Source organism: Betta splendens, chromosome 9 (genome assembly GCF_900634795.4).
Source record: "Betta splendens chromosome 9, fBetSpl5.4, whole genome shotgun sequence".
Classification (NCBI taxonomy): domain Eukaryota; kingdom Metazoa; phylum Chordata; class Actinopteri; order Anabantiformes; family Osphronemidae; genus Betta; species Betta splendens.
The window spans coordinates 7538338-7596931 of NC_040889.2; the positions used below are offsets into that span (position 1 = coordinate 7538338).

Below are 58594 nucleotides of genomic sequence, written 5' to 3' on the forward strand. Positions count from 1 at the left end.
ACAGATCCCTCACCAACTTGTTCAAAGGCTACAGTATCCTTGACAACAGACGTGGTAGTGAGTCATGGGCGGAGAGCTGATCTAATTAGGAACGATGATCACGAATTTGGTCGGTGCACAAAGACCTTCCCAGCAGAATACCAGCAAACTGCCGTGGAGTAAGAAACCAGTGCAAACCTTCCTCTCTTTCCGCAAAAGGTTTCCTTGAATCAACTCATCCTGGACAGGGTACATTTGCACCCGCTTCGGATGTTATCAGCCATTACGAATGGGCTGATCAGAACTTATCAGCGCATTCGAATGGGCCAGTAGGTGCCTGCTCTGCCTCCTCGCGAACAGCTAACAGCTAGCTAAGTTGCTATGTTAAGCAGCTTTAGAGGTTATTGTGGTTAGGGTTAGGGCTGGATAACGGGTGGGGGGTTCAGGTTACAGTTAGCTAACACAATACCGCTAGCTACTTGCTAAGTTATGCTCGCTAATAAATCAAAATCAAAAACTTCGATCCTCCCGTCGGAACAACAACCGCTCAACAGCGCCCCTACTGACTCTGCTGGTTAAATCATCCGAGCCGTGATCAACCTTACGAATCATTGACAACGATCTACCGCGCCTATTCACCGCTGCCAGCAGGTAGATGGGCACCTACCGGCCCATACGTATGGGCTGATAACCACTGATAATGACCATTGAATGGCGTGATAACGTCCGAAGCCGCTGACATTTGTACAGGCGGCCAGAACGTTCCTCCAGGACTCGTAAATCTTGGTTTTGGTGATGACCTGAGAGTGTCCTTCATGCAGTGTCATCTCGGAGTCTTCAGGGTGATGAGTTCAGCTAGAAAACAGCAGAAGTTTGTTTCAAAGAAAGCAGAAACCTCAGAGGAAAACACACCAAAGGGTCCCAACGTCCATGAAGCCCAGCAAACCGATTTAATCTGCTGACCTGAAATAGATCTTCCAGTTTTCCACCACCTGTATGAAGCAAAGTAAGGAGGACACGTGGGAAAACCGGAACTTGTGCTGCAGTAGCACAGAAGGCTGAGCGTCCCACAGCCAGTGGCGTGAGAGGAGCCTGAAGGCAACCCACACGCCGCTCTCCACGGCCATAACCCATAAATTATTTAACGCTCTGAGCAATTCATCTAGGTAAAAACACAATTAGAGCGCTGCTCGCCGTGTGGAGCTAAAGGCCGATGGGAAATGAAGGCACATGGTGGTAATTGAAAAGCAGCATCCTTTTGCTGTTTCGTTTTTGTTCTAGTAATTACATTGTAACTATTCATTACTGTCTAATTACTTTACAGGAGGCCAATGTTCCGATGCAATCCTCATAATGACTATCTCTCCCCGCTCATTGTCTCCTGATCCCAATTGTTAAAGTGAAATGTCTGACTCAGTAAAAAAAAAGAGCCCAAGTGGTTCCAGTCACTTCATTATCAAATTAAAGGTAGATGAAAAAAAAAGACATCAGGCCACAAAAGTAGAAAAATGACAAAACAACTAAACTGGGATCTATTCATCCAAAAGCAGAGGGAGCTTATTGTTCGTGATTCACAGACTGCTAGTTAGGCGAAAATGATTCATTGGTGATTTGTGGAGAAACAATGAGTTTTAATGTCAAGTCTAGGTGATGTCTCCTTTGAGGTGTTACCAAGGCGGGGGCACACACACCTACACAGACACACAAAGACTGCGCTGATGAAGCTTTTCAGAGCTCGTTAAAACAAGTCAGCTCACTGCCGCTCAAAGCACTTTGAGCATATGTGCACAGGCTGAGTTACACCCTACTAGGTTAAGTTCACCAGTCAGTAGACACAACAGCCTGCAAACACATGACTGGGGGAAATAGGAGACTGCTCGATAAGACAGCAGCCAAACTGGCGTCTGACCCCACACCACGTTGGCCATGCGGGGTCAAGTAGCCCATAAGGAGGGAGCTGCCCTCAGGCGCTGGGACACAGGTCCAGGTTTCTGTCAACCACTAGAAAGAGACTTTCATAGTCCCCAGATGATGAACCCCAGTAACTTACACATCTCAATAGCTACTGATGGATTACAAATTTTGGACCATATCATTCATGTTATTTCAGTCAAGTACATCCTCACTGGCCTCTTTGTGTTTCTTCATCTAAACTGCTGGCCGGCATTAATAATAACCAATCACACTGTTATAATCACACAGCTCTTTGATCGCAGCGTCTAAACCATCTGCTACACAACCAAGTCGTCGGTTCTCACCCAGACCAACGCGTGTGTGGAGGGTTGGAAAAACATTATTATCCGTGCTAAAAGCCTCAGGGTGTAAACATACACGGATGCCCCCCGTCTGCACACACGCACATTTACACTGGAGTGCCGCTGGGCTCTGGGCCTGACCCTGTTGTGTTAACCCAATAGCGCAGCTCCAATAAAACTGATTAGAGAAGTCTTCCCCTGCTGCTCCCGGCCCTGCTGCTGGACTAATGGCACAAGTGGGCCTCTTAAACTTTCTGCAACATCTGTGCCAGAATTGAACCATGAGGATGGATGGAGCACAGGGGCCAAGGGAGAGTCACTAGCAATATGACGTAGGAAGGACGGAGGACATAGACCAAGATATAAAGACAGTCTCTACCTCCAAATACGATCTTGCAAGAAGACAAAAAGCAGCTGTTCCTCCATTGTCCCAGTGCTTAATGGGATTAGAGGGGGCAGAAGGCCATACACTGATTTAAGCCAAAGCATCAAAAGCACGTAGAGAAACAGGGTCGCACCATCCTTCAGGCTTTAGGACCAGTGGTTAAAGTATATGCAAGTGTTAAATACTCAATACTGAGAGAATGAATTAAAGTTGTAGCAAAACAGATGTTTGAGTCCATTGTTCTGGAAGCCAAACTCTTTAGACCTCACTCGGTTTTAAATATTCCCACTGGTTTTTGCCTTTTAACTGCTGTCCCCCCTTGGCGGAGCACTTTCGATTTCTATCAGTGCACCGGCTGGCTTTAAAGAGGCCTCCCTGTTGTGAATTAATGTGGCCTTAATCTGGCCGCACACACGCTGATAAAGCACTGTAAGAGACGGAGCGTGTTCGGTCATAGGACACAGGATTAGTCATACGCCACTGGGCTCCAAGCAGGGGCCCAAGATGTCGGTGCCGTCTCCCCTTCCTGGTCACCAAGCCGCCCGCGCCCCCTTTACTAATCCTGACTGCTACTGCTTGTTGCAACGATAAGGAAGTGTCCATTGTCTTCCTGGTCCTCCTCGTCCGTCTATTACGGGGCCTCTTGTGTCGGCGTGCCAACCTGAGGCGTGGTCAAAGACGAGAAGCTTGAGGAACAATGGTGCCATCTGGAAAGAAAAGCAAAGACTCATGTTGAGATCTTGCATAGAAGTGTGGCTCAAGGTTATTTTTTTAAAAATTTGTGTTTTCTTGGCTGCTGAAGAATTTCCAGCTATTAACCGCTTGTGGACCAATTCTCTTACACGGCAGGAGAATCCTACGGCACGTGTATTAGCCAGAGCCCATGCAGTGAATGAGCACACCGTATTGACTTGGGATCCTCTGTGACCGAGGGTGTGGGGTCTGGCTAACAGGCAGCGGTTGGCCTTCCAGTCAATATGCTCAATAATGTGCAGATTGTAGAACATGCAGTAATTTGGCTGCTTCTCTGGAACAGATCTATGGCTTGTTGGGCAAATCCATACAGCACATGCCATGTTCATATTCTTAAATAAATAAAAAGTTACGCAGTTACTCAAGGAATTACAAATTTTTAGGAAGATATGAAGCAACTAGTTGAGACTGTTTCATGACTCATAAAAGCACCAGAGCTAATCCAAACCAAAGCAGCCCTTCAAACCACTCTACCCCACGGAGCATTGTGTTTTTATTTGGTTGCATCTGCTGCGAAGCCACAGGCATCAGGAACCACAGACGTCCCCTAATCGCCGGTTTCAATGTTCACAACACCGCCAGACATTTGGAGACAGAAGGTTCTGCTCTGAAATAAACCAAAACAAGCGGGACTGATTGATTAAACATAGCTCAAAGTGCCCTGCTGGACCCAGACTTCACCCAGTGACCAATGAAACAAAATGACAGTTCATCCGACGCCTGTAAAGCAGAAAGGAGAGCCTTCGTTACAGTGTCCGTTTCCATTCTGCAATCCATCATGTTTGAAACCACAAACCTATATTTAGATTTAATCATTACAGCCATTGCAATATAGCATCAACAACCCAGCGTTTAGCATTGACATGATTGTATTGTAACTGATGCGATATGACCCAAAGATCTCTGTTAGAGCTTTTATTTACGCTTAAGTAGTGACGTTGCATCTAATGAGGGAAAGATGCTTCCTCTGGAAGAGCAAGGAGAGGTTACTGAACAAAGATTAACATGGCTTCTGATTGCAAGTACGACTCCTCAAACCGCAAAGACTGCTGGATGTGGACAGAGGGAGAAGATAAGCAGGTGAGGGATCTGAGGGGCGTGGTTAAGCGCATCCCACCTGTAAACGATGAGCTCGTTGTATGAACTCTGCTCCTCCTTCCCCGTTACAGGGTCGTTGGGTGTGCCCTTCGTGTTAGACTTGTTACGTGCCTTGATCGCCTTTGAAATAGATTAAAGAGCAGCGTGATGAATGGGAGGATGAGGCCTCCTCTGCTGAGGGAGCAAGTGTTAATTTGCACATACTGACTGGTCTGTTCTGTCACAGACGAAGTAAAGCCAAGCAGGACAATGCAATAAACCAGCCTGACACTAGCTTCATCATGGTCAAAGGGGATCAGGGAGAAAGAAGCTATAACAGTGTTAATCCTCATTGGAAATTTGAGCCACTCAACATTAAAAACAAAAACCACCTGACGTACGCAACTACTTTAGTTTCTACTGCATTTTGCTATGAATTCAGAGCTGGGCATAAAAACACAAAATGCAATTAGAGAGTCAGAAGCAATGACATCAATCAAAGTGATGGAACACACATAGAAGCATGTGTAGATTAAACAAACAGCACATGGTACGGTTCCTCTTCCTAAAACCAACTTAGCATCATGAGCAACAGAAGATCTCAGATTGCGTAAAACTAAATATCGTCAGTATCAAACGTACTGACCAACCTTGACCAGGCTGCATAAAGACAGCAGAACTGACGCTGAGTCAGTTTTAATAATCTGGGGAGAATCGGGCTGATTAGTGGAGACACAAGGCGGAGATAAAAGCAGGATTTAACCCCTTCATGCCAAATGCCTTCATATTTCTTCATCTATGAATTGAGTTCACGGCTTTGTGCGTTCCTCACAAAAATAAAGAGCTCCACGACTGATGTTTACAGCGCTCGCTCACCCCGTGAAATAGCTTGTTTTTCTCACCCCGTAGCGGCCTTGGCAGTTGTTTATGGGCCAATATCACAGCATTCTTTTACAGCCACCTTGCACAGAGACGAGGCGCGAAAGGTCAGACTGTGGACTGTTGTCGGCGCATACTAATAGTGAAACTTGTAACAGCATCAGAAGCAGCTTAAACCACTTGTCAGGTTTGATTGGTTGTGTCATTTGCTTGTGAATAAATAAGTACAGTAGGCTGATATTATCATATCAGTCTCGTTTAAAAATAGCAGGTTGCTGATACCAAGATTTCATTTTTTTGCCTCCCTCTCGACATCATGCTGGGGTTGTCATAGCAACCCGGCAACATGACAGGGCCCGATGACAGACGAGCGCTAAGTGGAGATCTGTCACTGGAATTGCCTTGTGCAGCGGAGTCTGGATCATAACGACGCGTGTACCTGTGCTGGCGCGTAGCGTGCGCCGCCACCAGCCGCGGTGAATCAAAAATTACTTCTTCCCCTTTGTGCCGTGTCAACAGAAAAGCCGAATCCATTTTGTTTTGGCTCCACGTGAACTAGGAGCTCTCCTCCTCGACACGAGCGTGACAAAGAGGCGATGTGGAGGCGTTTGGAGCGATTCAGGTTTGTGTTGGGACACGCTCGACCCAAGCAAAGCAAAGCAGACTCCTGAAAAAGCCTTTATGCAAAGATAAAACACCTGTGAGTAAGTCTTTAAAAGAGTCTTACCCAGTTTAACATCATCTTAGCGGGAGGTGGCGTTGGCTGGTAGAAGGTCACTTACATCTTCTGGTCTGAGTCGGCTGGGTTTTATCCTGCACATTATACTCATCTCTCGTCTGTTTGTTGCACTCAGTGTAGGCCAGTCATTATTAGCAGCTCGCTGCTCCCACAGAGGTCAGTGAGGGTGAGGTCAAAGTTTAACTAGATTGAACTCACAACGCTACACAAGCCGTAGTGTGGGAAGAACTCATAAATAACTATGATGGTCCAGAGTCTCTATCCTGGATGATGCATTTACTGAATGTCATTGAATTTGTTCATTTAATTTGAACGTCTCCTGACACAAGGGAGCTCCTATTCCTTTGTTGTCCTTCAGCCATTAGGGTGCATTAGGGTCGCACCCAGTCCCTGAGGGTGTCCTCTTTAGTCGACAAGATGGCCAAGAGCCTAAATCTGGTGAGAGGGGATTCACAATGCTACGGGGTCAGTGGAGTGTCAGGATTGAAAAGGCACCAAGTCAAGAGTCTTCTTGTGTGAAAACAACCCCACCAGGTGAAACGGAGAGTTTGGTTCCTCCACATAAACAACGTCCTCAGCCCTGAGGAAGCGCTCGCAGAGCATCAGAGTCTTGGGTACAGCTAACAGCTAAAACAGCTAAAATGTGGCTCTCCACAGACCCAGCCATCACTCTTATTGTTGTGCTTTTCCATTCTTCATGAGCAACATACTGTACGACACTGCACCTCATTTTCTCAGTATATTTTCTATAGAGTCCATTGTGTATGCGTGTAAAGGAATAAGTGGCTCTGGCTTATCCCACCTTTTCACGCTAGATGTAGCGACATATTATTGCATGGAGGAATTGCTCTTTGATAGATTTTTCAGGTCTATCCGTTTTTTTATGCCTTGTTGAAATAACCTGCACGGGGCAGGTGATTTAATGAGTGAGTCAAAAAGTTTGGAGCGCCAGCATTAAAAGTGGGACCCTCCAGGTACATTCCTGAGTTGTTTGTGTGGTTACTTGACCTGCGGCAAGAGGCCATGTTTGGGTTTTAGGATAATTTCATCTCGGTCTGCCTGCAACATCCATGAGTGTCTTCAAGTGGTGCTGCGGCAAGTAAGAACACTCAAAGCTTTTAGAGCATGAGGCATAAAAATACAGAGAGCCCCATCAAAGGTCCCAGCATCCAATCATACCAGACCTAGTGAGAACTTGATGTAATAGACCTAAATGGTGCGGGATTAGGTGCATTCATCAGCCTGCTTCTATGGTCTGGTCTCTTTGCATCACCAGCCATTACACTTTCATCACTACCTCCCATTACTTGCTTCACTGTAGCTCCTTCTCTAACAGTCTGGCAGGCAGGGGAACCCAGCAGCAGAGAGAGACTCTGAGTCAAACTCATGGCACAGGCTGAAAAGGTCATGCAAACAAATAAAGAAATGCATAAATAATAAAATGTCACTCGGAGGATCTGAAAAACCTGCAATTCAAAAGTACAATTACTAGAAATAAAGAAAAATCAAGTCTGAAAAAAACAAAGAACACCTCTGACTACTTAAACAAACACAGTGTGATTCTATTTATTGCTTTTATTTTCTCTTTTTCATTTTCCTAACGCACATTAAAAAAAATCCAACATGGCTCTAAAGTGGATTCAAATACCAATGTATGGAAAGTATGTGGCATGCACAATGAAATGTCACATGGAGATGAGCCAAAGATGAAGGCGCATCATTTCATAAATGCAAAAACATATTATACAATGGCTGCAGAAAATTATCTGCCAGGACTAAACCTGTTCCTGTAGCGTGAGCTCCACCAAACAATAATAAGAAGAAGAGAAGGAAGGAATATGAAAGACACTGGATTTGACTGATGCTCAACAAAGCTGCTATTGTCAGAACTTCACTTTTAATAAAACATTATTTATTGCTTTCTTTTTTCATGTTTATACACATACAACTCATCAGTACTGCATGTGTGCGCTCTGCCCTGTTGGCTCTGGTTGGACCCCTGACTGTGACAATAGTACCACAGCAGATCCCAGAGTGTCATTTACTATATGGTGAACAATGTAGTCTCATACCCAATAACAAACCAGGAAGTAGCCATGGCCAAGCTGGATGCAAAACAAAGCAGAAACACACAATGTTTAATTTCACAACCAATAGACCACACAGTCTATTTAAGCTATTGTCTTAACTATTCCAGTAGCTGCTGTCAATGTGTAAGTCATAATTCCAACGAGAGACACATAAAGAAGTGAAGGATAGAGAGACAGCCACCGAGGGATAAAGGGTGAGAGAGACAGAAGAGCAGGCTTGGCTCGCCTGCTCTCAGTGAGACAAATGGCAGCGTTTCTGTCAGTGTCCAGTACAGTATCTATTGTAGATAGTGTGTCTGCCTCTGTGTGTGTGTGTGTGTGTGCGTGCGCGCGCGCGTGCGTGCGTGCATTCGTGTGTGTGTATGTGTGTGCCCGTCATGCTCCCCTGCATTCAATGCATGACAATTATCCTGCTCCAGACTGTATGGACAATAAAGAAACTGCTCTCCCCTTTTTGGAGGACAAAACTTTAGCTGTCAACAAATGCGCGGCACTAAGGTCAGAGGTTTCCTGGTAGTTAGAAAGGAACTGTGTGAAAGATGTCAGAGAGAGAGATAACACACAGCAGGAATACGCAGATCAAAATAACCCAAACTGGTCGAGCAGGACATTTCGTGATCACGTACATGTAGGAGCCCATTAGTCATAATGAGAAGCTGACTAGGAAAATAGGTTTTCAGGGTCTTTAAGCTCTGCCACAGCTAATGCATCTCAATGGAAAAGCAATTTGTCCTTCCCATGTAGTAACTGTCAAATGTAATATGTAGTGGCGCAAAAAATTTCCAATAATAAATGATGGGGTTGCTCCAATTATCCCTTTCACGGTGCCTAATATGGATTTATGTCTCCGGTCAGTAGCCGTTGTGTCCTTTCAGCAGCCTCGCAGGTCATAAAGTGGGAGACGCGAGAGGTCAGGCGACCACTAAGGTCGCCGGGAAACACATCCTGTCCACTCGTTATCTGTAAGTGCCTATTTGTGTCCACAGCGGTGACCACCTACGCATAGAAATATCTCAGCGCAGAAATCATGTCTTAAAATAGAGAGAGATTAGTAAGTGATTCAAAAACACATGGGGAAGCCGCTGAAAAATCTTTTGACTTTTGGGTTTCATATAAGAGATGAGTTTATGTTGCAGTAAAAAAAAGACTCACAGCAGGGGGTGAAAGATAGGACATTGAGTTTCCTCCTTTGTACATTGTTGTATTATTTAAAATGTTTTCTGCTTATTTTATTTGTTTATTCCTCTGACTAGACAGCTAAAAGCTGTAGACCAGACTTTAAACAGCAAAATAAATATCAATTCCTGATTCTGTTCAATTATCGGAAACTGTTCCCTCCAACTCACCACGGCGAGATAAAACAATCCCCATTAACTTAACGCTCCCCTCCTCCCCGCCCACGCCGGCATGCTAACGCGGCCGCCGTACGAGCGGAGAAACGCCACGGGAACGAGATAACCTTACAAATGAAAGCGCTTATTACAAATATTAAATAATACAAAGCAATTTGTGTGCAATCGCGAAATGCTTACAGCAATTAGGCAACGCGGTGGGGCTCAGAGGGCGGGCGACATGTTTCATTGTTTCAATAAAGCACCCAAACACCAGGGAGGGGCTGTGAATAACTTATTAGCATGGCTAAATATAATACGACCCTACAGAATATACCCACTCTAATATAAAGAGTCGTATAGAAAACCCAGCAAAGCCCATGTCGGGCAGCGCTAGGCAACAGTAAAAGCTCCAGCAGGACAAGCTGAACTAGAGTAAATACCACCAAGGGGTAGTGGGTTTAGCTTAGCTTAGCACAAAGCCGGCAAACAGCTGTTAAATGCACGCGCAGATGTTAATGACATTTTGAAATTTCTAGACGAGAAATTAGAACTGTAGGAAGAGACGTCAATCCTTTCACTCAGTGCAGTATATTTTAAACAGCATCATCCCCTTAAGGCCGCACAGATAATGCCTGATTGTACTGCATGCACAGTGTTTCTGTGGCTAAATACTAAATTATGTAGCTACTAGCAAGCGCGTCGACTTCAAAAGCCGCTGAAAGGAATAATGAGTCGACCAAAACACTGATTTTCAACAGCCCATCGTGGCTTTGATGTGTTCACATTATGTTTTTTCCTCGGGTTAATCCTAAAAGCCGTGCTTTTTTTTGGTACCAGAATGTGAATGTTTAGCCGGAGAAATTGTGTATTTATTAATTAACGTAATGGCATGAAAATGTTTTACTGGGCTCAGCTCGTTGTGACGGCACTCGGCCGCCTTGATTCCTCTCCCAGTCACAACAGGATGCGGGTTCAGAGGAGCATGCTTCTTCCAGCCTGGAATTATAACGTCTCAACGGGCACTTCACTGTCCACGAGCACATAGGCACAAACGCTGTGATATCACAGCCTGTTAATGCACCTGTGCTCGTGGAGCGATACCGCACACAGGGTCTGCAGGTAGGAGGTGCCGTGATCCTGCTCGAGGCTGCGGAGACTAATAGTAATTTGTGTTATTTGCTTTGTTCCGTCTCGGCAATGACGACCTGTTGACCCATCTGTTCGCCGGCTGATTATCTTTTCACTGGCAGAGAAGAATATGTTTCTCATTACGGGTGCCGGAGATTGATTGCGGTCTCCTTGCTTCAGCGCCGGGCGTCTGATTGGCCTGTGCTGGAGGTAATTGCGAGACTTGTCGGAGGATCTGGCTGCCGACGCCACAGCCCGGTGCTTTTCATCCATCCCGGGGTCTTCAGGTCGCACTCTTATTCTTCATTACGCATGCAGATATGCTCCTCAGAACAATACAAGACTTTGGCCACGTTCTTATCCACCCTGTGCTAAAACATGTGAAGCTTTTTAAAGCTGATTTGTAGCTTTTTGGGATTTTTATGTTTTCCAGGACCTCTAATTAAAAACCTGTGTCTACGCTAAAAGCTCCACATGTACAACGCATCAGCAGCCAAATACGATCCATCATCTGCGCGGCACCGACAGGCGGCTGGCTTTAATATGTGCAAACAGGAAAAGCTCCCATTAATGTGTGACAGTATGTTGAGCAGCAGCAGGAAACCACAGTTAGCGAAATGTGCCAGACTGTGTTTGAGAAGCTAAAATCAGGGGATAAATATGGACTTCACACAAAGCTTTTAACTTTTCTGATATATTGATGCTGGATGGATCAGCGTCCATCTCCTCTCTCTCGCTGCAACCAGGATAATTGCTGGTTTGGTGCTGCTCGGGTTCAGATGGGACTCGGGTCGCTCTTAAGGCTAAAGGTCACTGAATCATTTCTGCATCAGTTCATGCCACCAGGCTTTTTTCCCATGAAACATGCCCAACAGTGTAAGTTTATGTGAGTGTTAACCCTTTCCGTTCCTCTTCCTCATTAGTTCTAAGGCTACGATAATGTATCACTGTCTGAGCTTATTACCCCAAAGCCCATGTCCTCCGACCTTTGACCTCATCCTGACAATTGTTGTACAAACTAAAGGAGGGGAGCTTGTGGTGGGGGTGATACCGTGCGCTGCTGAAGGGGAAGTCGGCAACCTGTGTGCTGCCATGTTCTACTCTTCCTGACTGTGAAGGATGTTAATTGATTCCTCGGTCTGTTTTGCTTTTTAGGATGTGTTTTGCTCATGCTAGACAGGACACAGCGGAGCCTGACAGAGGAGGCCAACGGTATAGCTACAGTAAGTGAACCCAATCATGGACTGCATCCAGGAGTTCAAAGCAGATCATACAGCGTAGTTTGTACCTTTGGGAGATGATTCACGGTTTGGAGGATGTGTTTGTTTCAAAACAAAACCTTTGACACACTTAGAGACTACACTCTTGTTATAAAATGTGCCTTGTACATCTGTTGCCGACAGCAACAGATGTACAAGGCTGAAGAGTTGTGCATCATAAAACAGAAACAGTGACCTGGAAGAAACAAACACGAGCTGAGACAGGAACTGATTCTGCAGCTGTACAGTGGGTATCACATTTCATGCCAAATATGTACATATCCTTATGAGGAAACGGACACGTGATGATGGAGGAAGATGGAAATAAGGCCACGGACCCGTCGTCTGTGGAGAGTCCAAACCACTGTCACGTAGCAACATTCATATTTTTATCCAAGTTGTTGGGAAGCCCATTTTCTGGGCCACACGGGAATTAAATTTGAAAATCATTGCATCCTTGTAAAGTCCTTGAGCAAGTCATTCAATCCCTTCTCCTTATTTGCATGTACTTTTCTTCCATGGCTGTGGGTGACAGCTCAATCCCACATCATAGCATAAAGGACACTTTGACGCCTCGCATCTTTATGCAAGCGTAACAATCCAAACGTGAAGCTGCATATGGGGGAAAAAGCGCATTAGAGGCTTATTCCTTCAAACACATGATATTATGGACTAATCTGCTCTCATGGAGTGGCTCCGGTGACATCAGCGGAGAGCGAGGTGCCGCTAATTGGTGTGACGTCCAGGAACATTGAAGACAGGGGCCTCACCGTGTCATCGTAAACGGCTAATGGTGTGTGACGTCATACTGAGCGCATCCACCTGTGTGCCAAGCTTCCTGTTCCCGTCCATCACAGACCGAACACCGATGTCCCTCCAGTCGTTTTGCGGGTGGGGCTCTTTAAATAAGTGACATTGTTACGTGACAGGAGCACGAGTACGCATGCGCAGCCTCGGCGCGTAGGAACTTGTTACGACGCGAGCCAAAACATCTGCCACGCCGCTCGCTTCACCCTCCGACGGCGGCACAGTGTGCAGTCTGCCTGCGACTCCCCCGAGGCTCCCGCCACTCGCAGATGGCGGCGGCGGAAATCAGCGCGTGCGTGCGTCTATTTATGCGCACGCTGGGGAATCGTGCCACCTCTAGAGAGCAGCCAGTGCTGAAACTTGAAGATAAACTGTTGAGCTGCGGATGGAAACAGATGTTTTGTTTGGTGAAGGCGCATATTATTGTGAGTCATAAACAGCATAATGTACCAAACCAGTTTTCCTCCATTAGGTTATATGTTTATTATGTATGAGTTACAGACGAAGTATTTCAGGAAGGACTTTTATTTCCCAGTTGCTAGAGAGCACATTTAGCGTTTAGCGCCGTAGCATTTTTTACCTATTAGCATAATCGGACTCTTGTCTTAGCTGCCATAAAAAATGCATCTGCCTCAATTAAGGTGACAACACATTAACTTTCTACAACACAAAACGCCTCCACCTTCCGAGTGCGCTGCTGCTGCGCCGTTCATTACGTGTCAACGCGCGCCCGTTCATCTTGACTCTCTCGTGACTTTCGAAGAGCTTTTCGCGCGTCTGGGACTTGAAGGAATAATTGCAGAGGGAACAGAGAAAGGAGGAAAACGCCACCTTACTTCCACGTTTGTGTCTTGTTTAATTTGTCTCGTGTGAGTTTCCCCAAGTCATATTTGCCATTTACTCCCTCAGTCACAAATTGTTGTTTTTACTGTACAATTTTTTGTATTTTAAACGTGGTTTAAAATCTTTTTTTATAATAAACCGCACAACTAGACCCAGACCAGCACTTTGCTCACACTGGACCCCTATTAAAGCGTGTTCCTATTAGGCCCACACAGGCAGCGTATCAGTTAAAGTGGGTGACATATTTACTGCTGTGTTGTTTATCTTGCGGAAATAAAATTTTATGGCGGACAAAGAATAAAATGTATTGTTAGGATGGGCTCGGCCCGCTGCGTGCACGCGTGCACTCGGTCGGCGACGCGGCGCTGGACCCGTTTTAACACCGGATCACTAACGGCTCTTTATATATAGCCGAACCTGAGCGCAACCGCGCGCGAGGCACCTGTCACGACGGCGATCAGAGACGATGTCGGGAGTCAAGATGACACGTAGGATGATGTCGGGGCGGGGAAAAAAAGCCGCGTTCCCCTTAAAAGTGACACGAACATCTGTGCAAACACACAAACAGATGAATGAATGGCAGCGTGCAGACGCCAAGACGGCGCCATCGCGCGTGTGCATCTGTTCCCACTTGAGATTAAGATGAAGACAATGTTTTAGTTAAAAAGCGAGACACTTTTCAAGCGGATGTTTTCCCAGAAGAACACATTTCCCCAAAACAAGTGAAGCTTGTACAGGATTTCTGTTTTTTTTACTTTCACGCCACGGAGCTGCTTTGAAAAATTTCTTTCATTTCTGCTTTCATGTCTTCTCCTCCCTGTTGGAGGGATCTTCCCTGTGAATATAGAATGCGTGATAAATCCCACCATTATTCTGGCGCCACGAGGAGGAGGGATGGAGGAGGTGATGCTGCCTCATGGGCACTCGGCGGAGTCTTTCAAGAGTCTATCTCATCTGCGATTCCTCACTCTCCGGCTTCTGTTGCCGCTTCCTGCCTTTCCCTGCTTCTGTCCCCTCCAGCTGTTCGTGTGCCCTCCGCCCTTCACTGCGCTCAGAACAGCTGAGAACAGCTGAGAACATGCCAGCCCCACGACCGAGGCCTCTCTCTCTGTCTGGATCACTTACTTTGCATCTTGCATATCTTGTATAAGTTCCACCCGCTGCTGAAGAGATATAGACAGTTTTACTAATTGCCCTCGTTGTGGAATAAATACAACCCAGCAGTTCAACACATCCTTGCTCTTTCCGTTTACAAGTGTTGCTACAGACAATAATTTGGCCTATTTACCACTTTTAGCTATGGCTCTGAATCAACATCACCTAAACAAAAGGCTTTTTACAGCAAGAAAGGTTCCGCTTTGGACGTTCGTCTTTAATTGGATCGAACCGCGACTGAAAACTGCGCTTCTGGCGCCCGGCGCCAGCGAGTGCGAGGTCTGCCAACACGAGGCAGGAGACGGGGAGAGGATTTATCCCGGTTGCCAAAGCAAACCGGGGGGTCCTGGAGCCGCGGGAGCCCAAATCTGGCGGAGATTCTGATGAGCATCCGGAAGAAAAGCCCGGCGCACGATGCTACAACCTGTGTGTTGTTGCTTCTGCATTTAGACGGCGCTGTCGGCTGCTGGGCGTCCGGGGGATGGATCCACAGTGAAGTTCCCCCAATTTAGCCCTCTACACAGCGCACAGTAAGCAATCAATTCCCGCTCCGTGCCGCACAATACAAGGAAAGCGGTTCCCTTCGGCCTCGAGGTGCTCATTCTTTTTGTTGTCTAATAGTGAGAGCACCTCTATCACCCAGTCTGACAAACTACTCCCACCAGGACGGGGGGGACACGTAAAAGAGCTATTTTTCACAGGGTAAACAGGGTCATAAACTACACATAGAGGAGGCAATTACTTCCTGATCTGACACAGCTGCCCGTTGCAGCCAATCAGGCGGCGGGGGCTCCTACCGCGGCCTGACGGGCTGCTAACCGGGTTAGCCACTTTAGCCGCGCCGCTAACGACGGGCCAAATTGGTCTGGAAGATTTAACGCGGCTCCCTCCAAACCCATGTGACGTTTCTGCTGCCGAGTGATGTCTCCTGCCTATGCTAACTAGCCAGCAAACCAGGCGGAGGAGGAGGGGGGGGGTGATTTATAGGTCAGTGCCAAGGCCAAAGCAGGCTGCTTTCCATACGCACTCGAGTTGGAGCCTTTCCATACCTTTGATGCATGACAGCATTCACAGCAGTCGCCCCCCGTGCTCCGACGCCGCTGCTGCTAAATTATAGAGAATAGCCTTTCTATTTAAATGCATTGTGTGCAAAAATACAACCACGTATACATGGAAGGATGGGGGTGAGTCGGAGGATGGAAACGGGCCTAAAAGGGTTGAGAGGATTTGATAAAAAGGCATCAAGTGCACGTGAGAGGTAGAAAATCACATGGGCTGAACTTGCTTTGAGGAATAACATCTCTTTTATTAAATCTATTTATATGCTCCCACCATCACAGTTACAGTCTGACAGCCACCTCGACTCTTCTGATCAAATAGAGAGCAGCGAAGGGAATATCTGATACATAAATAATCAGGCTTCCTCCGGGGCTTTATCTGAAGCACAAGACGCATATCAGGACATCTGATATCTGCCGGGTGGAGTCTGCTGGGCAGCGACGATCAAATGTCACAACATGTGAGAATTATTGTCACACAAACCAAGTACGGGTCAAACAGAGAAGAACAAGGCAGGATGCGCCAACAAGCAAGACAGCGGGTAAATGAAGAGACACCAGCACCACACGAAGGGATCAGCAGGAGCAACGGGCCTATGGGCAAATCCACAAGGTGCGAGATGCATCTGTGTTAAAAAATTCAATGGTTCAAGTCACATTTCCGTCACACTGAGCATGTTGGAGGCAGCTATCACTGCTCTGGAGGAAGGCTCCATCCACTGCCGCGGACGCGTCACCTCGGTGCAGACGCTGTGATTGTTTGTAAATGATGGCAGCATTGATTTCAGCCTCGCTGGGGGATTTTCCGTGTCTGTGTAATTTCTTTAGCAGGAGGGAGGCAGAAAGGGAGGAAAACCGCTAATGGAGAGTGGAAACAGGAGAGATAAAAGCCGCCCACACAGGGACTAAAGTACTGGATGCAAGCAAGCCTGTTTTCAAGCATAAACAAAATCACACAAAAACATAGTTCTTTAGAAACAGCATCACAAGATGTTATGTCATTATATTTGCACAAAACCAGGCTGAAGCAGCAGCAGACTGGAAAAGAACTGCGTGCTAAAAAGCACCAGTAAGAGTTTGTATGACATCCAGCAGCCATTTGATCCAGTGTGAGGATATTCTGCCCTCTGCTGGTCGCATCCACACATTACATGCAAGTCTGCAAGGTCGGCGTTCCACTTACTCTGAAACTAACCACAAAAACTGGGTAAGATCATTGTTGATATAATTATTTAAAATGAGTAAATGCAAACTGCACAGAAAGGTCTCAAACAATAGGACGATGCATATTTAGATTGATGTAATCTGTTTAATGTTGCTTTGGAGGATGACAGAACAATGAAGTTGTGAATACAGTTATAGATGTGCAGTAATGCCTCTCATCTCATTAAAATGCGTTTAAGTCCAAAATTAAAATCTGCACATACTTTTTTTAAATAAATCCCTAAAATAAATATTAAAATGTGTAACAATACATGAAATAGCTAAATAAAATGTAGACCAGTGTCCATGTGGAGATAATAATCATCAGGTGCTTCACTGTGCTAAAAAAACAACATGTCAAATATGCACAAAACACTTATGATTACTTATTTGCTCATTCTGAACTACATGCACTTTATTCTACAGTTATTTAAATTGTTCACTTGTTGTTTTGACCATCTGAGAGTTTACTAGTGCTTATTTACCAACTCACGTAAGAGCGGTTAGAAAGTAAAGAAGAATGTACCTGGCTTTGACAAAAACACCTACTGGTGCAAACCATGAACAAACTATTCTATTTTAGTTGAAGTTGTCGTTGGTGTGTAGGAATGACGTTTGGAGTCGACACTGGATCCTGTTTGGTCAAATCTATCAATGTCTCCCAGAGTCTATTACGCTGAATAGATTTACACGTGACGGGCTCAGATCTCCAGTCCTGCAGTGCACATCATCATCAGCAGCAGCAGCAAGGACACCAGGCTGAGGTTGGGTGTAATCATAGACGCTTTACCTGTGGAATCAGACACGTGGTGTCAGAAAAAAAACACAACCTGGTTAAAACTGCTTAGAAAATCAGCCAAGATTCTGCTCACCCTTAATGCTAATCATTCTGACTGGGCCGTCCCCTCCTTCGTAGCGGCCACGCACCATCAGCTCATAGTCTCCGAGCTGAGGCATGGGGAAGTCCATGAAGTGCCAGCCGGTGATGTAGACCTTCCCGTAGATGTAGCCGGTCTTTCTGAACATCACCTGGGAAACGCGGGGAGCTTATGAATCCCCGTCACCTCCACGACGGCACACTTGTCAGCAGCTCGGCTGAAACTGAGGGACGTACCTTGTAATACAGTGGGAATGAGACATTTCCGAACCAGTCGTACTGGATGTGATCCCACCACACATACAGCCACTGTCCTGTCCAGGTGACGTAGCGCCACATCCTGGGAGGCTCCGACGGCGCTGCAAGCAGGATGGACCGGGTGAAGTGTACATCAGTGCATAATTATAACGATATAACACACCGCGCTTGGTTCTTACGCGCTCTCTTCGTGAACATCTCACAGTGCTCCCCAGGGGGTCCGAGGCCTGCTCCGTTGAAGGCACGGACCTCGATGAGGTAGTGGGAGTCTGGCAGCATGTTCTCCAGCCTGGTCTGGTTCACCGTGGCTGGAACGAAAATCCGGTTGGCCCCCGGCTCCGGGTCATCGTACTTCCTCCAGTACTTGACCTGGTGCAGAATACATTGTGTTGCGCACTGTACGTTCGATGGAATGTTTGTGAGATGGAGGCCATAGGGCGTGTACCTGGTATCCCTCTATGTACTGCTGCAGGCCCGTCCCAGTGTCCACCACTGGCAGCCACCACACCACCGCTTCCGTGGACGACACCGGCCTGGCATAGACGTCTGTGGGGGTCTCAGTAGGAACTGCAGTGAGACAAACGGACGGGAAGCAGCTCAGGGTCATAGTTGGTGTGACTCAGAATCTAAGAGGTCAAAAACAAATCCATACCATCTCGGGGGTAGTAGATGACCTTGATGAGGCTGTACGGCCCGTCGCCTTTCACATTGAACGACTTGATCCTGACCTGGAACTCCCGCACCAGGAAGTCTTCGACGGTGGGGATGAAGTAGGAGTCTCTGTGAACGTAGCGCCGCGTCTCGGGGTCCGAGATGGTCTCGTACCACCACTCGTAGCCATTGTGGGGCTTGAATGCCACGACGTAGCCGAACTTTTTACCGTAGAAATACCACGGCTGCACCGGCTAGGGAGGACAAACGCCTGTGTTTGTGTTCATGTGAATGCTCCGGGACCCCGAGTGTGGTCTGAGGCGATGGGCTCACTTACTGTCCACGTGATGACAACTTCACCATTTCTACCTCCGTAGCCTGCTAGATCAGTGGGCGATACGACTGGAGCTGAGAGGAAAACCACAAGTCAGAGTGTCCCCTCACGCCATTTTAGGCCTATTAGCATTTAAATGTTAGCATTCTGTCCTTACGAGCATCCCACGTTCTGATCTTGAGAGACGGGATGCTGGCCTCTCCAGAACCATACTCATTGGTAGCGATGATCCGGAACTGATACTCCATCCAGGGGTAGAGCTCTGTCACCTCGGCCCTCTCCACGCTGCCATCGAGCCAGGCTGGAGCTGAGGGAGACACGCAGGGGGCCCGGGTCAAAGCTTCAGCTCAACGGCGTGAGGCGGCCTCTAGTGGTGAAGACAGGTACTCACAGGTGCTGGCATTCCTCCAGTCGTCTTCATTCAGGGCCCAGTAGTGCCTGGTCTGGATGGTGTAGTAGAGAATGGGGCTGTTGTGCTCGGCTCCTTTGGACCACAGCAGCTTCACCCACGTGTCCCCGATCTCCTCAATCCGGATCACGCCAGGCGGCCCGGGAACACCTGGACCCCGGAGGAAGGATGAACGTAAGGCGACTGGACAGCAGCTGCTTCCAGCCAGCGAGCTTCAACCCACCTACGACTCTGAGGTCAGCATACGCAGTGTCACTGTCCACCACGGTCTGAGCCGTGCACGTGTAGCGACCTTCGTGCCAGATCTGGACGTTCTTTATTCTTAAGTCGCCCGTTCCATCTTCACTCTGACCGACAGGAGGCAGCGAATGATTTCCTTCAAACTACAACAGCGACAGCTCGGCAGAGAGCTGCGACACGAGACGGACCATTACCAGAACGCGCTCATAGTGCTGCCACTCGGCGTCAAAGTCGATGACCCTGAAGTCGATGGCCCAGATGAAGGCGATGTCCAGCATGGGGTCAAAGGAGGCGGAGCACCTCAGCGTGACCTCATCGCCCACCCTGACCTCCGTGTCTTCAGGGGCCACGGTGATGCTGGTCGCCTCTAGCAAAAACAAAGGCCGCATGCATCAATGGCTCATTCTGTCGTCATGGTGATGAGGGACAACATGGCTGCACTGACCTGTAATGGTGAGAGAGCCGGAGCTGTTGGCCCTCCCCTTGTCGTTCTCAGCAAAGCAGGTGTAAAGGCCCTCGTCGTTCTTCGTGGCGTTGAGAATCTCCAGAGTCCCATCGAACATGATGGAAATGCTGAATGGGAGCGTGAAAAGAGGAAATGAAGAACACCGCGAGGCCGCGGGCGCCCGCCTCGCGACGCCACTCACCGCGAGGAGTTGAACAGCTGCTCGTTGCCCTTTTTCCAGGTGAACTGAGGCCTCGGAGCGGCTCGGGGTCGGCACTGGATCAGCACGCGGCCGTCCCTGGCGCCGAGCAGCTGCTTCTTCAGGGGGGTGAACTCGAACGTGGGCGCGCAGGCTGTGGGGAGACGGAGACGGAGCGGTGAGCGCGCGCGGAGCCCGAGCCGCCGCCTCCCGTGCCCGGTACTCACTGATGACACGCAGCATGGCGCTGGCGTATTTGATGCCCCACACGTTCTCAGCCACGCACTGGTACATCCCCGAGTCGTCGTTGGTCAGACTGGTGAACTTCAGCTCGCCCTTCCCGTACTGAGGAACACAGCAACGGTCACAAGGGTCCACCCCACAACCCCACAGCAGCCCAGAACGGAGGCGCTCTCACCATATACCCGTCTTTGTACCAGCGGATGAACGGGAACGGTTTCCCCGAGGCCACGCAGCGCATGGTGTGAGCCGAGCCGATGTCCATCTGGGTGTTGTTGATGGTTTCGGCCCACTCCGGAGCAGCTGACAACGACAACGTGGAATCTAACGCCCTCGTACTGTGACGTACTGTACGCAGTCTACTGACCACCACCTTTTATGTCGGCTGGTCCGTGCAGTGGATGAGTGCAGAAATTCAGTCTTATTTGCAAGTCCTTCACAGATAAATCCCAGACATCGCATATTACTGATAATAATGTTATCATTAACAAAGCTGGTCAAAGTTTGCGGGCCCTCAGAATCGCCCCAACCCCCCATGACCGTACCGCGCGTCCCCATTACAGCGAGCGCACTCACACTCCACGTAGAGCCAGGCCTTGTGCCAGTCCTTCCCTTTGGTGTTGATGGCCTCGCACTCGTACCCGCCCACGTCTTCGTACTGCACGTTGTACAGGTGGAGCGCGGCGCCCGACTCGCTGATCTCGTGATTGGCCGGCAGGTCTGTGGCGTCCACCTTCCTCCAGACGATGTGAGGGATGGGGCTGGGGGGGGAATGAAAGCGGGTGAGCTCGTTTTCACCGCCTCCGGCCGCCTCCGCCGTCTGCAGCCACTCACTTGCCCAGAGCGAAGCATTCCAGCGTAATGTTGGAGGCCAGCATGGCGGTGGTGTCGGGGAACTTCACCCGGATGTCTGCCGGGTACTTCCTCTCCTCACCTGAGGCGAGAAAGCATTAAACAAGCGCCGAGCAGAGGCAGGTTCACGCTGTTCAGCTACGGCGCACCGACCGTCGTCGGGGGGCAGCGGGATGAGGGGGATGAACTTGGAGAAGACGCTCTGCCCGATGATGGGGCTGGAGACGTAGCACGAGTAGTTCCCTGCATCCTGAGCCTCCACCTTGGAGATGTACAGGTTCCCCGTCCTCTGGGAGACGAAGCGGCGGCGGTCGGTGCGCAGGAAGACCGGGAACTCGTTGTAGATCCAGCGATAGGTCACGGCGTCTGAAATGAAACTCGTGAAAAAGGTGTGTATTCATAAGACAGTGGAGGGGTGAGTGAGGGGGGGGGGGGAGTACCAGGCCAGGCTTTGGGAGGCACACACAGCAGGACTGCTCCCTGTCCCTCCTTGATGTACACAGGGTCCCTGTCCTCGTCAGGAAACTCCTCCAGATCTGCGTAGAAGACGAGAACTGTGAACCAGCGAAGGCGCGGGCGAGCGGGGATCTGACGGCCTCCTCACATCCAAACGTGAGCCTGGCGCCCTTGCTGATGACTGTGCCGTAGAAGTTGTTGGCCACGCAGGTGTAAGTGCCGGCGTGCTTCTTCTGCCGAGGATTGCTGATGACCAGGTTGCCGCCCACCAGGCTGTAGTGGTCGTCGGGCAGCTCCGTCAGCTTGATTTCCCAGTTGTCGCGGCGCCACCTGGTGGACGTGCAGAACATTGCTCCACTGACGCTGCAGTTAATTAATCAATACATTAATTAGTTCCATCATGAACTTTAGATGTGACCTGTATGACGCCGGCGGGTTTGCTCGTGCCCTGCAGTTCATGGAGACTCTGCCGTCGGGTGAGCCTTCAGTATAAACCACATCGATGGGCTCCTCCTCAAAGATGGGGCCATAACCAGTCGCCTCCTCTGCCAAATGTAAGACAGCAATCAGCTGATAGCACGATGGAGCTTCATTCAGTAGAAAGCAAGAAGCCAAACCCACCTCCGAATATTCTGGGAGGCCCAAACAGGACGGCCGCTACAAAAGTCAAGCACAGACGCACGTCAGCTGAGGGCACCTGTTCACGATAAGCTGCATTTGTATTTTTTTTTACCTGTGTGAGAGGCAGAGGAGCAGAGGACCAGCAGCAGCAGCAAGGCAGCGGACGCCATGACGGTCAGCGGAGCAGCTGGAGGCGGAGGAGGCGAGCGGCGGGACGCAAGGCGACGGACGCGAGGGACGAGGTCGTGAACTGGAGGGGAGGAAGAGAGAGGACGTCGATTAATCAGGCTCCACACGTCACCAGCACGACTTCCCTCGCTGCATATTAATGAATCATGGCAGAGACAGTGACTCAGCAGAATGCCGCCCCATGTGTTTGCCTGAACGCTGCCCACAGGGCGCCTCTGCAGGGTCCACGCAGCTCCACGCACGTCGTTACACACTGCTCTGTGTGACAGCAGCGACGGGAAAGCGTCAGCAGTAAAAAAAAAAGGCAATAACAGACAAAAAAAACAAAAAACCCCGGAGACGGGCGTCACTGCTGGACCTCAGGAATGAGATCAACAACACAGCGTCTGGGATGCAGGACAATGTACAGCAGAGATTAGAGACTTACAAACCACAAACCCTAGAGGCTGCATCAGATCAAAGCTTAGGCTGCGTCCAATAATAATCCTCCTATCGTGTTATTGGGATGGCAATAACCAACCTAGAGGATGCTCTTGTACAAACACACGACAGCTGACAGAGGCAGGAGGAATGTCGACACAATGCAGGAGGATATGAAGCCACATACAGGTAGAACCAGCAGACCCCCCCCCCCCCCCCCCCCCAGAGACAGAGAGAGAGGAGAGACTCACACCCAGCAGCAGCACATCCACATGCAGACTGCAGCATCCGCTGATGACTCGGCACTAACATCAGCGGCCGCTGGCGCCCGTGTGTGTTTTTTGTCTTTCTCCGGGCAGTAATCCCATCACAGATCCTCTTTGGACAGAGCAGTGGAAATTTGGGTCAGCGCTCGTATTAAGCCCAGCGGCTGCGTGAACGACCAGGTTGCCTGGTTTTGCGCCACGGTACCGCGTTCTGGATCACAGGCCTGAACTAAACAGGTGAAGGCGTGAGACCAGCCTGCAGCCATGTTTGTTGCTTTAAATGCAGGGTGCATCAATCATTTTATACTGTGTTGAAAGTAATTCAGAGGAGACTAATCCTCTGAGCGGTGGAGCACGTTCGTGATGAGGTTCTATGTTCATATTTAGAGATTATTTGTTTGCTGTATAAGTGACACGTTCACTGACTTTGGGCTAATTCAGCACCAATGTTTAGAACCAACCAGAGTCGCTCCTTCAACCAAGCAGCACTGCAGCTGTCATGGTGCGTCCGGCGCATCTCTGCGCCCTTGACGCATCCAGAATGTGACTCTTCTCACCTTGTCTCCTCCCTGAAGCCACACAATCACTTTCCACCTTCATCCTTGATTCGGGATGAACTCCTCAGAGTGGCATCGCGTCGCCGACCCCGCGTCAAACATCAGCAGCCCGATGGAAAAGTAAGTGCGCAGCCCTTACATCACTTCACCTCTATGACGACTGAGCGGCACCGGCGGTTCACAGCTCTGCATTGCGGTACTCCTGTGCCGGTCCATTTGTGCTCCACGGTGACCGGCGCGTTCCCCACTTATTCTCGCGGAGCCCCACGCAGGAGCGGACCCGCGCACCCACTCGCGTGTGATGTCTCGTCTTACCTTTGAGGCGGAGTGGGAAAATGTCAGTGCACTGTCCGCGTGGCACACCTGGACCTGGACCCGCATCGCCCCGAAGCCCACCCGCCGGAGTGTCCCGTTCAGCCGAACTTTTCCATTGGAGGGCTCGTTGAGTGGCACCTCTGGGTGGCAGCGAGGACGCGGCTGCGATTGGCTCGTGATGGGGAGGATGGGAGGGATGCGCGGAGCAACGATACCGGAACCCCAGAGCTACTCTACAAAATAAAAGCTTAATGGAACCGATTTAGAGCCTCGAAAAATGATTAATGGTACGTTAATGGGAAAATGCTAAAGCTATTGTTGTTAAAAGTAACTGTAGTTCAGATGGGTGTAAAATTAAAGAAAATTTGAAGTGATTTCCTGGAATTAGGTGTGAAGTGAATTTTGGGTGCATCACAAAAGGACCTTCACATTAAAAAACATACACTGTGAACCAAAGATTATTTTAAAACGAAATAATAACCCATTAAACACACCAGCACATTAACCCTTACACCGAAGAATGCAGTGGTCTTTCCATGAACGACACCCTGTTGAGTGAACGAATACAGCACCAACAATGTGTTTGCTGAATGTGGAGACGAAGAGGCAGATGTACAATGCTCGCACACCAGCTGCACGTTAATCCTGAGGATTAATTTGTGGAAGGTTAATCTGTGCTGCGCTTGTTGCCTTTCCTACACTAGGTGGCGCTGTTTACACAGACTCCACTAACGGGGGCTGTCACATTTCTGCTCAGATCTGGCCGTGGTTCGCGTTTACGTGCGCCTGCACCTGCTGTGACCTGCTCTGGCAGGTCTCAGATCAGGCGCGGTGGAAACATGACAGAACCTAAAACCTTTGGCGCGAGGCCCGGTTCCAGTTCTGACATCCTGCAGTCAAAAAGGCCCACGTGTATGAGGACAAGGGAAAAAAGCAGTAATTTGAAATCCTGAAGCCGACATTTATTTCACTTTTCTAAACTTAAAATACAAAATATTTTTGCAATATTATTTTGTATAGAGTAAACCATTTCAACAGCCTTTCATGCTTCTCATGTAGCTTCAACATTTACCAGAACGTCATAGTATATCATGTATGTCCAGTCACACGCAAACGTGCCAGGCTGCTCATCTGTCCATGCCAGCTCCAAACTACAATTTAGCTTTGATTAAGGGAACACTCTTAAAAAGGATGAGCCGGTTTCAGGACACGTCCAGCTCGCGACCACGCTCCTCCACATGCTGGGCTCAGGCACCTCCTAAATTAGATGCATGGATTGGTTTGAAACGACAGATCCCGTTTAATTATGTGCCTTTTATAAAAGAAATACACAAAAAGGTGCATGAACTGTCAGAGACAGAAACAATACAGGTGTCACGAGAGCTCAGTCACAAGTTAAATAATCTCTGTTGATACCTGATAGGCTAAACATGTGAGCAACCAAATTCACCTGAAAATTATAAAATAAAAATCACAGCAAATTAAAGAGTGAAAACTGCAAATAGTCTTATCTCCATCCAATCATCCCGTCTCAACCCCTTTCCTACACATACTGTACTGCAGCGAAGGCCGAGCTCTCACCCCCGACCTCATCACAATTATGCTCAAGTCAAGCCTTTATTTACAAATTACAATAAAATTATCTACACGTGGAAAGCTGACATTTTGCAACATAAAAACTTGATGCAAGTTATGATTAAAAAAAAAAAGAAGACAGAAAAGTTCCTCAAAAAAACAAAACAACTCCTATTGAGTAGGAGCAGACTGCTTGACACACATCAGAGTATAGACCGCTGTCCATAGAAATAGAAAGTGATAGTATACGTCACGCACGCTTTAACACAGCAGCATGCATGTGCAGCACACTCGCTCACACATTCGTGCGCCCACGCAAGCGCCATTCGTTTACGGTTCCTAGAAACTAGCTGAGCCGCCACGGCCAGGACGCGACAACGGATAGAAGGTTAAATGCATAAACCAACGTCACCAGTGTGTTTCACCGTTTGCAGTAAAATAAGCGACATTTTCATTTACTTGAACACATACACTAACACATTCAGTATCACTATGCAATGCTCTGGCCCCTTCTTTCTCGTAAGTGCCACCAGAAAGAGTAAATCCCGTCCTTAAAGTAGTCTACAGGGAGTCTGGCTCCCATTGGCAGTTACCTGGTGAGATGGTTGGCAGTAGTTTAACTCCTCCTTTGTATGAACGGCCTGGAGGAAAATATCTGAGATGACGATGATACGTGAAGGTGTGATGTGTCCGTGCTGACCTTCCAACACATTTCCCATATGCACCATTCCCTCCCTTTTCTATCCAGACTGTAGCTGGATGGTGCTATTTGGTGTCCTGCTTGTACAGTGTACTATATATGGTGGTATACAGAAGCTGGATGACATGATTGTCAACAAAGACATAACGATGCACAGATGAAGTTACTCCTCACAACGATAATGTGAGTGTATGCCATTTCTAAAAGCCTTTAGCTCCACGTAGAAGCTAAAGTGACGTCTCCTGGATGTGTCACTATACTCAATTACAATATAGCTAATAGACTTTGGAATAAAATCTTTAACATTACTGAAAAAAGGCGGAATTTTATCCGTACTAAATTCCTGCACTGTACAGTGTATACTGTATAAATTAAAGATGGGATATAACTACAGTATGTACTGTATCATAGTAATGGTTCTTTGCAAAGGCACTAAAAACTGTGCTGAGAGGTTCTCGATGATCATCGAATTATCCAGAAACTTTAGTGTGTTCACTCAGTAAACCTCAAATCTTCCTTTCGGTCAGCAGACAAAGTAGATACACGAGTAATACTATTGGAAACGATGTTGGGATAGCTGCTGTTTCTGCCATCGCCTCAAACGGGTGTTCCACAGGGACCGTGATTTGGGTTTGATGCAGGGTTTGCTCAGAAACTGGAGGCGCAGGCTTGGTGTAAAGGGACATGTCGGGAAAACAAAGCAAGAACAAGCTTGGGAAAACAAGAGGCTGAAAACAGACGCGCGGGAGGTCCGGCCGACTGGTGCGATGAGGACCGAGCTCAAACCGTATCTATCCGATCTTAAATTACAGCTTTCCTCTCGTTCTTTTACATGTGGACAAACATGTCATCAGTCTCAGAAAGACATAGGCTAGCTTCTATTATGACTCGCATTTCACAGCAGTGTCCACAAAGACTGTAAAATAAAACACACAATAAAGGGCAAACCCAGTCACTAGCAGGCGTGCACCACATAGTTTCAACACCTCATCTCTGCAATACCTGACATGAGAAGGGGTGAAATGCATATAGAATCATATTTTACTCCATGCACATGTTTATGAATACATATTTGCCTGCTTGCGAGTCATGTACTTTGATAAAATACGTCCATGGATACTATTTGTTTAGTATGTTTGCAAAAGAGATCAAATGGCACTAACACACACAACCTGGCCTCACTCTGGCTCAGTTTGAGCCGTAAAACTGCTCCTACTTTTCCATATTGCCTCCTCCCTCCCTTCGTCTTGTCGGAGTCATCGCCTCCCTCCATTCATGCCTGCTTGCAAATGGTGGTGTGGGATGTGGTGCTGGTCTTTGCCATGTAGAGTGTGTGTTGGTCAGGAGGTCACAGTGTGACAGGGGCTGGCAGGTGACATGGATGAGGGCGTGTCAGCAGTCTCGGCGGCAGGTGGCCGTGCGCACCGAAGTGTCAGCCACCGTTGGTACAAAGTAGGCGTCCGCAATAACTATCACCGTGGCAACCGTCACCACAGAGATGGCAGCCAGGTGGAGGCTCCCTCCGCTAGACAAACGAGTTCATGGCATTGACGGGCGACGGGGCCTCCGAGCTCTCGTTGCCTTCGTGTGTGTCCTTCTCCTTCTTGCCGCTGTACTGGCCGATGAAGGAGCCGTCCTCGTTGAACTGGCCGTCCCCGCCCTCCCCGTAGTCCACCAGGCTGTCGTCGCTCTCGTCGCGGCGCACCGTCCCGTTGGACGGCGTCCGGCTGCCCTTCAGCGGCTTGTGGTCCTCTGTGTCGCTGCAGCAGGAGGATCACAGTAGAGGGGAAAAGGTTAGCGGGAGTGAACGAATGTGGCTGGATTCAATTCGCTGCAGTGGTCAGAAACTCTGGTACCAACACACAACAGGCTCTTATTTCAAATCTAACTTGCAGAGAGCAGCCTGATACATTACGCAGTATTTTATGATACTGAGAACTACAGGTTGTCCTGTAGTCGTTAAAGGCTGTGTGGTGTTAAGCATCGGGGTTAGTGACCACTGCTGTGGAGACGTGCTGTTCAGTCCCTTGCAATACTTTACCAGCATTAGAATGCAGTTCCTGCAATGGCTGCAGTCAGTATGCTTTCAGTTCACATGCACAAGTCCAAAATGCAATTAAATTATTAGTACTGTGCACATCCTGTGCTACTGTACCACCAAGGCTATTCCAGCTCTACCATTAGGGTCATATTATGCATCTAAGATCTACCTTCACGATAATTTTTTTGCCTAAAACTATTAAAATTTTAAATGAAAGAAGCCTAAGAAATAAAAGGAGCAAAGAGTAATGTTCCATTTTAGTGTTAACGCTAACGTTATTGGGTCGACTATGTCACAGTGATGGATATGATGACATGGTAAACCAGGTGAGACTTCCTTCTCCCTTTGAGTGTCAGTTAAGTGAGAAATGTCACTTGAGATGCTTTATATGCCGTTTCAAACTGCATGCTGGTTTCACCGCATCTCGTCTTACCTCTCCATAGACCTAAACCCCCCCAAAAAAACAAGATAAAAATGGAAGGACACGTGAAAAGCAGTCAACGATCCAGAATGACTTATACAGACAGTTCAGCAGTATCAGCTTTCGTTCACAAGAAACTTGAGCAAGCGGTGGGAAAGCCCTACAGAGAGCTGCTGTGTTGACAAGGACACACTACAGGTCATTCTAAAGGATTAACATTGAGGACTGAGGGTTTTGTTTTGCCTCTATGGAGTGTTTGAAAAAGGAGTCTTTTGGTCAGAGTGACGCTATATTCAGTACAAATGATCAAGCCAGGACTCCAGCCAGTGAATGAAAATAAGAAGACGCTTGCTGTTTGCCCAGTAGGTTCACTCTTACCTGTACTCTCCAAATGTCCCATCATCCTCCTTCATGGGCTGGATCTCGGGGTCTTGATGGGCATCTTCTTTCTCTTTCACTGCAGATTACACATGGTTATGCTTTCCTCTTATTAACCATGCATGTGAATAAACACAGCCTTTATAGTGAAACCGACCACAAACATTACCTGGATATTTGCCGCCCTTGTTCCTCTTAATGAAGCACACTATGAGCAGGACCAGGATGAGGAGGGCAATGGCACACATCAGCCCGATGAACCAGCCCTGAGTGGCAATGTCGACCTGACGGCTCGGTACAGCTGGACGCACAAAAGGAGGAAGGACAGGAACAGGCAGTGAGCATGAAAGTCGCTGAAAGAGGCTCAAAATGCTGGAATCCATTTGCTTCACGCTGAAATTAATGGGAGGCTGAAAATGGAGTTAATATGAAATGATTGATTAGTGAATGAAACCATAAGGAAAAGTAGAATCATGGACCTCTTGGTGATGGTTCTAAATGACATGCAGTGGAAAACAACTTGGCTACTCCTGACATGACCATAAACACTCGCTGGCAGACTACACAGCGTCCATGTCTGATGATGAGAGATGCGCCGACACAGGAATGAGACAAGCTTGACGTAAACACACAGAGCACTTAATCCAGAGGCATGCCGCCTCACCTGGCACTGAAACCAACACTTCATCTGTGCTGTGGACCGCCGGGTCGACCGGGTCTCTAGCTACCACGCGCACCCTATAGGATGTCGCCGGCTTTAAACCTCTGATCAAATGCGAATGAGAACCATTTACCAACTCCTTTTTCCAGTCCTCTTTACCTAGAAGTGGTGCAGTGAAGAGGAATGAGATTCAGGAAGCGTGTGAGACAGGTCATGACCCAAAAGAAGCAGCAACAGTCAATCACAGACTTTAAGAACAAAGTAAAGCCTTACTGTTGTCTACAATATATTCCACATATACATTCTTATGGTGTCCAAAGTACTCCCAACTGATCACAGCACCGTCCTCCGAGACGGACGTGTTCACTGTGCCAAACGCAGGCCGCACAGGAAGCACTGAGCAAAAGGAGAAAGAGATGGTTTTATTCTACCAGTTGTGTCAAAGCCGCCTGAATTTCTGACTTTAAGGCGTCCTTATATGTACGGTTAATACACCTCATAATATTTTCTAGGAATCAAATGGCCATACAGTACAGGTGAATGAGTGGCGAGGGTTAAAACAGACACAAATTAAATGCATCTGTCTGCTCCACTGATCCGGTGCGGTGAGTCCTAACCTGCACAGTCAGTCCTGACAGGACAAACACTCTTCTAATGGTTCTGTTGTTATCTTACACACAGATCAGGGCAATAATACAGTGTTTGCAACAAAACTGTCCATCTCAGTAATGTGAGAGGCAAATACTGTACTAGGTAAGAAGCATGGCAGAGTGCAACATGATCTCATTATCCACTTATTCCACTCTTAAGTGTCAGCACGCGCTGAGATGGACACTGTTACTTGGAGGAGGTGACTGGAGAGGTGCAGTAATAGGGGACGCGGGGAGTGATTGTACCCTTGTGAAACGGGGGACGCGCAGACTGAGTGATGGGTGAGGTTGGGTGAGGGGGCTCAGTAGGGCCTGAAACAACACGGGAGAGAGTGAGACAACACACGCATACACGTCACAAGTGACAACATACAGTCAACTGGAGAGCCAGGGTTTACAGCGAACGCGGTGGAATTAGCGTGCTTAGACTCATGGCATGCACATTATCTGTCCAAATCTATGGGTTTAATACTGTACATTTTTGTGTTCATCAGCCCATGATATAGTTTATGGGAAGGAAGTATTAGATGGAAACACATTCACAAGTACAGTATCATGCAATAATCCTCTGACAGAAACATGGTTATTTGAAGAATTTAAAGGCTGCAAGCAAAGCTCTTTTTCCCATGATGGGACATACACAAGCTTCTAGTTGAGAGTCGCATGCAGCTTCAAACATGCACAGACTAATTTAAATACAATATCGATCCTTGGTTGTGTTGGTTAATATGGGCTGAGTTTATTATCATTATCATGCAGGTTTCTCTAGTGGTAAACTCTTGTTACCTTTGCCCGTCTCTACAGGGGGCTGAGTATGTACTTCAGAGAGAAGAGAGAGAAGTTAGCGGCGGTGTAAGAGGTTGAATGAAGAATTCAGTTTAGCCTCTGTTTACACATGGACCTTGTACATTAAATCTGTAGGAAGCGTTGTGATTCCAACTGTATCGCTCATTCTGGGCCGTGGCAAAGGCTTTAACATCATAGACTCACCTGAGTCCATGGCAGTGAAGGCCTCCTCTGTGATGGTGGGACCAGAGCCCTTGATTGTTTTTGCACTCAGGTATAATTTGTAGAGCACGCTGGAGTTCAGGTTTTCCAGGGTGAAGGAGGTTTCGTTGGCTTGAAGGTTCATGACCTGAACTGGTCCCAGTTCAATTGTGTTGTTCACTGGAAGGCCAGACATGTTTCCGTGAAAAACGAGAACCTGAGTTAGAAACAGGGCATCACACTGTTCTAACACGGCATATTAAGCAGCTGGTCTGTCTACCTGGCTGATACTTCAGTGTGTAGCCAGCAAGACGCCCATTGTTGTCCATTGGCGCTCCCCATTTCAAAGTAAGAGAATCCAAACCACGGTCAATGACATCCAGAAAAGAAGGGGGTCCTGGGACTGAAAACACAACCAGAACTGCTATTAGAATACAAACAGACCCAGGGGGTCTCATTTAGGCCCCTTTTTTACAGTAGTCTGTGTCCTTGAAGACCAACAATGATATTTTAGTATGAAAGACATAGAACAGGAAACACCACTCTGCAGGACCACATGCGTTGACTCCAGTCATACTCACCTCCCTCAGGTGTCTCAAATGTCTTGATAGGACTCGGTGGCCCTTCTCCTTTGTTGTTCAGAACCCTGATGAAGAGGCTGTAAAGGCTGTAAGGCTGAAGGCCCGGCAGACGGCCCTCGCTACGGTTCCCGCTGAACATCAAAACCTGCTCCTGCTGATCCTTCTCTTCTGCGTCTTGCAATGTACGGTTATGGCGATAGTAAACCTGGAGGACAAACACACAGATTTAGGGCTAAGTTCACAAACACACACACACACACACACACACACACACACACACACACACACACACACACACACACACACTATACATAAGCATTATACATAAGCAGCATAACAATACCTTGTATCCTTGCAGTCTCCCCCTGACTGTAGAGTCAGATACAGGCTCCCAGTGTATTTCTGCTAGTGTGCTGTTATGAACCAAGACCTGAACACTCTCAGGAGCCGTCTCAGGCACTGCCAATATTGAAAGAAAGAAGACATGCAACACGAGGTGTCGAACACTAATATCAGTGTCTATGACATTTAGTCATCACATATTCAGTTAATTGATTGTGTTAAAATCAAGGATTAGTTCACTCACAGTCCTCTCCAGAATACCCAACGACAACTTCAGACTCCGGGCCGTTGCCGTAATCGTTGAAAGCCTGAACTTTGATTTCGTAGGGCACAAATGTTGGAGTTCCCGTCACAACAAGCTGCGACGCGTTGGCCACAGTCCGTGATGACCAGTGCTCCTCCACGCCCTTCTGTCTCCACTGAACTTTGTACACCAAGCCGGGCCCGTTGGACTGAAATCCCGTCAGCGCCTGCACAGATAGTTATCAGCCAATACAATATACTGAACCTGGCAGTCACAGTATATAACATCGACATTTAGAGCACAGAGAAGAGAAATCAAACAATAAGGTGGCTTACTGTCCAGGAGATGACTAAGTTATTAGGCTCTGTTCCTGCCCCCTGAACATCTGATGGATTTTCATCAGGAGCTGGCAGAAACCAAACAATTACTACATACGCATCAGAGCGGTTCAACGTACTGTACAGTGGTGCTTTGTTTTCTGGCCAGTCGTCATTACCTGCAGGATTGGTTCTGTACTGGCTCGAGGGCTGGCTGGGCAGGCTGTAGCCAACCTCGTTCAGAGCCAGCACTCGGAAGGAGTAGTAGACGTAAGGGGAGAGGTTTAACTGCGCTGTGGTGCTGGTCCCATCAACCTCTGTTAAGTTAATCCAGACTCCTGGCTGGTGAAGAAGATCCTCATACTGGATCAAAAACTCTGGAACATTAAAAAAAGAAAACCCAAGTTATACTGTATATTGTTTAGTCTTTAACATATTCATCTGTATTTACAGTATAGAGGGCCAGTCAGTATTTTGTGTATGTAGAGCCATGTTAGCTCATTGCTAGTTGTGCCAACTAAGCTCTGGGTTTCTACTTATATACAGTATTACAGGTGCATAGCAACAGCTGTGAACGTTTCTTACTCTGCGTGGGACTGTTGTGATTGTCTCCAGGGATCCACGTCAGCCGAACGCTCCTCTCTGTCTGGTCAGTCAGTTCCAGGTCAGTCGGCTGATCCGGTTTCTCTGCAAACATAAAGAAGGACTAGGAATAATTTAAGGGAAGAAGCGGTATCTGTTTATCGCACCTAGTCTTTTCCTTTAATGTTTGATATGGATAAAATGGTCAGAATAGTCATGGAAAAATTCTTTCTTCTTCAGGCTGGAACATTTCACTACTCAATAATTCAAGTAACTTCCGTCTGAGAAAAGGTTCGTTGAAGATCATGTATTCTGTTTATATGACAACCTTATCATAGACTGCATTATATTTGTCTGATAAATGTTTCATCTTCGATCATACAAACTATTTCTAAATGGTCTTTTATTAACAAAAATAAACTAAACAACTAATATATCACATGGCACAAATGTAATGCGTGTAGAATGTTTGTGGAGGAATACTGGAAACGACAAATGAAAAGATGAGTAAAATTAAAAATGACACGGGGGACACTGTTTACCGTAGACAATAGCTGGAGTAGGAGTTGCCTCTGCGGCAGCAAGAAGCAAGAGTCAAGTGCAAGAAGAGGATTAGATGTTAGTGCTGGAAAACGAGGATAATATAAGAATATACTACTTTTGATTTTAGTGTAATATTAATATTAAGACCATTTACCTCGTTTTTTAAAGGTAACACAAAATACATCTATCCACAAACAACACCCCGTTTGTCCTCTATTAGGGTGTGAACATACCAACAACAGTCAGCATGGCGCTGGCCGAGTCCTTATCCAGGGTGGTGTTCACAATGCAAGTGTAGGTGCCCTCATCTCCATCAGTCACGTCTTTGATGGTCAGACTGTCAGTGCCCACTTCAAACCTGAGGATTAAAAGTCAATGATTTTATTCCATCGTACTATGTTTTGCAGAGATCTAATAAATTGATCCCTGTGGGGTTTTTTATACCTCTCGTGGTCTGGGAGTTCTCCGTTGTCTTTGAGCCACATTATGTTGGGAACGAGCGATGGATCGTGTTTGACTTTGCACTCAAACAATGCGCTCATGCCTCTCTGCACCACCTTGTACTCTGGCTGCTTCAGGATGCGGGTGGACTCTGGGGGAAATAAAGACAGAAACATAAGGAATACAGCACGATCGGGTCTGAGACATCGTGTCTTAAAGAAAAGTAATAATTTATCAGACTAGATGCCGCATCTGCTGTTTAAGTCTATTGTGACTGACCTTTGACCTCTAGATAGATATGGTTTTCCTTGATCCCAAGGTTGTTTGTGGCAATGCAGGTGTACTTCCCACTGTTCAGTGGCTGAGCCACGTGGATCTCCAGTGTGCCATTCTCATGGATCACATATGTGTCACCATTCTTAATGCTGGTCTGACTGTCTTTGAACCTGAACAAAAAGTACAATGCATGTGAGCCTTAAGAGAAACACAGATCAAAATCAAAACAGAGAATTTCTTCATTAAGATGGACACACTGATCTCACCATGTAATTGCTGGTATGGGTGAGCCAAAGGTGGCACAGGGAAGCAGGGCAGGGTTGTTGGTGATGACCTGATACACTTGGTTGGGCGGAGTAAGCACCCTTGGTGGTTCCGCTATTAAAGACACACATTTACTCTACAGTGTCTCACTTATCAAACTCTAAATGTATTTGCATTCATTCAGCTGTTTCAACTCACCAAGAACACTGACAAAAGCATTGGCCATCAGGTAGCCAAACTCATTGGATGCATTACATTGGTACACAGCACTGGACCCTGACTGCACGTTATTGAGGATGACTGTGTCCCCCTCCACCTTACGGCTGTGATCCTCAGGAGCATCTACAGAACCACCACGGACGTAAGCAAGTCTTCAAGCTGCTTAATGGTTATTTACATCTGCCTTACTTACTTTCGATGTGAAATCCATTGACAAACCACGTGATCTTTGGTTTTGGATCTCCACCAACAAGACAAGTCAGAACGCCAGTCTCGTTTGGGGCGAGAATGAGGTTCCTGGGAGCACTGACCCAGAAAGGAGCAGCTGGAAATGATACGTTTTATGATGAGTGTTTTCTTCGGTGCACCATTAGAGCACTTGGTTCAAATATTTAGTGGTACTGGAGTAATAACTGATGATGTTCACCTTTGACAGTGACCTTGATGGTGTGGTGTGCAGCGCCCAGGATGTTTGTGGCCGTGCAGTGGTAGTTGCCAGCGTCGGCTTCATTTACGTCAGAAATCTTCAGCATTTTATTGAAGTTACGGAAAGACATCCTGCTCACCGGCAGCTCGGCTCCATCCTTCTGCCATTGGACCTCTGGAGTGGGCCTTTCATGACATGCATCCGGAGGTTTAGGAAGCAGTAACTTTAATTCAAACTTTTACTTTCTGAACACAACTTGACTTACAAGCCCTCGGCGATGCACTCCAGCACTAGAGTCTCTCCTTTCAGGACCATCTTGGTGCTGGTGGGACCAAGAGGCATCATGAAACCGGGGCGGCGCTCCCGCTCTGGGCTGTCTGAACATATCAAGGACAAGAGGCCAGATGAGACTGCAACATTAGACTCAAAAGCTGCGGTGCTTGAGCTACAGGAGATTAGGAAATGGAACTAAGCTCACGAGGCCTTTCATATTTACATGAAGGGAAGAAGGCAGGTCAAATTAAAAAAATGATGATGAAAATTATTTTCCAAAGTTGCTAGAAGGGATAGAAGAATGAGTGGTGACCCAATTCTTTGTAAAAGGAAGAGGAATAGTTTTTTTGACACACTGGATACAGGGAGCAAAAGAAATATCCTTTTATTACTATGGGTGTGAGCTGTACAGTATGTCAGGTGTGATTATGCCACAGGGTGAGGCTGGGCTGGATTCACAATGAGGGGGCTGAGTGGGAATAAACCAGCAGCACTCACCACTATAGAAATTAGTGACATTGTACAAAGCAGCCACAGTTTTATTCGCTGTTTGCACTGTAATGTAAGCAAAAAAATCATAAGCCTGCAGCAACTTGTGCTTGTGGTCTCATGTGTTTTACTCTATGATGAATGGTGATGTCAGCTTTTCTGGAATATCAGTGGTTTATGTCAGTGACTGTCCACCTGTGCAGGGTCTCAACTTACTGTCCAGCACGGTGACGGAGATGGGCTGCTTCTGCTGGATGGTCTGTGTGTGGGGGAAGCGAGCGTAGCAAATGTAGTCGCGCCTGGTGTCTTCTGGAAGAACGTTGGAGAAGTACAAGTCCCCATTCAGGGCCTGGGACACCCGTTTATCCAGCGGCAACCTCTGAAAGTCTGAAGCCCGGAGAAACAGGAAAGTATTGTAATTGTGTGTTTACTGTATTTTATTGGGTCTGTACATGATGTTACTGTAAATTGTCTGAGAATATGAAATGCGCTCTTATACATCCTCATGCACGTGACTCACTGTTATCCATCCAGAAGATGACAGGAGGGGGCAGCCCGGCAGGGGGCCGGCACATCAGCACAAGCGGGACCCCCATTTGCACTGTGATGGCCTCATTGTGCTCCTTCGGCCACAAGGGGGACCCTGTAAGTCACAGACAACAAGCAGAGTATGTAATAACTAAACGTGCTGTTACATGTTGGGAAGCAGGCACAGTAACCAACCCCAGTGACTTGTATTAAACCGTAGCTGAAGGTCATGTTTAATTTGTGTGGAAATACTAAAACTGGGTGTGATGTGGAGCCGTACTTGACTGTCTGATGACAAAGTTGTTGGAGACGGCCGTGCCGTGATCGTTGTGGGCCGTACACTGGTAGGTTCCCTCGTAGGCCTCAGCCTTCTCCCCGCTGATGTCAATGACCAGCGTTCCTGAACCAGGCTTCATGAGGACTTTGGAGTCTTTCTCTACATCAAAGTGGGTCCCATTTCTTGCCCATGAAAAGCTAGAAGCAAGAAGAATAACACATACCTCTTTATTCTAGACTGGCGTCTGTATCTAATCATCAGAAGACGTTGTGGCTGATCCGGGCAGACTGATTGGAATCGCTGCACTCAGTTGGGAGCGTGGCCCATTCAAGCTCATTTGATTCGGAAGCTTGAAATTAATCTAAACTGCATCTAATGCACTCCGCTCGACTTTATCTCAATTGGTCGCCATGACGACAGTTGCCGATTGGTACAGTGCTTTAAGACAAAGAAGGTAATGGCAGTCTGTCTGCATAAAATGACTCTCACCTAGGACTTGGCTTCCCCTTGGCCTCACAGTGGATGACTATGTTTTCCCGTGGGTCGAAGATGTAATCCTTGGGAGACTGCAGCGTTATAGTGGGAGGTTGGGGCACTGGGGAACATGAATAGACGCACAATTGATAAAAACACATACAGGAACAGTGAAGTGTGAGCCTATTGCAGCTTTATTACTTCAATCAAAATGCAGAAGCATGCAGCAAGCACTGATGTCGAGCCAGACTTCAATTACTGTCTGTGGGGCTGAAGGGCTCACTGCAAACAAAGCAACTAAAACTATCTCCTATGCAAGTCACAGCAACCGTGATGAAATAATTGCATGCACATGTTAACACCGCTCAAACCCACACAAAGTCAAAGTAACAAAACACATGCTATCAAACTTACATCCTTCCAGTACTTTAGCTTTTTGTCCATCGTGACACACCGTACCGTTGCAGAAGCATATTAAGGAAAGGTGTTAGTTTTTGTGCAAAACAGTGAAAGGAGAGGTTGAGTTTAGCGAGGTAAGGACATGCTTGTCCACTTCTCTACATCTGGGACAGTTTTGTAAGGCACATGAAACATGCGAAGCTGAAACCTGAGTCCTTTCTCGGTAGTTCACTTCTCTATTCATTCATACAGTAAAAACTCAAATATCAACAGTGTTAAAATGGAATTTATTTTTTCCACGTTACGTTTCTTTACTACTGCGAATCCCATGACCTATAATTGTTCATGTGATATTCATAATACTTACGATCAAGAGGCACTTCAAGCGCTGAAGTCACGTGACTCAGAAGTAGCAACAGCACGACTCTGATGTTCAGCACCCACTTCGTGTTCTGGTCCATGGTTGGGTGTAGCACGGGGGAAACCTTTACTCAGGGTGCAGTCAGGATGCTCAGCAACCTGTGCATCAACACCACAGACAGATACAGTACAACACAGCCTGTTACTACAGTGTGTGTGCACGATGTCAGCACACATCTGTAAGAAAACCCAGTTTAAAGCATCCTCTCAGATGTAAAGACCCATATGTAATGTACACCCGTGTAAATATTTAGTCTCCAGCTTTGCAGCCGTCTTCTGTTACATGTAGGTTGACTTCATTCTCATGGCTCAGCATCCAGAGAGATGTTTATATCAAGCACTTCTCCATTGTACAGCCTGTATTTCTGCCAGCCTCCACTTTGGCAGGAGACAAGTCCAAACAGACCTGACTTCTGTCTTTCTAACTTAAACAACTTAAGCGCTACGCACTTGTCTGGCCTGTCTCCTGTTCGTTCCCCTCTGTGGTGCAGAAGAGCCCATCACGCCACATAACTTACAGTAAGTACAGGGCTTTCCATGTGCAGCTGTCAACAAGCCTCAGCTCTTTAGCATTCTACAAACAGTACAGCGTGCAGGGGCTGTTGTTTTGGTGGAGCCGGGTCATTTGGAGCTAGCTGCGTTCACGTTGCATTGTCCTCACAACACAAGCGCCACTGATTACCAGAACAGCACGCGTGCGTCTCCCTGCCTGTAAACATGTGACATGTGAGTGCACCGGGCCGGAACAATCGCATCCCCCTGCCGCAGATACGGCTGCACGCAGGCGGAGCACGCAGGCACAAACGGGCATTAATGGAGGCATCATTGTCAGTGTGTCATATGGATCAAGTTACACTTGAGTGCGTAGCGCTGAAGCATCCGCTATAAACACATAACTGCCTCAGCATTAATAGGAGTTTGGAAACTGCAACGCAGGGAGCAGCAAATTGTGTGTTTTGCCTTTTATTGCGTCTTGTGCTGTCTTTAAGCCTCTGCCTGTACATGTAAAGTGATAATATATTATGACACCAACGTCACTGAGGCATCTTAGGTATTATACCTTGTATAATATTCATCTTAACGTGATTATTCTGAGGGAAGGAGCATCATCATTAATCCTTTAGGATGTTTTTTACAGCATGAGTTGGTTAGATCGAAGTACAAACAGTTCATGAAGATGTTAAGTTGCACGTACAGATTTACACCTGAGCACATGCAGCCAAGCTGTAAATGGACACATACTGCAGATTCACTCCAACTATCAGGCTCAACATAGCAGGTCTACGCTGCAGGTGAGGATGCATGTCTCTTGTGTAAGCATTTGCCAACATGTCAAGTTGTTTATTTGACGCAAAGCAGACACATTTAATTTAATGATAACTTTGCTGAAAATCATTGCAATTGTCTTTTGGCTTTGTTTTTTCTGCCCGACCTGGGTCACATTTCCAGAAAAGCAAAAAAAAAAAAAAGGTTAATTGCCCAAGAGCAAAAACAAATAATCACAACTGACAACACGGCTGTGTACGAAACACAGGCCGACACAATTACACAAGTAGCTGCCAAGCAAATGTCAAGCTCTCCATATTTCAGCTGGAAACAGTGTTCACCGTCATAGGATCGTTTGGACGCATACCTCAGCACCCTTGATTTGCAGCTCACACACCGTTCAAGTGAACTCCTGACCTTTAGGTGAAGAAAACAAACGCTCCCGCGTACACATTTGTGGCATGGCTGCGTTAATAGTGTGTTTGGAGCCTGTTGAGTGGATTTGTCATGGTTAAACGCGAAGCCATGAGGCTGTTCTGTGCAGTGTGCTGGAATACATTCGTCCTGAAGCTAAGCCGACAAAGAAATCACTTCCCGTTGCACATTTTCTCACAGGGCAAACACACAAACACCAAAGTAGATGACAAAGGAGTCAAAGGAGGATGAGCATGACTAGTGGGGGCCGGTCATCTCTCACGCGCAGCTTTCCTCTCCCCTCCGCTCTGGGGTCAAAGCCTAGAGGTCAAAGAGCTGCCCTCCAGCCATCTTTTTCGTCTGCATCACTCAATCCTTGTCTCTTTCCATCACTTCCTGTCTAATTGTGTTCTCTCCCCCACTTTAAGCTCAACGCTGCGATATGCGTTTTATTAAAACTGGAAGTCTTTATCAACAGAAATCATTATTACTGGAGGACTCAGCACCATTATAGAGAGTAAGTGCCTATGAAAATCTAATTAGGTGTTGAAGCCGCACACAAGCTACATCCACACCACACACCAACCTTCAATTAACTATTTAACCTGGATATGTGCCTCATTTAGCTTCGTTGATTCAGGCTGAGCAGAGCGCTCCACACTTCTGGAGCTATTGAAAATTAATGGCTGTGAATTTAAAAGCCATCTCAATATACAAGTGAGTGAATTTTCAAAGGATGAATCATCAGCTGAAATGATTCCACATAATTCCAGGGCCAATCTCTGAGAACAAATGGTTCCATTTAGGCTTTTTAAGGACTTCTGATCAAGACACCGAACAGGAGCAACCTCCACCAACAGCTTCCAAACTGTCTCCACAACACAGGCTGATGTGCAGCCCGCTGACACAAACCCAACAGTGTTCCTGGCTCTCCGCTTGCAGTCCCAGAAGCCACTGCTAAGTTGGTCACCCCACAGCCTTCAGTCACACTGAGAGCCGGTGAGGGACGACAGCCTGGGAGGAGGGATGAGGCAGGAGCAGAATTAGAGCGAGGGATGAAAACACAGTCATCTGCAGTCACATCAAATCACGGTGTCGGTGTTATTTCTGAGACAATAAACTGAGTCGCAGCGCTTTCAGCTAAACTAAACTAGAGCGGATGGAGTGGAGCAGCATCTCTGCACACAGTCATATCTGTATTTGGACATAAACGAGTCAGGCCACAGTGGGTGAACTGAGAAACACAAATTTTCAGTCTGACGCAAAGTCACATTTAGCATCAGTTATATGTTCTTTTCAGGCTGCACAGAACACACTGAGCTGCAGTTGCCTTCTTACAACATGAGTGACTCCAGTAACCAGGTCACTAGAATAGGGGCTCTGAGCCCCACAAACGCAGAGGGAAACAGAAAACTAAATGTGAAACCACTGTAACGGCCGCTGACATTTGAGAAAACACGGATCTTAGCTTTTATTATTCCACCGCATTTCCAAAGGCGGAAAACGCGTTTGAGCATCTCTCAGCTTCAAACTAAAGTGAAATGGCAGCAGTTGAATAAGACTAGAGATAATAAACAGGAAAAAACATTGACCACTGACTGTAACACAGCACACTACAGCTAATAGCTCTTATCTCTAGCGTGCATCTGTCAGACTGAGCAGTATATTAGTGGCCTACTGTGTTCTCATTAGCTTTCCATTCTCTCTCTCTCTGGTCCACTGTAAGGTGAGAAAACAGCCCTGGTTCTCTGGGACTGGACCTTGTTGATCCAGCAGGCAGATACAAGAGGAGGTACTAACTCCCTAATTTGATAGATGGGACACTATTCGCAAACTTTTTAAGTTAAGTATTATTTACTACAGTGCATTAATGCTGCACACAGGAGATTGATAATGAGAATAAAGCATTTAGTCAAGCTAAAGTGTATTTCATTCCACACACACTAAACACAGGTAAATGCTTTGAGGTGTGGAGTTCATGACTTAAAGTGATAACGTAAAGGCATAGCTGATTTGAATGCAAACCTGACATTTTATTGACTTAGAAAGTTACAATTGTTTAAATTTCAGAGAGCCTGGCTTCTTTTAAAGCAGACTGCTGCACAGGATGTTGCTATAAAAGCAGCTTTGACTACACTAACACACTTTCTTTGCAGTGAACTGACACAACTGGGAGCCTCTTTGTCTCCAGCAGCCCCCGACCCGGATCACACACAGACCAAATGAAAACTAACTATCTCAGCCTCTTTTTTTTTTTGCACGTGCACACAGCTTCCCCCTTTTTGGGGTCAGTTTATTCTAGCACCATCCACAGAATCCCCCAGCGCCTGCTTTCTATCTGAGGATTTGTGAAGTGCTGATGTTCAGCATGCGCCAGGCCATGCCCCCACACACACATCCGCACCTCAGGGGTTATTGTCCTCCCATGTTGTTGACCACTGGGATAACGCTGAAATGGCAGGGGTGACACCTCGCTCATGGCCACAGTTAAAATACTTCATGAGTACACACTCTGTATGCAGTAAAGTAAAAGCTTGTGCTGCGTGTGTGAATGGTTCAACTTTGAGCACAGATAAGAAACAAGATTCATACAGGCAAGGAAGAAATTCATCAGTATGAATGTAAACTTTAAAGTATAAAAGAATGCAAATTGGTCTCATGTGGCAGCTGAATCTATGCCAACCCCTGTCCTACGTAACCAGCTCAACGCTGAACACACGCACCACTTTTCTTGTCCCGTGAATTTCCTGAGAACTAATTTCCCTAAAGCCTTTTGTAAACCAAAACAAATCCAAGTCCATTAACTTTTGCAAGGTTACAACCACAGCACAGCCCATCATCCCTGGAAAAACAACAGAAGCCTGGATTGTAAGTTTGGAACATGAACTCAACGGTGGAGAGACAACATTATCACATACACTTTCCACAATCCACATTTAGATGAACTAAAAATGCTAAATGCCTAAAAGCAAAAGTAGGAGACTCCACGCATAGCTCATTTAAAGCCATTGCATGTGCAGCTCCACATCCTGGGCTTGGTGTGTGCACCACTGTATATGCTCATACTGTATACTGTATGTGTGTGCAAGGTTAGGTTGTTATGTGTGTATGTCTCGCCTGTCTGAATTCATCTCGTCATAGATGGTGCGCTTGGAGCAGAGGGCATGCTGGATAAAACCATAAGGGACTGTGCTGTTTCCTCTCACTTTCTATGCTCACATCTAACCTCTGGACTTCACTCTTCCTCTGTTTAGTCACTTACAATTTCCTCTAGTTTATTTCCAAGCAACTTCAATATGACCTTCTTTTTACATATCTGTGTGTATATTACTCTGGTTGAAGCAAGTGTATGACAGTGTATTTGAATTGAAACACGTTTGTCTATGTTGGATAAAAGAGCCTAAAATCTATAACCACAAGCGTTCCAATTTACCGTGGCCACATAAATTCAGCTAGGCATGCAAACGAGCCTCATCTCACTAGTAGTCCTGTGTGTTATTGATTGGTAAAAGGGATTGATGAGTGCATAGATGCACGTGGCCTTGGTGCGTGACTCTGAGTTATTGTGACGTGAGTTACTGTTCAGAACCATTTATATGCAACTGCATGCGTGTTTGTGTCCTTCAGGGCAAGACTGTGGCACCTTTATGGCCCGGGTTGCTACATATCTGCTTTAAATGTCCCTGAAGGTCATCTGTGTAACTGGTTCATCCCACTCGTTAGAATACAGCACGGGACATAAGGCCTGCCAGAGAAAACAGGAAGGTAGCTATGGAGGGACAGTGCGAGGTGGTGGTGGTGAAAAGGGTTAAAGCAGGGGGAGAAAAGGACATGATGGGGAAAGGGCAGGAGGCAGAAGGTGAGAAGGGGGAAGGGACTGATTGACGGTGTTATAGCAGCGCAACAAGCTGGCATGCCCCCACCTCCCCCTATTTTTCTCCTCCGCCCATCTGTTCATCAGGATTACTCACAAAGGGATGGAGAGGAGGAGAGGGAGGGAGCTGAAGGAGCTCCATCGCCATAACCTGAATTCAAAGAGCTTTCTGTGACGTGGTTTTAGTAACGTAAACTGCAGCGAATAATGACTCCCACTTAAAAGCACAGATCAGAGCTGTTTAGCAGAGGGCCCTCATGGGCCCATTCAGGTAGCCATGATAGTACTGAACACGCTGTAGTGGTTTCTTATGTAATACTGTGCACCACCTGCTCACTTATTCTGCTCATAATGTCATTGCTCCTTCCCTGTATGTTTGGCTTGTAGTTTGGTTTGAAGAAGGCTTTATGATCTGTACAGTAACTGCACATTGGTCACATTGAACATCAAGTAACTAAGGAATACTGTCGATACAATGAATACACAAAAAGTACACAGTGAGTATAGAGTACTTGGGATTAAAGAGTATCTGCAGTGGCATTATGTCATTTAACCCGTTTACATGCATTACAATGCTTCAGCTTTATTAGTAGTCTTTGATTTACCTATGAGGTCAATCTTGAGGTGAATCTCAGCCACTGCTTGAGTCTTGGGAAAGCTGCTGAAATCCTGCAAAAAGACAAAATCACTCATCAATGTTTCTCACTTAAATGGGTAAAGGACACACCCAAGAACAACACCCAAACCACTGTAAATGAGAGATACTTAAACTCGTAAAGCTTTGAGTCAGTCCTCAAAGCTTCATATTTAGTTTAATTCGTCATACTAGTCTGGTGTCACACGCCATGCTGCATGTATACATGTTTGTAGGTCTCTGGAGAACACCCAGTAAATGAGCCCACATCTTTCTATACAAAGGGCCTTCAATCAACAACTGAAGCGTCTGTGGCCATTTTTATTAGCTTTCCTCCAGTGGGGTGCAGACTCAAATAAAAGCCTAACCATCCACACAGTGACCCCCACCTCACGAACAGGCTTCCCTTCATGTCCATGAATGCATTATGATAATTCCCAGAGTGACTATCCATTTATCTCACGTTAGCAACACAAATGGGACGTGACGCCATTAAAAACTGTGGCTTGGCGTTAGCTCAGAGGAGGAAGGCGGCAGATCATGAAAGCAGGAAACTGAGGCTGATCACTTTGAGCGCACAGGATTATGAGTGAGATGAGAGATATGACACAGTGTTTCCAATGAACTCGCTGCCATCACATGGGTGAGCTGCGGTTGTCACAGAGACGGAGAACGGCTGGAGGAACATCAGTGGCTCAACCCAAGCGCTGACCCATTACCATGGTAACAGAATGATGTGGGAACACCGAAGATAAGATTGCCTATTCATCTGTAACCACATCACGTCATAAATCATGTGGCTCCAGGTCAATTGAACCTAAATTAATTAAATGTATCACAAGGAAGATATTTATTTAATAAAGTGGACTGACGAGATCTGTGGTCTTATCTCAACTAAGCTGAAACAAAATGAGCCAATGTCAGTGAGAGCATGAGCAAAATACAAGAAGGAGAAAAGCAAAAAACTAAACAAAATGGGGTTAATGTTAATGAATGGGGATGGGAAAGAACCAAGACATCAGAAACTCCTGCAGGAGAGCTGGAACGAGGATGACGGGAGAAAGGTGGGGGAGGAGGAGAGCGCATGAAAAAATGAAAGGCGAGTGGGGATCAGAAACATGCATTATTAACAAGCAAATCTAAAAGCACTTCATCATCACAGAGCAAGAAATGGGGGGTGAAAAAAGAGAGATGGAAGCTAGCGGAGCCGACCCCGAGCTCCAGCATTTTACGAGACACCTGGTTCTGCTTTCTGAAAGTATTTTCATATGCATTCTTACTAACGGGATTGTTAGCACTAACTTTAACCTCCTGACAAGCTTATACGCATGTTTTAATTTAACTTAAGCCTCAACGAAGCCTACAGAGGAATTCACGAAACTAAAATAGATCTTACTCGCTCTCATCCTCAGCAGGACAGTAAAACATTGCCATGACAACACTGTAAATGTAAAACATAGGCTTGTGGATATTAACGATAAAGGCCTGTGCTTCTCCATGTGTCCTTATGCCATGATCATGTCTGATTATTAAAAACCTCGACATCACAAAGCCCAGTGGAATGCCACTTTGATTAACTATTTATCCAGCCTTTCAATTGGCTGCCTGACTTTATGGATTCACTGTGTGTGTGTATTTGTGTACACTCACTGTCATTGCATGACAGAATAATAACATTTCTCCTGCTTTTTGTATAACTTTACACTATTTATGCAACAGAAATGTCTCTATTCTAAAGTCGTCTGCTACTACTTGCAGCTCTGAGGTCGGGAAACCAGTCTGACAGGAGATGCAGTGTCATCTTGCCAAGCAACGGCATGTAAAATCCACCATGTGCATCCTCAGTGAGTTGGAAGGCAGCTGTGGACACAGTAACGCCTGGGCTGTGTTGACACACTGGAGGAGCCTGGTTGTCGCACCAGACGTGCCATCTGTGTGTGAGGAGACTCCGGTGCAGGCCTTAGGCTTATTTTACTCACACTGTCTGTGTTTTGTGCATCTGTCTGCACGTTTCTGGAGTCACGTCGGATGAAAAATAACCTCATTAATAGAGTGGGCAGGTTGGAATTAGTGCACCGTGTCATTGGGTTGAGTAGATGCAATGCTCCAATGCAACTGCACTTTCACGACCGATACTTTCCACTTTGTCCGCAGAAGAGGCACATAAATACAAAATGTCAAAACGGCAAACAGCGCTCTCTTTGTTTGTCTGAGGCTTAATTGAAAAATGCCACATTCCTGCGTCAGCTTGGCCTTTACAGCTGTTTCTGAAGTCTCCACTGAGGACTTCAAACCCATACGTCTAGGATAGAACGGTTGGTTGCCATGGAGTTTTTCCTAACGTTATTAGTCTGTGAACATCTTTCAGATGACAGACAGCACTCCAGTCCCAGACAAAAAGAGCAGTCAGAGAGCTGGGTTTAATAACAGAGATTTACTGCCCTTAAAAGTTACTTCTTTACTTCCCCCTCGAGGTCAGTGGAGGAGGATTCCCCCCGATGACCACCGTTCCCCCTCTACACCACACAATTGAGTCATCATCTGTACACGGACAGACAGGAGCAAGAAAGATGAATCCAGATTAAGGAGCAGTAGGAAGCACTCCTCTGCTGGGCTGGGTCCAGCTCAAAGGGTCCAGAGCTCACTGGAGATCACATTTAATCATATACCATATAAATTCGTTTCACAGCCTCAACAGGAGCAGTGTGTGAAACAGGCACCCAGTGCATCAATGCATATGAAACAGCTCCCCATCTGATGCTTGGCAGTAAACCAATCAGAGTGAGAGAGAGGCCTGTCACTCACTTTGATTTCTAGGTTAATTTGTGGAGGCTCTATGGAGAAATGCCTCCTCAGGCTACACCTGGGGCACATGGGGGCATGCGAGACCTCCTTTAATACAAACATAGGGACACAAAGACCCATCTGACATTCATGAGGCTGATTTCTTTAGACTGTGATTGGTTGGGGCCAAAAAATAAAAGCTGCTTTGTGAAACGTACACATTGTTCCCAGCTTAGCCTGAAAATGGACAAACAGCAAAAGCAAGATAAAGGAGACAGATGTGAGAAATGGATGTGGAGACAAGTCGATTAAATCATAGGAACATTAACAAAGAATACATTCAACATGTAGTGTGTTATGTCACCGTGTGTCACCAACTGGCCTGCTGGTCACGGCTAATATTGCTCAAGACACCCCATATCTGAAAGGCTGCAGCTAGCGTCGCCATGGAGACGGTCGAATGCAATAACATCCAAGCATTTAACGGAGCGAAGCCCCGGCCATCAGTGACATGGCATGTCAGAAACACGCTGGAAATAAATGCCCATGCAGCCAAGTCCTCGGGGAACATCTTATGTAAATGGAATACACAAAAGCAGCAAGGAAGCGAACGGAAGACATGGAGGGGAGTGGATGAGGAGAGGGCGCTGAAAAAGAGAGAGGTGGAAATAAGAGTGAGAAGAAGAAGGGGGCTGTGGACAACAGAGGGCAAACAGACCTATAGGGCGCCTGGGAGACATCTAATATTGATTGTGTGTCTCCAAACACGGAGACCGACAGGAACAGAAGCACTGAGGATAGAGGCCCCTAATATTAGTAACACCGTGTCTCTCCACTGTATGTGATGGGATTCATTTAGAACGGCTCAGCCTCGTTCTCCAACTTCAGGTTGTGATGAGAAAGCGACGAGTCAAGACAAAGGCAGCTCAGATGTAGAAAAACGGTGGGGACCGTGTGCAGATGTCACACTTGCAGCTATAGCCACGTGAGATGTCTGTTAACGGGATAGTTTCATCTAATGGTTCAACAAAAACAGGGCATGATGAGTAGAGAAGAACGCTGTCACACAAAGCACCTCACAGATCAGCATATCCAGCGGTTATCGAGCCACACAGGAGCCTTTGAAGGAGATCAAACTGGAACTGGGTGATGCAGGAGGTGACTTGGATGAAGTTACTATTTTAAAGGGAGATATCAGGGAGGCTGGAGTAGAACCGCTGGTATCATCCTGCTGACCTTGTTCAAGCTGCCCTCGGGCTTCTGTGTGTACACCTATGGATCGAGCATCAAACTACATATTTAATTGGAGTATGACAGTGAGTCCGGGCCAATGCTTGTTTGGAGACTCGGAGGAGTTGTCGTGCGATTACGGTTATAACTATGACCTTTCCAGTTTGATGGATTAGCGAACACTGGAGACCGATTCGAGGAATGTTAGCTCTGAGAGTCCTTTCAAAGTAAATTTCATTATATTTCTAAGTAAAAGGACCTTTTCATGTGGAGTATCTGATTACAGACTCTCTGAATTTATTAAATCCTAAATTCTAAAGCCACACAGGTAAATGTGAGCATTTGAAAACCTACAACAAATGCACAGGTTTCATTTGATCCTAACTTTTCTTAATTTTCTATAATGTGGTGTGACAAGTTTTATGAAAAAGAGCTACTTCACTTCAATAAAAAAAGAAAGGAGCCTTTGTGCTTTTGGCTTAAACACCATATCAAATAAAATACTTCACATTAATTAATCACATAAAAAGTCCAATATTGCCAGAGAGCAGCAGGGGTGAATGTAAAAAATTTAAGTACTATGAAACAATAATGTTTTTATCCTTGTTGACATTTTATTCTTTAAAAATTAAGAATAAAAAAATTATTTGGCCCGTAGAACCATAGACGTACTGTACAGAAGCAAAAAAGGAACCACACCAACACAACTGACAGGCACAGAACATTAATGTGAGGGTCAATGGAGGATGCTGGATGTGAAAGATGGGACATCCCCTGGACCGGCATCCAGTCTATTACAGGACTACACAAACAGAAGAGACAAATGTTTACAGTCTCAGCACGTGAAAAGGCCGAAGACAACCCAGGATGAAATAAGAACCCCTGACCACAACATGTGAGGCTATGACAGCACCGTCTAAACAGGAGCGTTGCACTTGGCCTAATAAATGTGCTTGGCTTCATTTACATGTGCTGAATTTGTTTATGGTCCAAATAAACACCCAGTGACTCATGGCACGTTCCTTCTCACCCTGGTTGGACTTATTTGGATGCTGCTATGCTTCAGTGATGTTGCTTGAGTGTTTGATCTGTGTGGCATTACACACACACACACACACACACACACACACACACACACACACACACACACACACACACACACACACACACACACACACACACACACACACACACACACACACACACACACGATATTGAGTACATACACACAAAAGAACACACTATATACACCAAGCCATTTGTTTGCCTCCCATTTTTACCCTGATTTTCATTAAACAAATCCACGATGAAACAATGACCTCTAGGCAAATACAGCTGATAGACCAGATGTCTGTCTGAAATGCCCAAAGATGGCTGACACACTCATGCCATTTCAAAAACCATTTGGATAATACCCATTTATGCTAATATTGTACAGGACAATCCACTGAGAGAAGACAGTCGGTTCTGTATTTTACACCAATACTAGATACAAGGAAGACTGCATTGTGTACTAGGACACCTTCAACAAAACTTTTAAGGTTTCAAGAAATCAATAACTCAAGGTCTGCTGGTTTGCATCACATCAACCAACCCAGACTCCAGAACATTAGTTGTTCTGTTCTAGGTCCCCTAGTTGCCACTGAACAGAACCCGTGGGATAAACATGACCTGGATGAACAAGAACCTTCACAGGCATTTTGCCAATGACTAATAAATGTTACATTTGCCATGGTTCAATACAGAGAGCTCACTGGTCCGTATTCCTCCAGCTTCCGCCACCACGCATCTCCCAAAAACAGCAGACCCCAGCAGCTTGCTATCACTGGATCTCTCATTGTACACACAGACATGAACTATTGAGCGGCTGCCCACAGGGCTCTGCTGCCTGCAGGCCGCGGTGCTGAGCTCGCAGCAGGCCAGACGGCAGGGCCCAGCTGTGAGAGCGAGGCTGCAGCTATCTCTATACAAAGGCCCCAGTCAGCGCTTTGGTACTCTAAAAACAGCCGCTGTCTGAAGCAATGAGCGTACCTCGCAGCAAAGCAGCCCAGCGCCTGCACTGAGACACTTCAACTCCATCTGGGCAAGTGTAGTACACTTACTGATCTAGTAAAGTGGGGAGTATTTATAATATCAGCTATTATTGCACTGATATAAATATATATTTATATATTTCAATGTGTTTATAAAATTAGGCTTTCATCTTTGCAAGAAGATGAACTAAAGGAGGGGATTCAATAAAAAGAGAAGCAGCATCTTGATTATGGGAAGTTGTATGTAAAGCTATTAAACCTTCATCCGAGCGATCACACAGTTCTCTAATATGTGGGTCCCTACTCTACTCTACTCTACTCTACTCTACTCTACTCTACTCTACTCTACTCTACTCTACTCTACTCTACTCTACTCTACTCTACTCTACTCTACTCTACTCTACTCTACTCTACTCTACTCTACTCTACTCAGAAGCCCTCTGGGGCTTCAGGTCTAATCCCAAGTTTAATAATGCCGTCAATACCCCATGTGAGGATTTACGACACCTGATACAGTCGAAAGCAGCAGTGCGGGTCCGATTTTAGGCTCATATCCCTCTCCTAGCTTGTTTGACAGAACAAGGACAGCACGGCTACAATCATCCAAAACTGTGAGCGTAAGCGACAACAGGGGCAAAGCACTCAATTATTCATCCCTCACTATAGTATTTTGTGGCCTGGTTTGGAGACACCCATGCAGTAGCAGTGCCTCCGAGCAGGAAGACAAGAGACGTTTCTTTGCATATAGACATGAGGAAGGATATCACATTTGTCAAACACAAGTCATTTGTGCCAGCAGGAAGGACCCTGCAGGAGCTCACAGCGGAGAGCGCGTGGCCTCGTCTAGTTCTAACCTTTTTACAGCACATCTCAAGGCAACACCGGCATTTCACAGCACTTACTGCATCACTGCCGACACAACAGAGTAAGGAGATCCAGCTGTTGGGGGGACACTCCCCAGACACCTGCGAGCTCAGGTTACCTGCTTCTGAATGTACACAGAGGAGAATATCGTGGGAAAAGCATGCGATACCCGTTTTAGAAAAGTGCCCATGCTTCCTGTTGCAAATGAGCCTTTTGAAGAGTAAATATCTTCCAGGTGACATATCGCATAGCTGTGATGGATGACTGGACAAAAAAGCAGCGTCATCAGTACCGTGACTGTGTGACGGCTTGCTGGTCCTCCATTTTAAAGGGACCACTAATACGTACAATGTGTGTGTAGAAATGTGAAATCCAGACCTGTATTGTCCAACAGAAACTGATACTGGGTTGCAGCCGGTGGGAAACAACTCAGTGCTGGCTCGCAGTGAGCTGGGTAAAGGTTAAATGGGCTTTGTGAGTCACGGACCGGAGCCGAGAGCGGAGCAGAGATGGAGTGGGTTGAGGGTCAATACCAGCAGTGTGCATACGGTGGGAAAATGATGGGAGGCCGCTGGGGAGCGCAGGGCTAAGCCAGCAGGCAGAGTGGCGTGCACAAGGTGGACGTGCCTAAATGTGATTAGATAAAGTCACAACAAACATTTCATGTGATATGAAAGGATTTCCTTTTTTAATTATTGGACCCATGTTTGTAATTCTGCAGCATACTGTTACGAACCTAATCCAATCAAAGATTGTTCTATTGATTTGAGCCCACGACTGTATTGCATCAATTCACTTTCACCGCTTTAATAGGGAGCCCTTTGAGGTAAAACACTGCCCATACTGCAGCCTCTTGCTGCCTGTCAAAGACACAACATCAAACCTGGCCACCACCGACCAAGATAGTACCTCTTCTACCTGTTCTTTAAGTGAAAAACTGCTGAATGCTCCAAAGACATCCGCATTAGATGAAATATGCTAAAATATGTCAAACTGCAATACGCCAAAGTGCCTCGACAACAACTGGGGGTCGCATTATGTCACGGAGCAAAAAGCCAAGGTGACTAAAGCTGGCTCTGAGAGGACAATGCAGAGTATGTGAGGGCTCAGAAAACAGCCAGCTCAGCGCGCTTTAGGGCTCAAAGAACAGGGCGGTGGCATCTGATGCGAAACGCGGCTGACTTTGATGGGCCGGCATCCAGCAGCATCCAGTGATGCTGACTGAGACAAATTAGGAAGTGACTTGTTTATACAGAACATGTAGGTATCTGAAGTAAGCACACATGAACATCCATTAAACTGGCTCATCTCAAATATTTAATTTGTAAAAGTACGTATTCAATTAAAATGCTTTCCGTGGGCATCATTTGGGGGGGTCCATTTACCCTGCATGCACAGTGTAGGCATGTGATTCAAATTATATTAAAAGTTGGAATCAATTTTAAAAAATGATTTAACAAGACAGATGTTTTACTGTTCAATGCCCTAAACATGGCATTGGTCTGGCCTTCATTTATGTGTTAATAGATGCATGTTTCGTCTTCAACACTGACAACTGCTTCTGTTCTCCATCCTGCTCGTCTGCTCATGCCTGCTTTATCTTTTCCTACAAAGGCATTCTTTCAGTATGGTGGTGGGCTGGCTTCAGAAAGGTTGTCTAGACAGGTCAGACCCGCAGAATCGAGGACACACGGTTTACTGAAGTGGAAGTATCAAACCACGGCACTGTGCAGGTGCCTATGGCCACCGTCACCTTTGGGCCAATAAAAAAAAATCATAATTACGCCCTCTACAAACCATGCAAGAAGATAAATTTCCCATCAGACTAATCTCGTTATGCCTTGAAAGGGGGGTGTCTACCTAGAGTATTAACAAAGAAGCCCAGGGGTTCAGTGACACTGTACAAACATGACTAATAATCGTTGGCTCCCATTGGTCATGTGACTCCGGTATCTTGAACCAATTGGGTGTTCGGTGCGATAAGAGAGGCTCCTTAATGGCTTCTTTGACCCAAATCCTCACTAATCATTTTAGAGCTGTGACAAAGATTCTAGTGGATGGGGGTAATATTAGTTTAAGCCTACTGTACGATGAATTAAGCCCCAACTCCTGGGATTTAAACATTTCTCCTTTGTTTCACCAACACCAGATTCAAAAAAGACGGCGTACAGTCTATGTCAACATATGTCTTTGATAGGATTTTATGGTGCTTTTTGACTTTTTTTAAACTTAGCACTGATTTTAAATATATTAAATATTGGCAAATTGATGCCATATTTCACTGACAGTTCTACTACCATATGGGATGTGTGTACATGTACTATAGGTGCCATAGTATGAATGTATGTGCATAAAAGCACGTGCTTATGAGTGCTGTGTCTCCTTTTATTAATCCCTTGCTCTACTTCAGAGGTGGCGTGGCACAGCTGGATCACAGCAGCACATCGTTCCTCTCCTCGTGTCCCTTTATCTCCTCTCAGTGCTCCTCTTTGCTCAAGTCTTCCTTTCCCACCTGTTTAGTCCGTAGCTCAAGGCCTCAGTAATGACAGTTAAACGAACGTATGAACTTGATTGCTCCTATAATAACGCACTGGGATGAGATGGCAACTGATGATGTTTACTGACTTTAAACTAGCTGGGGATGAGCCGATATCTGAGAAAAGTGAGCTGCTGCACATCTTCATTGTGCAATCCTGCGTTTCTTTCATATGCCATTAACAACATCATTTAGGAGGAGGAACAGGAAATGAAATTGAAAACAAAAACACACCATCTGTTTTCTGTAGAAGGCAGCCAGAACAACAGCATCTGCTCACACTCACAAATCGAGCAGCAGCATTTGGATTTAACTCTTCCTTCCATGAGCAAGTTCATCAATCTTCAGCCAGTCGTGTTAATTTAATGTGTCTCTTAATGAAAACACCCAACCAAACATGTGCAGCTGTCAGCCAATGGTGTGAGGTATGTGAGAGGGTGGGGGTACGTTGATGCCCCTCCCCAGCTCAGAGCCTCCATCCTCGCTGCAGGGCACTGATGCTCTGAGACTCTGTGTTTCTACAGTAAGTGCTTCATTTGGCTAAAGCGCCCACAGAGCCCTCAAAAACATGAGCCTGGAGTTTCTAACCAACACCGGGACCAATAGGGGGCTTCATTGCACATGCACACCTGCAGACCTCATTGGCAGCTGCTGAGGTGGGGAGTGGACCAAAAAACCTCTGGGGATGAATTAAAGGAAGAAGCATTGTTTTCATATTGTGGCGCAGCCTGAAGCAGTGTCGCAGGCACACGAAACACACAATGCAGTTGTAGAATGTAGATGTGCTGATTTTCTTGCAGGGACACGAGGGAAACTGTTACATACTGAAATTAAAAGCCAGTAAGGACACACTTCACAAGCAGAGTGATGGCAATAGGCAATGTTGTTAAGCACTAGTTATGTTAACTCAATCCAGGACGCAAAGAGATTAAAGGCACAATTTATAGCTTCAGTCTCACCTGAGTGTAATGGAAGAGCTGACCTCAAACCCTGATCTCCAAACAGCCTGAGAGTAATGCTGCGCGGCCCTCAAAATTGTGTCATCACTTAAGGCAACAGAGCACCCAAACCGCGCCATAAGCTCCGTCACCTGGCTCGTGTGTAATGGGCCGTGGTTACAAGGCAGAGTGACGATGACACTGCGGCTGCAGTGAGTAATGGCTCAAGGCTGGCTCTGCCCCGACAGTCTGGGGAGGCGTCACCAGAAGTCACGTCTCTGGAAAAGGGGGGGGTTATGGTGCCAGCACACAATATTGGATGTGCCACAACATGCCAGAGCAAGATAACAATTTCATTTGAAAGTAAGACACGGGTTTTTGACAAAATGACCATTTTACCTGATTGATGTTTTTGTGAGGATTTGACAAAACGAAGACTAAAAAAACAAAAACAAAAACAGATCTTGCCCTTGGAAGAAAGGCAGAAGCTTTGCTGACAACATTAACAGTGGCCTCTGTAAATGGTGACTAGGCGTCGTGTCATTTCAACGCTCACATCTGGGCTTTTGACGTTCCCTTAAAATATCATGTGAAAAATCTCTATTTTCCTGTCAAATGAAACAATCTTGACAGCAAGGGTGAAAATATTTCCTACATTATGAATGTGCAAAATTTATATTAATCGATGTCGATGTCTCATGTTTGTGTGGGTTGTGATTGACAGAATGTCTCAAATGCATGGGTGCAGAGCAACACAGGAGGTTGTGAGGGAGGCGGTAACATGTGATTGTCTCCGTGTTCTTGTTCCGAGTAGATGCTGACTACAACATATAGGCTAACCGGCTACATGCAAGCTGGCTTCTCATCCACAGCAACTGACCGCCTCTCAATATTAAGGATAATTAAACTGCAGGGCTGCTCTATATTGTGTGGAAATGAGACAAAAAAAGCTTGAGCTCTGCATCATGGGCTACAGACAAGACAAGCTAATGTGTGGTCTATTTGTCTACGCGGGTCACAGCTCTTCACGTCATTTTTCCTCATATTGTGTCACAGCAACAGCAGATGGTGACTGCAAATATCAACACAGTATGAAATAAACTCACACTTTTCACTCTGCAGATAGTTATTACCATGATATTGACTCGTCACACTCACAGGCTGTTTTGTAAGTCAGGTGTGATACTCACTGGAGACTGAGCGTTTATTGTAAACAATATTACCAGGCATCTGCTATAGATCACCAAGCAACGGGCTATATGCAACCGCACGTGTTCTCAAGGGGAGTTAAACTAGGAAATCATGTAAATCAGAGAGTGGAAAGTAGCTGCAATATAAAAACAGACCAGAGTCTGATGTTCCCAATATTCCCTCACACACAAACGGCCCACGTTCCACAATAGACACAAGCAGATCAAATCCAACTTCTGTGAAACCAGCACGCTTCTAGACCACAGGCAGCAGCTCCTTCACTGATCTGCAGGGTGCTTTATTCAAACAACCAGCTCATTGTTTTGCTTCTAAGATGACTGTAAAAAACAAAAGAAAATACTATTGAATCATCAAAAATCAAAAAACAGACTTGAAACATAAATGATCAAACTATTTCCAGTGCCTCATCTGATTAATTGATTGACTGATTGATTGAATGGCTGACTCCAAAGAACATGAAATGCATTGGCCATACACAAACAGGCCATCACTTTAATATTCCCTCATGGAAAATTCATTTTATGATAGAATCAATACAAATGTTCATCAATACTAAACAATAGGAGGCTGCTGGACCGGCAGACACCTGAGGACCCGGCCTATCCACATTAGATATCCACAGCATTCCTTCAAGTCAAAATACAAGGAGGAAAAAAAGATTTGAAATAAACGTAGAGGAGCTGAGCTACAGCTGGCAGCTACACGTCCAACAACCCTCTGAGCGACGCGGGCCTGCACGCACCGGCCGGCGGCTGCAACAATGAGAAGGAACCGTGGAATGAATTCCTGCAGAACAACGGCCGATCCTCACGTTGCATCCTCTGCTGGCTCAAGATGAAAAGGTCCCGCTTCAACGCTCAACGGGATTCACACAGAAATACGACCGTCAGCGTCACGCGTCTCTTTATTACTACATTATCCGCACCTGGCCGTTCCAGGCGAGCAGCATAACCGGGGGTGTTGGTGCAAAAGAAACTGCACCGACTTCACGTTCACACAACCACTGCACCATTATTCTCCAACGACATATGATGATGCTGAACACAACGCGGGGGGAGGCAATCAGAGGGCGAAAAGGAGAAAGCCTCGTTCCAACTCACCGTCCGCTGCAGCCCGGCGTCGGTTTTCCCTCCCGCGTCCGCGACTCGGCTGCAGACAAGATGAGGCGCGTGTGCGTGCGTGCGTGCGCGTGTGTCAGCGGGACTGTGCCAGGCTACTCGGTGCGTCCCCCCCACCTCAGCCGCTGCAGCAGCAAGCTGTGGTCCGCACGGATCCGCCGCTCTCCTCACCAGCTCCCCCGCCGCTGTCAAAAACCAGCAGCGGCGAAGATCCTGTAGTGTCAGGCGGATGACTCACTCGCCCGACTACGCGCGAGTCTGCGATGCCGCATTCGTGGCCTGCAGGTGTATTTAGGCAGAGCGAGGTTGCTGTGGCGAAATATAACTTTCCAAACGTATGTAGTCAGTATTACCTATATTATCTGACAGTTTTAATCTAAATATATGTATTAAACAATATTATACTTGTTTTAATAAATTAGGGTATTCTGGATAAGTCTTCAGAAAAAAACAGTTATTTAATCCAATAGATAAAGCATAATTACTTAAAAAAATAATTCACCCAGCTACTAATCCTTGCTTATTAGTAGGCTCATCATAATCACTGCAAAATGCGAAGCTCTTGTACTTGCGGTAGGCAGAAATCCGGTCAGAGTGAGACTTCATCCGCTTCATCAGCCAACATATCAGACGGTGCTGATCCGGTGCAGAAGAAAAATAGAATTGCAAATGCAGCGACGCCGTTTTATTGAGTGGCAGCAATTGAACCTGCATATACGAATATATCATATCTTACTGATTATTGTAGATCTGTATAAAAGTTCAATCGTCTTTTCTAGTCTAAATATAATCACCTGTACCCCTGGTGTGTGTAGTTCTATTTATTAGAAGAGCCCTTGTGCAACCGGTTGTGTCTTTATGTCTATAAAGATATCCTCTTAGTGATTGGACATAACTCACTTTATTCTA

The 58594-nt window shown here is 46.5% G+C and overlaps 2 protein-coding genes across 16 annotated transcripts; both read right to left on the reverse strand.

Moving 5' to 3' along the window:
* Positions 1-17030: 17030 nt before the first annotated feature.
* Positions 17031-24434, reverse strand: cntn1b (contactin 1b). Of its 5 annotated transcripts, none has more exons than XM_029161476.2 (24): positions 24274-24434; positions 22639-22776; positions 22527-22562; positions 22324-22450; positions 22054-22235; positions 21890-21985; positions 21603-21815; positions 21432-21531; positions 21174-21358; positions 20776-20900; positions 20585-20702; positions 20361-20511; positions 20159-20286; positions 19908-20080; positions 19697-19820; positions 19456-19623; positions 19222-19371; positions 19068-19138; positions 18732-18984; positions 18525-18646; positions 18259-18448; positions 18059-18180; positions 17817-17973; positions 17031-17734 (listed from the first exon to the last, which is right to left on the reverse strand). In XM_029161476.2, the coding sequence occupies exons 2-24, from the start codon at positions 22694-22696 to the stop codon at positions 17646-17648; spliced, it is 3138 nt and encodes a 1045-aa protein (XP_029017309.1). In that variant the 5' UTR covers positions 22697-22776; positions 24274-24434; the 3' UTR covers positions 17031-17645. The 5 variants fall into 5 exon arrangements, with proteins under 5 accessions (XP_029017309.1, XP_029017305.1, XP_055367705.1 ...); XM_029161472.3 differs by lacking the exon at positions 24274-24434 and adding an exon at positions 24108-24255; XM_055511730.1 differs by lacking the exon at positions 24274-24434 and adding an exon at positions 24098-24254.
* Positions 24435-25213: 779 nt separating this feature from the next.
* Positions 25214-57932, reverse strand: nrcama (neuronal cell adhesion molecule a). Of its 11 annotated transcripts, none has more exons than XM_029161461.3 (32): positions 57668-57930; positions 44942-45005; positions 38730-38881; positions 38378-38395; positions 37979-38084; positions 37493-37686; positions 37205-37327; positions 36901-37071; positions 36188-36299; positions 35923-36107; positions 35689-35820; positions 35475-35618; positions 35279-35390; positions 35016-35182; positions 34740-34887; positions 34529-34653; positions 34295-34324; positions 33756-33857; positions 33350-33547; positions 33189-33259; positions 32854-33079; positions 32611-32726; positions 32268-32472; positions 31967-32089; positions 31690-31866; positions 31486-31518; positions 30946-31011; positions 30323-30445; positions 30053-30208; positions 29558-29689; positions 29389-29467; positions 25214-28308 (listed from the first exon to the last, which is right to left on the reverse strand). In XM_029161461.3, the coding sequence occupies exons 3-32, from the start codon at positions 38821-38823 to the stop codon at positions 28074-28076; spliced, it is 3903 nt and encodes a 1300-aa protein (XP_029017294.1). In that variant the 5' UTR covers positions 38824-38881; positions 44942-45005; positions 57668-57930; the 3' UTR covers positions 25214-28073. The 11 variants fall into 11 exon arrangements, with proteins under 11 accessions (XP_029017294.1, XP_055367698.1, XP_055367701.1 ...); XM_055511723.1 differs by lacking the exon at positions 57668-57930 and adding an exon at positions 55377-55400; XM_055511726.1 differs by lacking the exon at positions 34295-34324 and having other exon boundaries at positions 57668-57932.
* Positions 57933-58594: the final 662 nt, after the last annotated feature.

Bases quoted from the DNA above. Each gene is read 5' to 3' on its own strand.
- cntn1b (XM_029161472.3), bottom strand. From the start codon at position 24,174: ATGGACCGGCACAGGAGTACCGCAATGCAGAGCTGTGAACCGCCGGTG. The intron at 21,816-21,889 runs GTACTCCCCCCC...GTTTCATTTCAG, and splicing joins GCCTCCCAAAGCCTGGCCTG to ACGCCGTGACCTATCGCTGG. The intron at 19,821-19,907 runs GTAATGGTCCGT...CCTGTCGGTCAG, and splicing joins AGCACTATGAGCGCGTTCTG to AGTGAAGATGGAACGGGCGA.
- nrcama (XM_029161461.3), bottom strand. From the start codon at position 38,823: ATGGACCAGAACACGAAGTGGGTGCTGAACATCAGAGTCGTGCTGTTG. The intron at 32,090-32,267 runs GTGAGTATGACT...TTGTGTTTTCAG, and splicing joins ATTTGAGACACCTGAGGGAG to TCCCAGGACCCCCTTCTTTT. The intron at 31,012-31,485 runs GTAACAAGAGTT...GTGTTGTTTCAG, and splicing joins CCCTGTAGAGACGGGCAAAG to GCCCTACTGAGCCCCCTCAC.